The following is a 72,089-nucleotide window of genomic DNA, read 5'->3' on the forward strand; positions in this document are numbered from 1 at the left end:
CTTATTTTGGGGAATTTCCAACTGACCGTTAGTCAAAAATTTAGATTTAAAAAAAAAGGGAAATTTCTGGCAGGTTGGGACCGGGTCAGCCGACCGGAACCGGGACCGATCGGTCCGTGACCAATCAGGATTTTCCCCCTGCCGTCCCACGTCGCTTCCCCTACCCCCTAAACCCCATCCCCTTATAACCCTTCGGGACGGGACGGGTCCAGTACTGGAACCGGTCGGAGCCGAGACTGTTCCGATACTGAAACCGACAGGAGCCAGGAAAGGACCGGGCCGACCCATCCTACATGACACCTTTAATACAAGTATACCGGTACCATACAAGTGCTCGTGAACTCACGAGTACGGGACACCTAATTCTTCATTACACTCCTTTATTACATTAACCAACACATAACACTACATAAAGGGTCTAGTAAGTCTCAACTTTCCTTAGATTTGAAGTCCCATAACTCACGAACGGATTGCCCTTCATCAATGCGGCAATGCCTCTAGATGGTCCTAATCTCGATCCGACCGAAAAGTAAGCCTTTCGGAAGCTCTACCGCGTCTAAATTAGCCAGACGAGTTCAATCTCATGAAAATAATATTCTATGAGGTTAGACAAGTCCTACGATACCCATATTGCTATACTTTATTTCGGAATCCAAAAATGAACCCAAAAATTTCGCCCGAGCCTACAAGGGAAAACCTTAAGTTTTATTGTAAAATCGATTTAACCATAGCCCATAGGTTCTAGATAGAAAATCAACCAATTTCATCTATGAATTGACTCTTAAATCAATGATTTTTCATTTCCCAACTTTAGGGCTCAAAAATTCCAATTTCGACAACCCAAACACGAATATAACCAGTAGAAATAATTATGGAAAAATACCAAAATAAAGGTTAAATATTTACTCACTTTAGAAAATGAGTATTAGCCACTAAAATTGCCTCAAACCGAGCTCTAGAACTCAAAATATGTCCAAAAAACATGTTGGCATAAATCCATATGTGAAGTTTTGATAATTAACAAAGTAAAGACCTAAAATAAGTAAGAAAGCACAGTGAATAAAATAGGTCTAGACAGATATGGTAATAATTGACAAAGCAAGGACCTGAACAAATGAAAGTAAACCGGCCTAAAGGCATGGAGAAAGCTCTAGCAAGAAAGCACAGTGATAACATATAATGTTGATATAAGGTATGGGGAAGCTAGTGAAGTAGAAGTTCCAGACAACAATGATAGTCTAAAGAACTAGCAAGCACGATTGTTGGAACAGGTCAATAGACATGTTCCATTGCAATAAAACAGCAGAGACATGAACAAACAGGTGACATATATATATATGTGTGTGTGTGTGTGTGTGTGTGTGTGTGTCAGTACGAAGGCAGGTGGAATGTAGATCAGAGAGACAATGAATGGTCAACATAGAGGCCCTATACAAAGGCACATGCAGAGCAAAAAAGGAGATGATCACAGACTCAGTCCTAGAAACAGTTCAATGAAAGGGTAGAACAAGTATGCAAACTATTCTATACAAAGGAGTCTTCAAGTAAAAAGGAGGAATCAGGTACAATGGATGAATAACCAGCAAAGGTGAGATAATGAAGAAAAGGAGAGGTGAAGTGTCTCAAACTCATAAGACAATGTTCAGAAGGAAGAAATTGTTCAGCTAAAGGGTTTGCAGACAAGCATGTGAATAAGGTTAATAGAAGAACTAGGTCTGCAAACATGCTCCATCACAGAGCAAGAACAAAATCAGAAGTCAAAAAGTGAGTCAAGATTAAAGACATGATTTATTCCAGTAATGTATAAATGCATGAGAAGAAAAAAGACACAAATATACACATGATCAATTAACCAAATCTGTCAACATGTTCCACTATCCATACCAAAAGCAGACTCAAGAAAAAGTCATAAGTTTGAACATGAAAGGGATGATGAAATAGGTTTGAGAACATGTTTTATCTCATACAATGCAAAGATTCAGAGGCAGACGAACCAGATGGATGAAACAGGTTCGTGAACATGCTCCAGGTCAAGTCCTACAACAACTAGGATTTGCAGAATTATAGAAAGAACTTGGCAGTCAAGTATGAAAGATTCCTAGCCATAATTGTAGGGATTAGTAAGCCTTCTACACGTATTAGAAGTGGACTCACCTAGGCAAGAATCCAAGTACTACACAAAACCTATAGACGTGTCATTGACCGACTATGAAAGATTTTTGCGTTCACTGACCTGCGGAGCTTCAATGTTATAAATACCCAAGTCTTTCCAAGAAGAAGTTTACGTACCCACAAAGGGAGAATTCAGAATATTGAGCAATCAAGAGATTTATCAAGAATATTTAAGAATCCGGGGTTGCGTCCCTAGTGCAAGAAGAAAGATTGAAGGAACTGTTTTACTGTATAATGTTCTCCCGTTCAAAAGTCAAGATATCTTGTATTAGGTTTGTTCTATGGAGTTGTATCTTTAACCGCTTACATAGAAGCATACAAGTAGATACAAATATTGTAACTCCAAGTAGGAAGTTTACTACTTGGAGATAGCTTCAAAGACTGGCTAACAAGGTTGGGGTTTAAGGGTTAGATTACAGAGGTTGTAATTTGTAACTCGTAGTCGGCTCATTGTTGTAGTGGAGATGGGGAAATCCTACAAGTCTATAGGTTGTGGTTTTTATCACCTTTTAAGCTGGGTGGTTTTCACGTAAATATCGTGTCCCCTTTACTTACCTGCAGTTTTATCCTGCAAAAACGCTAGCATAGAACAAGTACAGTAACATGCATAACAGTTCGCATTATCGCGGGTGGAGTTAGCCCTCGAAAAAAGTTACTTCGAAATCATTGGTGCTCTTTCAGATTTTGTTTTAAAAGAGTCACCACCTAATTTTTAGGAAATTAGGAAAACCATTTTTGAAGGGTTTATTCATACACCGTGAAAAAACCTTCTTAATCCAAATTTATAGGTAAGGGTTTGGTGATCCCCTAGGGAAGGTGTTAGGCACCCTATAATTAAGAATTTGTACTATACGGTTGACCTTCAAATTTCAATGTGTGAGTATTTGCATGAACTGTTTATTTCCGGCAAAAAACAGTCATATTGCATATCATTAAAAATAATTGAATATATCCCCTTTATATATAGGGTTTTCAGATTCGGACTTATGATATCCGGGTATAATTAGCTCCTTTTATATATAAGGATAGTAGTTTTCTATAGAAAAAGATGGAACGTGTATTTTTTTTTTTTATTGATTTAAGTTCTATTCATGCTTTATTCACACATGGGCCGGGTTAATCCACATAATACGTTTTTAGAATACCCTTACCTAAATTTTACAAACTAGGCATAAATTGGACTGTTTTGACCCTTTTAAGAAAGAACTCTTTATATTTTGTGCAGTTGGGTTTTTTAAAAGAAAATGAATTATGTTTGTGGCCTAAAAATTCTTGTATATGCTCCCTTTACAAAATGTACTCGCCATATATGTTTTTATAAAATCCCAGATTTAGTTTCAAAAGATAACACTTTGATTTTAAAATCCAATTCGTTTTTAGGCCTTAGGAATCTTTATTGAATTTCTTTAAAAAACATTAGCTCAGAAAAACCTTTGATAATGGGTTCGTTTGCTTTAAAAAATTAAACGAGTCTTGACCCAAAGAAATATTTTTATTTATTTAAAGAAACAATCCGCATGGGCCTTAGCCTAAATATACCTCGTCTGGTCACTTACCCTATGGGCCCTAATCTCCTTTTATTAGCCTCAGATTTTTTATGCAGAAAAATCAAACGAAATTTCCTAGCCCAAATGCTGACTTTATACAAATCCTTATTTTTGAAGACCAAATTGAAATGTGTTTCAGCCCAAAATATTCTTGAAAACATCTGGTTTTAAGGAAAAGACTTAGGTGGGTTTGGCCCCAAAACATTGCGTTTTTATTAACTCATGACCAGAAAATAAACATGTTTTGACAATTTTGAAAGATAAAAGGAAATTTTCGTTTAATCTACCTAATTTTATACCACACGTATACCATCTTTATTTAAAACAGACCTCTTTGGCTCCCCGCTTATTAAAATAAAAAAGTAGTTTGGTTTTTTTTTTTCATTTTTTATTGCAAAAATCAGTACGCATTTTCAAATTTTTTCAGAAAAAAGAGTTTTTAGGCGCTAAAGTCAGTCTAAACGGCATATGCACCGTTTGCCTAAGATGCCTAATTCACAATATAATGGTTCCAATAATGTTTGTGGGTTTTACAAGTACCGAATACAAATAGGCAAAAACAGGAAAATATAACGGAGTAAAGTGAAACGGGGTGTACCAAATCCCAACCATTTTCACCCATGGTTGGGCCTTCATGTCTTTTTTACCCATGACTCGGCCTTCAATATATTAGTTTCCCTTTCTTCTTTTTGGACTTAAAGACACTTGAAAGAATTTTCTCCAATTAGGCTTTGGGTGGCTAGACTTCGGCCCAAGAGGTCATGCAATGGAGAGGGGGAAAAAAAAATACCCCGGTTAGTTTATATTTTACCGTTCCTATCATTCACATGATATACGCACATAATATACACAACACATTATTGTTTACAAGTCCCATTCTATGCATAACTATACACATATATAAGCAACATATCATATTTATTCACAAGCTCATGTGAGGGCCATATGTGTGTTCCATGTCCTCAAACTCAAATGCCAAATATGTATGTATATATATATATATATATATATATATATATATATATATATATATATATATATATATATATTAGGTGGTGGAAGGCCAAGTCATCACCCCCCTTTATTCCTGATGCCGCATAAGTTCCATGAGGTTTCATGAACCTCCAGCATAGCTGGTCACCAAGGAAAGGTTCAAACTAGACCCTCCTTTACCTAAACTGCCTCCTAAGCAACAACCATGGAAGACACGGATCCACATACACACACACATGGCTCAGAATAAATAGGATAGGCACAATATACGTGTATATGGAACAACTATCAGCCAACATGAATAGATGAGACAAGTAGAGAAGAGATTAAATGACTTGACATGAAAATGAAAGCAATCGGTATGGGTACAGTGTGGCCTAGACTAAACTTAAACAATATAATCACAACAGTGACATGTCACATGGAAGCAATGCAATTCTGACAATATCGAATCAAGTAGATATGGTAAAGTACAGAGACACACAATGATAAGAAAAAAAACATCCTCTAGGTATAGTACAACCACAACAGGTTTGGTATGCATGAAGTATATGTAGAACTATCTAAGTATACCCCTCAAATGAGCCTAGACATTTTATGAGCAATTCAAGTGAAGACTCTTGCCATTTTTTAGGACATTATGTTCCAAAGTCTAAGTGATTCCTCTAGAGAAGTCAAAGAATAAACAGACGGAAACAAATTGTAATCTTAACAGGTATGGTATAACAAAACCAAGTACATGAAAATCAGAGTCCCTTTTAAAATGGAACAGCCCTTTACTGGCCTGATGCTATATTACTTCTCACATAATCCAATTCAAGACACAAGCAATAATAAAAAAACAAAACTACGACCATTTGTAGAACCAACTATCAAGAGACTTTTAAGTCATCATGATCCCATATAGGATATACAAGTCTCAGGTACAACAGTTACATCTTCATACATAACTTAAGCAAGCGGGAAAGTCAAAGTCCCAGAAATGCACAGAAATTTCACATTTTTTCTAAGTTCAGAGTTGGAATTTTCCACACCTTTACTCTTGATTCTATTCCATTTGCAGAAAAGCCTAGATTAGTTTTAAAGGGATGCACCTAATTTAGTTATGGCCTTATCTTAATCTTCATTTTTTCAAAACTGGACAAGTAACACATACTATGACTAACTTTTAATACTGCACAGAAGGAAAACACATTCTTCCAACATAACCAGATTAGGCTCAGCTTTATCTTTTACTGGGACTTTAGATTAATGGACTCACAACACAATTCAAAAAAGAAGATGGAAAGGAAGCATGACTTATTGTCCAAAGTATCACAAAGAAAAAAGTCAAATATACCCCCCCCCCCCCAGCCTACATTGCTGTCTGACTTAGGATACAAGGGGAAAACAGATCACCTTTCAAAAATACAAGTTGAAACCATATCAGTGTACACAGAATCCACATAGGGTCTAAATCATGATCCTAACTTAACCAAATGTTAAAGAGTTTGTCATATATTATCATGCCATCTTCATAAAAAAAAACTCTTCTACTTTATTTGCCAAAACAATCAATATTCTCTTTTGAAAACAGATTTTCCCTTTTCCAGTTTTATTACAATTTCCAAATCATCATACATCATCTAAACTGATCCAGCCATTTTCTTAAGACAAATCAGGACAAATACAACAAAGCCAAGCAAATCAGTCCTAGTGAACAACTAACAAGTGTACAAAAAGTTTCATATTTTAGGACTCAATAACCTTAACAGAATGACAAGGAAACACCAAAGTGCAAAGGTAGGAGGTTATACCCCCTTAGGTTTGAGAGGGGTGTCATGACAACCTTTTATTTAGGAGAAAAGATTCTATGGGTCAAGCAATGCTTGACCCTTTCTCAATCCTCTCCTAAGATATCTTTAAAAGACCTTCCCCATCTAGCCAAGTGATTTTCAACCTCAACCCCTACACTTATGATCTTTTATTACCCTTTATCATATAGCAAAAGAGACTGGACAATTTACATATCAGAGACAAATGCTTTTTTCTTAAGTTCCCAACTACTGTTTTCTTCCTTTCTATTTCTTCGTACTCTTCTTTTACTTAGATTAGCATCATAAGGTTTTCTTTCTATCTGTTTCCTTCTTTAAGCCTAGGCAGCTTGAAAACCAGGAGTTATTATTATTACATCAACCACTTACGCACACCGGGGAGCATACAAAGAATCCATGTCTCAAGGCAAAAGCCTTAGTCCCCAAACTGTTCAGGACTTGGACAAACCAAAACCAAGTTATTTCCTTTCATTCTTCTTTTGACACTTAAACTCATAAAATTGGAACACTTATAATCACTTACCAAATTAAGACCCCTACATGGATAAAAAGCAACACATATGCAAGAGCATAGCATATCAGTCCATTTTACATAACAAATGTACTTCAACCTTTAAGTAAAATAACTAATAGGGCAAGACCAATAAGAAGAAATCACAAATAAGAGAACAGACCTCTCTCTTAGACACCATTTCATTCTATTTTTTATACTATTTTTAGTTTCAACATGATCATGACTAAGATACAGGTTGACAACCAACCTATTAACCAGTTGTCAACTAGATTAACTCTAAATAGTCTTCAAATGAGGATTTAATCCTATAGTTCCTACAGTTAATCACTTCTTTCCATTTTCACTTTTCCCTTTTTTATCAAACACTGCACATTTAGGGGGATAGACCATTCCCAGGTGAAGGACTTGTGACATAAGACAACAAAGCAAGTTTTGAACACCATGTGTATAGGCAACAAATTCAATCAAGAAAACCAGCCTTGAGCAAACCAAAAAGGAAAACAGAATTCAGACTCAAATACCTTAATCATATTGGTTCTAGGATTTGCTATAAGTCATGAACAATTAGCACACCTTTGCCACAAATCACAGGTGATTACACATAGTCTATCCTACATTAGATGATAAGAAAACCACAGATACTGCCATGAACAATCCACCAATCTATAAGCTTAAAACATGAACCTGATACTCTTTTGTTTTAGTATAAATTAACAAACAAACAGACCATTGATTTATCTTATCTTACTCTATTCTAGGTGAGCAAGATCATTTAAGAGGAAAAGAAAGAAGAAATAAGGTAATCTACTGTTATATGTTCAGAGGTTCAACAAACAGGTTTAAATTCTACCTGAGTGTTCATTTACTTATTTATTTATTTATTTATTTATTTTAAAAAAGGAAACACATCAGGAGTTATATCCAAACCATCTTGTAAGGTTCAAACAACCACAGTTAAGACCTTTGGCAAAAAAGACTTCACTTCACAATAGAGGCATTTCATGACTGATTAACAAAGTATGGACTTAACTGTAATCACAAGCAAATCACCCACATTCATCTATATCAACACATAGACTGTCTAACCTTTTTTATTTTAAAATAAGTTGAACTTTCTATATTTACTCTACTTAGAATCATAATCAATAAACTAACAAAGCATTCAAGAAAGAAAGGAAAGGCAAAGGGATTTTCAAAAGTACTACACACACACTTTTATAGTGAACATAGAACCTTAAGACCACATGAACAAACAATAACCAATAAGTGATTCAAGCATCCTACTTCCTAAATGAACTTCACAATAACATTTGCACTAATTCTTATTATATTTTTATCAAAGAAAGCACATGTTAAGCATAAAACCAAACAAGGCATACTTAGCAAATAAGCACCATCAGACATATAAACATAGCTAACTTACAAACATATTTAAACTAGGCAGAATACTAAATAACAAAATGAAATGAAATGAATTAAGGTTTACCTTTTATGTGCGCAACCAAGAAAAGAACGGAAAGTAAGGACAAAATGTTTTAACTAACAAACCCCAACTATTCAGTCTAGGTTTTTTTTTTTAAATTCTTTTACTTAGAAGTTTTTCGAAAAATCTGAGTTTTTCCACTTCTCTTACACTCAAATTTCTCTATATTTTTTGCTCTTTTTTTTTTCTCCCTTTTTTCCCAACTTGTTTTTGTACGAGGGTTGGGGTTCTATTCATATAACCCCAAAGTTCAACTGAAACCAAACAACAAATATGTGGTACAAAACCTTCTTTTTTACAATCAAACCCAATAGACAACAAATCGATGACCCAGATCCTAAGGCAAGCCAACACACGGTCAAATCTGACCCTTTTTTGGGTCGATCTGACCCAGCAAACGTAGACCAATAGTAATAATGCAAGAAAAAATAAACTTCAAAGTAAAGATAATGACGATTTTGACTAAAAATTTGAAAAGCAAAGTAAAGTAAGGATTTATTACCACATTTGAACAAAAGAAATTGTGGAACCAAGTGAATCTTTGACATTTCACCACAAAAAGCATACAAATGTTGTGCATGTCAGCATACGCTTGAAAAAGTGCCATTTTTGGCATGAGAGAGGCGAGGAAAAGCATGGCGTCCATCTAGGGTTTCACGAGAAAAGAAAGGGAGAGAGAGAGAGAGAAGAAAGGGGGAGGAGGGGAATGAAAAATGAAAATAAAGGCATGGGGGGGGGGGGGGGTATACCAATCATTTAATTAAAAGGGATTGGGCCGGGTCTTAGCCTGGCTTGGGCTGGACTCGGTCCAAATTTATAATTTAATTTAAATGGGGCCTTAACTTCATGTATACACCAAGTGTGTGTGTATATGTATATATATATATATATATATATATATATATATATATATATACATACAATGGGTATATCTAATACCTAAAACAAATAATTGGAAAGATCTTTTTTTTAATTACTGGAAAATTAGGCCGTAAAATAATTTTAAAAAGTCGGTCAAATTTGTTAATGGGCCTAAAATGGCCTTAATTAATTAGCCTAGCATAGTTATTTCAATTATGGCCTTTTTATTCAATTCTGGAAATTAAATTAAACATATTATTTCAAATCAAATGTTGACAGGCTGATTTTGCAAAACAACTCTAATTTCTTAAAATTATGAACTGACTAATTTAATTATGGCCAAGGTAAAAAAATATATTTATATAAAAGGATTAATTTGTAGTAATTATCTCTTAATCAATTAATTAGCTTAATTAAAACACTTAACGACAATTATTCCTATTTTGACAAATCATGCAAATTACATAAAAATCAGAAGTTAGAAAGGTTAAATAGTTGATACTTAAAGTATTAAAATTACTCAAACTTTCAAAGATAAAATAAAAAGGAAAGAAGTATTTGCAAAAAATAATTTTAAATAATTAAATAAGAACCCTTTCTCTCTCTCGCTTTTTCTTTTTAATTAAACTTTAACAAAATCTCATAAAATTTCATGAAAATACTCATAATCTCTAAATAAAATTTATGATGCATGAAAATCCCTTTTTTTTAATTTAAGGGGAAAAAATATTGATCTGGACAATTTATAAAAAATCATTTAAGGCTTTTAAAATGCTCAGCTCATCTATTTATTAACCGGGGACTCTGAGTGATTGAAATAAATTACGGGAGGTCAAAAATTAGGTATCAACAACTGCACCTTCGGTGTTCGGGGATAGCAGGGTCATCCCTGAGCGACAAAATTTGACTAACCCTAATTTTTTACTTATCCCGCTCGTTTTACCCTTTGTTTCCATGCAATTTGCACATATGTGGCCGGATCCTGGTCTCTGGGTTTCTTACATATCGCATGTCATATGAAAATTCAGGCCGCTTGTAGTTCGACTCAACTAAAGACCTTCAAGTGATCTGGAAGGCATTTTCCGAGGATCCTAATATTGTGATTGGGTTTCTCTGAAAGATGGTTAGAATCTGACCGACTCTCGGGGCTTGAGTTTGCCTACATATCCCTGGTTCCTGGGAATCAGGTCATATGTAGTTTTACTTGCTGAAGAAGAGTATATCCCTTATACGGGAGTACCTTCAGACTTCCTGGTGTGTATTCGACCAGTCGTAATTTTTGGGGGGGAAAATAAAAACAAGGCAAGCTGTGGCTGAGTTTGAGATTGGATGGCTTCCAAATCTTGGCCGGAGAGCTTGACTCTTATGAATGCCCTATCTTGACTGGATGTGTAAGAAAAGGTTCCACGTTTGCTCTGCAATTTGTCTGGATCTGATTCAGCAACCGGCTCATTTTGGGCGGTTGTGTGCTCCTCTCCTGAACTTGACAATATGCAGATATTCTTGTGGAAATTTAGATGAATGGCCCGTTCGGCTTGTTTGTATGAATGACCCTCTTGGCATGTTTGTATGAATGGCCCTCTTGGCTATTTATGTGAATGACCCTCTTAGCTTGTTTGTATGAATGGCCCTTTTGGCTGTTTGAATGAATGTCCCTCTTGGCTTATTTGTCTGAATGACCCTCTTGGTTGTTTGAATGAATGGTCCTCTTGGCTTGTTTGAATGAATGTCCCTCTTGGTTGTTTGAATGAATGGCCCTCTTGGCTTGTTTGAATGAATGGCCCTCTCGGCTGTTTGAATGAATGGCCCTCTTGGCTTGTTTGAATGACTGTCCCTCTCGGCTGTTTGAATGAATAACCCTCTTATCTTGTTTGTATGAATGGCTCTCTCGGCATGCAAATGACAATTATGGCCCTTATGGCTGGATAATCTTTATGTCATTCATTGCATTGGTTGTTGACCCTTATGGCCAGATATGCCCATTGTGCTTGTCATGACCCTTTTGGTCGCATGTATCTTTATGCTCATCCATTGTGACCCTCTTGGTCTGATGCATCTTTGTCGTTCATTTGCTCCATGACTCTCGCAGTCAGATGTCTCTTCAATACCCCTTTATTTTCTATGACCCTTCTGTGTCTTTCTCCACCATTTGGGCTTCGCCATTTACCTTTGCTGTGAGTAAGCTGGTTGGTGGTGTATCTGCTGTCCTGTAGGAGGAAAAACCTACATCCACAAAAAAATTGTGAGTTTCCTAAGAATCCGATTAGTGTCGTCATCTTCCCGTCTGGTGTCTCCTCCTGATACTCCTCTAGACCCCCTTGGGCTTGGTATTTCGAGAGATTTGTTTGGGACGCAATTATGCTATATATATATTTTTTGAAAATTCAAAAATAAAAATTTATAAAACGCATATTATTTATTTTTAAAGGTAAATGTTTGTTTCATTTTTATATGTCATGACGTGTGTTTTCTTCGAACGATATCTCCCGATTCTTCTAGGAGACATGGTTGCTAACTTTCGTATTGGCAGAATTTTTGAGATCTCAAAAATTCTACCCCGGTTTCGGGGCTTTCTGTGGGTGTCCCTTGTGTTGTCTTGCTAAGCGGGAATTTTTTAGGTCTCCTAAAAATTTCTACCCCAGTGTATGGCTTTGCTTCTTGCCTCTCTTCTGCTCCAGTGTAGGGTTGATACTGTCTAGTTCTTATACTGACCCTTGTAAGCTTGATCTTGTGGACCTTTCCCGTCCTATTGCCTCTGAGGTTTCTTAGGGGTTTCTTTATTTTTCTTTTATGATGACCGAGCTCGAGAGCACCTACATATCCTATCGCAGCAGAAATTTAGGTCGAACGTAGTTCGAAATAAAGTAATTGAGTTTTGGTTTTACTAATAAAGTGACCGGGACCAGTATGGACTGCCTACGCATCCCGTCATGGGGAATTCAGTTCATTGCGTAGTTCATTACAGAGATGATTTGTTTTTACCCTATTCTAGTACGATTACAAGCAAAAGGTACGATTACAAGCAAAAGGTACAATTACAAGGAAATAGCAATTGCGATTACAAGCAAATAGAATCCTAAATGTAGTATCTCTTGAGTGTGTCTGCATTAATGGCCTTAGGCCACTCTTGTCCTTCCATTTCGGTTAGGACTACGGCTCCTCCCGAGAGCACTTTCCTGACCATGTATGGTCCTTGCGAGTTTGGCGCGAATTTCCCTTTATATTCCTTTTGGTGAGGGAAGACTCGTTTGAGCACGAGTTGTCCGATATGGAAAATTCGAGTTCTGACCTGCTTGTTGAAGGCTCTAGACATCCTTTGTCTATATAGATATCCGAGGCACACCGCCACCATTCTTTTTTCCTCTATCATGGCTAATTGTTCATAACCATTTTTAACCCATTCTGCGTCTTCCAGCTCTGCCTCTTGGATGATCTTAAGTGAAGGGATCTCTACTTCTGTGGGACCGCTTCTGTACCGTAAACGCGGAGGTATAAGGTTGCCCAAATAGAAGTTCTGGTTGTTATTTTGTATCCTAACAGAGCATAAGGAAGCTGCTCGTGCCAATTCTTGTAGTTGCCAACCATTTTCCTCAAAATCCTTTTGATGTTCTTATTGGCAGCCTCTACTGCTGCATTCATCTGTGGCCGATAGGCGCCAGAGTTCCTATGAGTGATTTTGAATTGTTCACTGTCTTTCATCAAATGGTTGTTCAGATTGGTACCATTATCAGTAATGATGGATTCCTGCGCATTGAAACGACATATCAAATTGTTCTTGACGAAGTCAGCCATGACTTTCTTAGCCACTGATTTGTGGAAAGTTTCCTCTACCCATTTAGTGAAGTCGTCTATGGCGACTAAGATGAAGCGATGTTCGTTGCCCATGCCACGAAAGGCCTGGGGGAGCTCATTGCACGTAATTTTGTGGGTGGAACCTTGATCAAATCCCCGTGTATCTGACACTGATGGAACTTTTACAGGAATTTACAGGAGTCATGCTCTATGGTCATCCAGTAATATTCTATCCCCAGGATTTTCTTAGCAAGGAAAAATCCATTCATGTGGGGTCCGCATGCCCCCACGTCCACTTCTTTTAGCAATTTCGTGGCCTCTTCGGCATCTACGCATCTGAGCAACCCGAGATCAAGGGTCCTTTTTCTATAGTACTTCTTTGTTCTGGAAGAAGCTATTGGCCAATCTCCTGACAGTCTTCTTTTGATTTGCAGAGCTCTCTGGGGATACTCCCCTTTTACCAGGTAGGCCTTAATATCGGCGTACCATGGTTGGCCATATGGCCTAGCCTCTACATAGGCGTAGTAAGCCTGCTCTTCTCTCAGTGTGATCGCTAACAGATCAATGTGGGTGCTCTCAGGATGCTGGATCATATACGCTATTAGGGATAATGCGTTTGCGAAGTCATTCTGAGCCCTTGGAGTATGCTTGAAGTCAACACTCTTGAATCTTCCATACAATCTTTGTGTTAGATTCACGTATGGGAGTATCTTGTCATTTTTGTTGCCCAATTTCCTTTCACTTGATTGATGAGCAAATCGGAGTCCCCGATTACCAACAACTATTTTATGTTCATGTCTAGCGCCATCCTGAGGCCTAGGATACATGCTTCGTATTCCACCATGTTGTTGGTCCATCTAAAGTTGAGTTTTACGGCTATCGGGTAGTGTTGCCCGGTTTCTGATATCAGCACCGCCCCAATGCCTGATCCTTTATAGTTGACTGTTCCATCGAAGAACAGTCTCCAGCCCAAATATGGCTCCACCACCTCTACTTCCATGGCCATCACTTCCTCGTCTGGGAATAAAGTCCGTAATGGTTTCAATTCATCATCTACGGGACCTTCTGCTAGCAAATCTGCTTGGGCTTGTCCTTTGATTGCCTTTTGTGCCACGTACACGATGTCGAATTCGCTTAGCAACATTTTCCATTTAGCCAATTTTCCTATAGGCATCGTTGCCAGAAAATGTATCTTAGCGGATCCATTCGGGAGGTGAGGTGAGTGGTAAACATTGATAGATAGTGCCTCGGTTTTTGGGAAATCTAGGTCGATCTTCTCTACAAGCGTACACTGCGCTTCGCAGGAGGTGAACTTCTTACTCAAATAATATATGGCATGTTTCTTTTTGCCCTCTTCATCATGCTGGGCGAGCATGCACCTGAAAGCTTTCTCTGATACCGACTAATACAGTAATAGAGGACTCCCTGGCCTGGGTGGCACCAAGACTATAGGATTAGAGAAGTATCTCTTGATCCTGTCGAATGCCTCTTGGCACTCCTCTGTCTAATTTGTGGGAGCGTCTTTGTTGAGTAACTTGAGGATTGGCTCTATAATCACAGTTGTCTGGGTTATGAATCGTCCGATGTAGTTCAACCTTCCTAAGAAGCTCATGACTTCTTTCTTGGTTTTGGGAGCTGGTAGCTCCTGAATTGCTTTAATCTTGGTAGGATCTAGTTCAATGCCCCTATTACTGAGTATGAATCCCAGTAATTTACCTGCAGGTACTCCAAATGCGCATTTTGCGGGGTTCAACTTTAGATTGAATTTGCGAAGTTTTTCGAAGAACTTACACAAATGCACAGTATGCTCTGAGCTTTCCCTTGATTTTATGATGACATCGTCCACATAGACCTCAGTCTCTCGATGTATCATATAATGGAACAGTGTAGTCATAGCTCTCTTGTATGTGGCACCATCGTTTTTGAGACCGAACGACATTAATTTGTAATGATAGACTCCCCAAGGGGTGATGAAGGCTGTATTTTTAGCATCTTCTTCGCTCATGAGTATCTGGTGGTAGCCGGTGAAACAATACATGAATGACTACAGCTCATGCTTGGTGTAGTTGTCTATCAGGATGTGGATGTTTGGAAGTGGAAAGTTATCTTTTGGACTGGCCCGGGTGAGATCTCGTTAGTCCACGTAGATTTGAATCTTTTGGTCCTTTTTGGGTACTGGCACTATATTGGCCACCCAAGTGGGGTAGGACGTCACCTCCACTATTCCGGACTTGATTTGTTTCTCCACTTCGTCCTTTATCCTGATACTCAGGTCAGGTTCAAATGTCTGGGTTTTTTGCTTAACCAATGCTAAGCCCTCCTTAATAGGCAATATGTGAGCTACAATTCCAGCGCTCAAACCTGGCATATTTGCGTATGACCAGGCGAATACATCCACCTATTCCTTCAATAAAGCTACGAGCTCTTCATTCTGTGGAGCACCCAAGTGAGCTCTGATTCGTGCCTCCTTGACATCCCTTTCGTCACTAAGGTTGATTACCTAAGTTTCATCCATATTTGGCTTTTTCTTTTCTTCCAGCTCTTCCAATTCTTCCACCAGTCCCTCTGGTATCATTGTTAATTCCTCGTACTCTTGTTGACTATTCTCGACACGTCATGACATTTTCAGTTGTTTTATTATGACTAATACTGAAAAGGCGAGGCAGAGTAAAGTTAGGTTTATTATCACCTGTTATGCGTAATCAGTTAGAAAAACCTTCATTATATTTATTATCTGATAAAGATAGCAGTTTTATATAAACCAAGGCTTTTCATTGATTCAAGAGCAATTGGCTACAACTGTGGTCCTGGTTCAGAACAACGTCAGACCATTTCAATTTTTAAACATCACGAAGTAATTTAGAAAAACGGTGATCATTCGGGCCTCAGTCGACGTCACCGCTTTTTGTAAAAGGTTTTAAGGAAAATCCATCTTTCTACCGAGGGGCCAAGAGGGGGATGGATGTCCAATTGTTCAAGTGCTCTCCTGGCCTCAAACTGCGTACGCTGGGTGTTTCCTGGTTTTCTTCAATGACCGTGTAGCATCTCTCTTCTTGGAATAGTTATTTGAGACTCCCATCTCCTTTCTCTTTGTTCAGCGTCGACATCTTTCTGGGGAATGACTGGTATATACCTGGAATTGGACGAAACCTTGTTCTGGGCTCTCTCTTTATTGCCCTTGTGAGCTCGTCTTCGCTAGGAGTATACCCTAGACGAAAGTGGTAATTTTCTTTTGGTATTGGGACAGGCTATGTTATCCCCCCGAGGTATCTTCCTAGAATTTTTCCTGTTCGAAATAATTCTTCAGCATGGTGGTGGAAATTACTCTGTAAACTACCGGCATGGGCTTACCAACCTCTTCCTCCATATGAGTGGCCCCAACGTATTCCACTACATGAAAGTTTGGCAAGTGAGGGCTCTCTTCAATCATAGGAACAATGTTGAATATCCTTCTCGGCTGCCACCACAATTTCCCATCCTTGCCATTCAAATTTTATGGCCTGATGTAGATTTGATGGGATTGCACCAACAGAGTGTAGCCAGGGTCTTCCCAAGAGTATATTTTAGTTGGCAGTGATCGCCGTGACCTGGAATTCTGTTGTGCAAGTGGCAGGCCCAACCTGGATCTGCAGATTTATCTCTCCAAATGAGTTACTTAGAGATCCATCAAACCCGCTGACATTTGTTCCACTATGGCAAATCTTGCCTACGTCGCAGCCGAGCTGGGCCAATGTGGTGATGGAGCAAATATTGAGGCTTGATCCATTGTCCACCAGCACCCTCTCTATTACCACACCATGGCATTCCACGGTGATGTTAAGGGCATTGTTGTGAGCGATTCCTTCTGCCGGCAAATCCTCTTTTGAGAAGCAGATTTTGTGTTCTTCGATGATATGGGCTACCAGTCAAGCCAAATCTTTGCTACTTGTATCAACTGGTACGTTTGCATCGTCCAACACTCTCAAGAGAGCTTGCCTGTGTGATAGGGAGCTGGCTAGTAATGACAACACCGATATTTGTGCGGGTGTTTTCTTCAAATATTCAACAATGGATTAATTTTTTGGCTGCGTGCGCTACCAGAAATCCTCCGCTTCTCCTTTAGTTATCGCCCTATTTTGGGTGTTTTCCTTCCTTGCAACATTCTGAGCTAACTCCTCATGAGTGTAACATCTCTCTGAACGGGTCATTCCTTGGGCCATGGCTGCCTATGGAGTGATTCGCTTCGTGGGAGCAATTTATTTTGCCACTTCGGGCTATCATGGGTTCTGGGATCAAGGATTTGAATCTCAGTGTCGCTGTCGTGGCTCCCGACACTGAGACCGGAACCTTGAAATTGTAACGCTCCTGAAGTGTGAGGGAGGCTACTGTGTGCTCCAGGGATTCGACTGCTCTGGGGATTAATGCTTTGCAAGCTTCCCTGCCCTTATTCTTTTCAATCATGTGGACTTCGTTATTTCCATGGTTGGGCAACGGGTTTGTGGTCACATTGGGAGTTGCGGTCTCTAAGACGATTTCCCTCTTATCAATCAGATTTGTGCTTCAGGGTTATACAGTCTTCTGCGTTGTTCCCATTTCCTCCTACATGATAGGCAAAGGTCTAATCAGCCCGGTAAAATCTATTTCCCGGTTGTGCTAGTTTTGGCGGGACTTTCTAAATCAAACCTGCAGCCAATAACCATTCGAAGAGTCGAGCCCTAGGTTCGAGGAGCGTTGTGAATTCTCTTACTGGCCCCTTCTCAAAAACAGAACATGGGGTATTGTATGTCGGGGGCAACGGTTGATTCTGATAGTTCTGGGGTGGTTGATATGCTTGTGGTGGGTTATCTGGGCGGCAATTTTATTGGGTAGTGCTTGGTAAGTGGGAGCGTACACACCGACACTAAGCGGAGCCGTGTAAGCTAGTATAGTGGTGGTAAAGCTTGGTTGTGTGTAGTACACTGGTGGTAGATAATTTATGAGGCATGTAATTATGTGTGTAGTACACTGGTGGTAGATAATTTATGAGGCATGTAATTATGTGTGTAGTACACCGGTGTTAGATAATTTATGAGGCATGTAATTATGTGGGTGGATTGTGGTTCTTTTGGGCTTGGGTTTGGAATGTGGGATATGCTTGCCACATCCTCTTTCTTCTTGCGGAGGACTCCTGCAGCAGTTTGTCCAGATGCTATTTTAAAGATGCTAACTACCTTTCCGGATTTGAGACCATGTTCTATAGCCTCTCCCATTTTGACCAATTGAGTGAACGGTCTTCTATCCATGGACAACGTTCTGTCGTAGAAATCAGGCTCTTGGGACCTGATGAACGCAGAGACTAGCTCTCCTTCACACATTGGTGGCTGCACGCGGGCTGCTTCGGTCCTCCACCTGCTGGCAAACTCCCTGTAGTTTTCTGTTGATTTCTGCTTGACCTTTTCAAGATAATAGCGGTCTAGTACTGTTTTGACGTTAAAGCGAAATCTCTCCATGAATGATTCTTCCATGTCCTCTCAGGTATTCCATTGACGCATATCTTGAGTTGTGAACCATTCAGCGGCTTCTCCGGTCAAACTACGACTGAATAGTCATATCATTAGAGGTTCATTTTTCTTCACTCCGACCAATTGGTCGCAGTAGGATCGGAGTTGTGCCTTGGGATTCCCTGTTTCATTGAATATCTCAAATTTTGGGATTTTGAATCCTTCTAGCAAGTCCAGATCTGGATGCATGCACAAATCATCATATCTTAGGCCTATAGCCTTTCTTGTAGACCTGTTGGATTTCTCAGTAATTCCTCCATCGTTTTCTCCATATCTCTTTCCCGCTTATCCTGCTCGGCTCTCCAGGCCCTTTCCATTTCTTCATAATGGTCTAGCTCTTTGTGCCCTAGAGAGCATTCGCTGGGGATGTTGGGAGTGAAGAACAAGACCTAGTGGGTGGTATGGTTGAGCGGGGCGGTGGTGGTCTGCCCAGTTGGTGGGGCTGGAGCACATAGCTGGCACACCGGATTAATGAGAACAGGATGAGGAACCTGGTAAGAAGGAACTGAGTAGGTGGTCCCTCGAACTTGGGTGTATTTTGTTGGAGGAAAAGTGCAGTAGGAAGTTCCAATATGATTTGGGTTGGTGGAGCTTGGTGGAGGTGGGATCATTTTTTGTGGGTATATAGGGAAGTGATCGGGCATTGGTAAGCACAGGGAAGGGAATGGGGGAGGAGGCTTTCTTTCCTCTGTCTAGGCTTCCTTCCCATATTCGTGTTGCCTCATTCTAGGCTACCTTTTATTGTAGATCCATAACGGCAGTCGGTAGTGTCGCAATCACATCTTCTTGAGATGATACCTCTTGTCGATCTTGGGCATCTCCATCACGGAGAGCGAGCTCAGTTCCATTCTCGAGAGCACCAGTCATCTTTTCTTTGTCGTTGCCTATGAGGGATGCTAACGCGGCATTGGATCTTGTAAAGTATGCCAGCTTTCGGTACTATGCTAATCGGCCTCGTTCTATAAGACAAGAATAACTCAACGGTAGACAATGTTAGTTTATTTGACATAAAGTATAAAAGCAAGATATCAAAAAATGATATTTAAAGCGCACATAGCACATAAAGTCATATACTGAGCTTTAACATTTTTGATCCTCTGTCTTAAAGGCTCGGTTGTTTATGGGCTTTTGATGTTTGGGTGGATCTTGGTCCAATGGGCTTTACGGCTCACTTATTCTGGCAAACCCTCCCTTGTTACAGAAGTTAAACAAATGGGGGCCGAGTCTTACATAGACTACCTACGTATCCCACCAAGGGAAATCAGGCCCATATATATATATATATATATATATATATATATATCCTTTAAGCTAAACCTAACTAAAGACATCCCCAGACCAGTCCTGGCTGGGGCTTCTCGCGTATCCCTCCATAGGGGCGTCAGGTCGGCACGGTTCCTTACAATATTTATAGGGGAGCGGGCAACCTTTTATGTGCAAAAAATAGGGACACCTATTATCTGCCCAAAAATACAGTCCCGTGAGTCGCTGTCTTTACGAACTCGCTCTCTCTCATTCTCCTTCCTTCTTAGTACTGTGGTGGTAATATGATCGAGATCTTTCCTGTATTGATCTTGTGTTCAAGTTCTAGCTTGAATGCGTGGCACTCTTCTATGTCGTGCCCCATGGCTTCTGTATGATACAGGCAAAATTTTTCCCTGTTGGGCCCTAATGGCGCGGGCTCATGGGTAGGTTCCACGAGTCTAATCTTCCTCAGACTAGCCAGGGTTGAAAATATACGGATGATTCCTCGAAGATCATGAAATCATACCGCCAGGTCTACGTGCCAGCAGTGACTCCTTATCCAAGGATAATAGGTTCATGAACTAGTAGGGTGTGTGGCCCCTACAAAGTCTCAATGATCCTATCATCAATCAGACTACAAATTCTTCTTCTCAACCCCAGACACTCGTTCAGGATATGACCAGCCTAGTTGCGGTGGAACGGACACCTTTTGTATGCATACACCAACTCGGGCAGTGGCAACCTATCCCTAGTGGTGTAAGGCACTTATGTGGCAACCATCTTCTCATATACCTCCTTACAGGTGACGGGCCGTGGAGCCACTCTGAATGGGGAGGAGTGGTATTTGAAGGCTATTCCCCACCAAGTAGCTTCAGAAAGGCCTACCCTTCAAATATTTTCTGATACCATGGTGGAGGTTGCAGGTACTAACATGGGTGTGGGTTCATAGAAGTCAGATCCCCCATTAGTTGGGGCATAATAATCAGACTCCTCATTGGCATCATTTTCCTCTTCACCAAACTCAGGAAACATTCCAAATGGTTCTTCTTCTCCCTTATCCTCTATGTCAATAGGCTCCAATTCCTCCTCCTCCATATTATGGGGACACTCCTCATCTGGTTCCTCCCCTTCAACAGGTTCAGAGGCTTCCTGTTAGGGCTCTGATTCCTCTAGGGGGTCCGACTCTGATCCAGCTCCTTGGCTTTCATTCCTTCCTCGTGGGGTCCCTTCTCTAGGAGTCATGGGCCTCCTCTCTAGAGGTATATAGTTCAACACTAACTCCCTTAATCCTTCTGGGACATTCCCATAGTATTGTTCTCAGGGTATGCCCTTGGGCGTGTTCCCAACCATTTCCAGCAATCGGTCTACTTCCTCAATTTTCCTCTCTATCTCTTGGAGGTGCTTCTCCATTTGTAGTACTTTGTCTCTCAACATTTCCGTTGTCTTTCCCAGAGTCCGCGTCTCTTGTTCTTCTTGGTTTGTCTTGGCAAGTCAACCTTTTAATGGAGATAAATTTGGGTAAGTTTTAAGCTTTTGGTTTTTTCTTTTTTTAGGACATTGGATCAAGTGTATTCAAGCCTTAATATGTGATAACACACATAGCAAGTAGGCATGTAGCAGACATTCATATAATTTGACAGATATTTATACAATTCGCATTCCCTAAACCTTTTGAGTTAAGGCTTTCCTAAATGATTGAAGCATGCAAATGCCATTTGTGAGAATGAACAATTGCCCCGAAAAATCATCATTAGTTAATAATAAAAATATCTTCCCCGAAGGGATTGCAAAGATGATGAAGCTGACAAGGGGCTCAATATAAAGAAGTAAATCAACAAGGTTCTCCTCCAACGGCTGATGTCAAGGCCTGGCTTGTCTTGGCCTTCTTCACCCTCCGAAAGGTGGTCTGAATCCTAAGTCGTGCTTGGTACATTTCCATCCTGATTATCACCAAATATGTTCTTCCAAAATCTGGGCCAAGTGCTTATCTATGCTTTCCAGACATTTCTTCAGACACTCTTCTTCTTGAGCATCGTGAGGAGGTGCCGGCCTTAGGATAGATGCCCGGGCCAGGTGTCCATGTAGCCATTCATGATACCCCGGGTGACACCCTGCTTCGAACCTGTTTGGAGCTAAAGTATCTGGACCCTAACTCACGCGACCATTCCATTCTCTGAGGATCACCCTGGCGTTCTTGATCGTCTGCCCCTTGCGCTCAATAATGAATTGCTCAGGATTTCCCACCTGAGGTATCACTTGCCTCCTACCAAATTGCCTCAAAGCCCAAGATGGATAATAAGGGCGGATTTCTAGAACCCCGACTAATGGCACAAAGGAAAATTCTTGCCCCGAACCACCATATTTTCTTATACGAAGTTAGGAAACATCCACTAGATTCTACCTTCAGTCAATTCTACAAAGAAGCCGGCCCACGCCCCATTGGACATGTAACCAAGATTCAGGCAATAGTTTGTAAGACAGTCTACCCTGTTGTGATTGCTCAGATATTGAACTTCCTTAGCCATGTTAATGTGTTTGATAATCCACCATTGTAACAACATGATACATCCTTGGAAGTATCGGAAACCATTCCGGCATTTTTCCAAAGCCCGAAAAATCTCTGCCAGCATGACGGGTGCTAAATCAAAGTACCTCGTTTCTTGGTTCTTAGTTATACCTTAGAAAATAGCATGGGCTAAGTAGATCACTCGGGTGTCTACGGTCATTAAATCGCCCTGTGGAAATACCATAATTGTAAAATAAATGCCAGGAGTGGCGGAGTTATGATATGCATGCGACGACAGTTGATAATTGCGGGAAAGTAAACACATAAATAGTTAAAGCAAATATACCCACATTATATTAGAACCCTTATGGTCAGAACCTTTAAGTCCCCAGCAAAGTCTGTCACGCCCCGTATTTTTATACATTGGAACAACCCGGATGAACTATGATAATTTAAGGCCAAGATTATTCCGGGATTTGAAGTCGGGACATTTGATCATTTGATTTTATTTTGAGATATAAGTTATATATGAAATTGATGGCATTGAACACTTAGGAAAAATTGGGACCAAAATCTATAATATTGGAATTTAAAATGTTGTACAAGAATGCCATGGTGGCCATGTAAATGGGATTGGACCCACACATTGTGTGGCCAAATTTAATTGGTCCAACACATTAAGTGGGCCAAAGTTAATATAGACATTTTGTGGGACTAAATAGATGACTAAGTAGTCATCTTCTCTCATTTTTCAACACTTACAAAATATCAAATATTGAGAGCTCCACCTCCCCCCACTGTTTTCGGCCAAGGCAAGAGCAAATCAACCCCCATTTTTAGCTTCTCTAAAATTGATTCCTTGGTGTAGATCAACTATATTGAAGTCCCTAAGTAGCGTGGAAGAGTTGTTTCAGTCATCCAACCACTAGTTGTGCCCAATTTCAAACCCTAACTATTGAAGGAAGTGAATAACAAAGGTAAGATTTCATCTTGTTTATGTACTGTGAATCTTGTATGCCTATAGTAGTAGGTTAAAAAGGATGAATATCATGAAATATAGTGTGTTGGAAGTGAGTTGGGTGTGTGGTGCTTGAGCCGTGTAAATGGGTGTTTGTTGTGTTGTGTTGAAATTATGAATTAATGCCTAGTTAGTTTATTATGATCATTGTAGGGTGAAGAACGATTGAGAATCATCCATATATGTACGTTTGTAGTGTTGGACGAAACGGGTCACATTATATGACAATGGACGAATTAATATCGCTTAATGTTTTAGTCGTCGTCGTTGTGAATTCTATGTTGGAAATAAACGTTTATTAACTCAAATTGATATTGTGATTGTTGCGGACTGATTTGGGTGCTATTGTACATTTAATGTGAATTATTTATTGATGAGAATAGCTTTGTTAGAATGTGAATTTTTGGGTACAACTCATGGTTTGGAAATGAGGAGCATGATATAGGGGTGTCTCGGGTTGGGGGCTGAATTCGGCTGAATTAGAGAAACAATTTGGGTTGTTGGGAATGTTGTATGAATTTCTTAGAATGTCTTTAAATATTGTTAGTATGTGGGCGTATAAGCGTCGATTTTGGCTTGAAGGTAAGCCGTCGAAACAAATAATTGGAAAGTTGTGGGAAGATGTAAAAGAAAGCTATAAATGTTGTTTTGCCCTTCGAATTGGTTATCGATGTTACTAGGATGGTTATTGTGGTTGTTGTTGTTGATTTTGAGCGAGTTAAATTCCCGGGGTAGCCTATTTACAGGGTAAATGCTGCCCGGATTTCTGTAGAATTAAGGGCGAAATTGGAATTTAATGCCCAAAAAGTCTTTAGCTAATGTTTGGCATTTTTATGGCTTGTTTGTAGACCTTGGGCAGCCCGAATCATAGGTTGGACTTAGCTTGAGTTGGATCATATTGGAGAGCGTTTGAGGTATGTAAAGCAACCTTCCTTCTTTTGGCATGCCTTAGTTTCACATAGGCTAGATTAGAGCTTTAAGGGAATTCCAAATTCGAGATCCGAGCATGTTATGATCCATATATATATTCTTTGGCACTCTTATGTATGTTTTTATGAAATATGAACCATGATGTATTTGAAGTAATCGCTTTCCGAAATTCGCATAGAAAATGTTCACTTTAAGGAATTTTGTAATCTCTGAATGCCATATTTTTCGCATAGAGGCTCGGATCGCTCCAATAATTTTTATAGAAGTTTGCTTGATGTATAATGGGTATGTTTTTCATAGGCGGGCTCAGTTCGGGTCTATACTCGTCCGTGGGTCCCGCAACGCCCTTTTTGTAAATTCGACAACTTTGAATCAAAAAGTGATAATTATTATTCCGATTTCGAATATGACTATTTTACTTATCCTCCGGATTTATAATAATGATTTTATGCATATGATTCCTCACTACTCCGCTCGTGCCTACTATGATATCGTTCGCCGGTTCCCGGGCCGGTTCTGTTGTCGTGCGCTTTTTGATACATTCCGGTGTTATGCTGTGTTTATGGTTCACCGTGCTCCTCGCTCGAGGGCCGGGTTCCACTTATGTTTGGTGTTATGCTGTGTTTGGCGTTATGCTGTGTTGTGATGTGTGACGGGGATTCGGAGATTTAAAACTTTCTGGTGTTATGCTGTGTTGTGGCGCCATCGACAGGCGGGCGACCACATTTTCCAGTGCCCTATGCATAATTTATACTTTGAAAATAAACATTTTGATATGTATTATTTTCTATATATCTGATTCGATTATTATTCAGATTTAATTCTGTACCTTCTGCTTTGCATACTCAGTACATATTTCGTACTGACCCCCTTCTCCGGGGGCTGCGTTTCATGCCCGCAGGTACAGACGCACAGCCTGGTGATCCACCTATTTAGGACACCCTTTCTGCTATTCGGAGTGCTCCTCTCTTTCTTGAGCTTATACTTTTGGTATATATATTTATTAGTGCATTTGTATATATTCGTTCATGGGTACGGCGGGGCCCTGTCCCGTCATATAATTCTGTCGGTCTGTTTAGAGGTCTGTGGACATGATTGTGGGTTAGGGTCTTTCTGTATGGATGTATGTACATGTCGTTTGGGCGATCCCATACGCCTAGGCGGCCGGTCCGCATATGTTGTTTGGGTGATCCTATACGCCGAGGCTAAGGCTGTCAACCGGTTCCAACCGGAACCGGACCGGGAACCGGTTAGGAAACCGGCCAGTTCCGGTTCCAAAACCGGAACCGCCTAACCGGTTCCGGTTTAACCGGTTCCGGTTAACCGGTTTTAAGATCCAAACCGGAACCGGTCCGGTTTGGATTCGTTAAAATATTTTTTTTTTTTGTTTTTTGTATTATATATATATATATTATAGTATTTATTTGTATATTGTAGGTATATTTACATATGTTATACAATTTTATAATTAAAGTTTAAATATTTACTGACTAACAGCAAGTCAGCAATACAGAATAGTGCTTTTCGTACACATATATATGTATAACTTACATATACTTATATTTATGTACTATATACTCTATATACTTATATATGTGTATAACTTAATATATATATATATATATATATATATATACTATATGTACTTATATATATGTACTATATACTCTATATACTTATATATATGTATAACTTAATATATATACTATATATACTTATATATATGTACTATATACTATATATAGGATAGCTTAATATATATATAGGTATAACTTAATATATATACTATATATACATATCTACTATATATACAATATATACTTAATATATATACTATATATATTTATATAATATATATACTTATATACTATATATACTTATATATGTGTATAACTTAATATATATAGTATATATACTTACTTATATACTATATATACTTACTTATATACTATATATACTATATATACTTACTTATATACTATATATAAGTAAGTATATATAGTAAGTATATATAGTATACTTACTTACTTATATATGTGTATAACTTAATATATATAGTATATATACTATATATACTTGTATATATGTACTATATACTATATATACTTACTTATATACTATATACTATATATACTTACTTATATACTATATATACTATTTTTTCTATATATACTATATATACTTATATACTATATATACTATTTTTTCTATATATACTTATATATGTTTAAGTATACTATATAACTTAAGTATATTCTTAGTATATTTTAGGTATATTCCTAACTTAATAAAAGTAAAAATATAAACACAAGTAAATAGAAGAAAGCTCAATGAGCCATATATTTTATTCATTCTTGGATAACATTTATTTGCAAGTTGTATTTTTTTTTAACTTGCAAATAATACATGAGTTATACAAAAATAGTAGAATAATAAAATCACCAATTTTGAACCATTTCGTTAATTTCCCCCACATCATATTCGGTCATGGAAATATCTTCAAAGTCTTCCATTTGGTCCGGTCCACTAGCTATCAAATCTTCAATTTCTTCCTCTTCGCCTTGCTCCGCTTCTGAGTTTTGGTTGCGTCGCTCCGATCTAATCCAATCTCGAATGCACACTAGTACTTGCAAGCTAAAGCCGGATAATGAATGTCTATGGTCTCCAATTTGCTGTCTTCCTTGGCTAAATGCGCTCTCCGAAGCCACGGTTGATACTTGAACCGTAAGGATATCTCGAGCCATTCTTGAAAGTATCGGATAACTTGCCTTGTACTTCTTCCACCATGCTAAGACGTCCACCTCATCCAGTTGGCTGATATCCACATTTGGCTGCATCAAATAAAAGTTAAATTCATCAAAGTTTGCAGTAGAAGAAGATGTAGGCTGTGAATGTAAAACTTTTAAACCCGACAAGCCCTTTTTGCTACTATGAGAAGTAGTAGGGCGTGGAGCAACTGGTGTAGCACGTTCTTCCAAACTAGAATAATGAGTAAAAACTCTTCTAAACTCATCATCAATAGCGAGATCGGCTTCAGCTAAAGATGGTTGAACTCCCTCTTCAATTTCTAAAAATGTATAAATTTGACTAACCAAATTTTTAGTATAAGACACTTTTAAACAAAGATTTAAAAGGGAACCCAATATAAATAAAGTTGGGATGGGAAAAAAATACTTCTTAAATTTGATTATCATTTCAAAAATAGCCACTTGATAATCGGGTTTATATTTATACTCTTGTAAAACTCTAGCTATTTCCGCTAAGTAGGCTAAAATTTCGGTTACCGTGGGATAGAATTGTCTAGAAAAAGCAAGAGTTGCATTATAAAAATTTTCTAAGAGTTCAATACATTCTTTAACATCTTCCCAATGCCTATAAGTTAACCAATCCTCACTATCAATATTATATTTGTTGTGAACTTGTTGTATGGGAATCCTATACTCATATGCTTGTTGTAGCATAATGTAAGTGTAGTTCCACCTAGTCTCAATTTCTACTTGAATTTTCCTAGGTCTAAGGTTATTTTCCACACAAGCATTCTTAAAATCTCTAATTCTTCCCCTATTAGCATTACAAAAAAGAAACGCAACAGCATTTCTAACTTTTTGAACAGAATCATCAAAATGCATAAGACCATCTTTAACAATTAAATTTAAAATGTGACAACTACATCTTACATGAAAAATATTTCTTAGAGGAGGGTTTATTTCTCTTTTTAAAAGACCAATTGCCTTTGTATTATTAGAAGCATTATCTAAAGCAATACAAAGTGTTTTTCTATAAATGTTAAAAAATCTCATTATAGTAGACATTGAATCGGCTAAAAATTTTCCATCGTGACGACCTTTTCCTTCGTCGTATAAAAAAGCTATAATTCTTTTTTGCATAACCCAGTTGTCATCAACCCAATGACATGTAATAGCAAAGAAATCTAAATGGTTAATACTAAGACCCAAATCAGCGGTAAGACAAACATTACAATTTAAAGAATTAAATACATGACGCAAATAAAATCTATATTTTTTAAACAAATCTATAACATCGGCTCTACAAGTACTTCTAGGAATACCCTCAAATAACGGGTTATAACAACGTTGAATGTAAGTAACAAACCCTAAACCCGAGGAAAAGGAAAATGGTAAACAATCATAAGCTACCATTTTAGCTATTTCTACGCGTTCTTTTTTCTTGTCATACTTAAAATTTCTACCGGTTCGTGGGTCTATCGTCATTTGAATCCCCCCCACATTTGAACCCGTTTGCTCTCCCCAAACATCCATATGTTTGGTTCTCATATGAGCATTTAGTGTACCCGTTCCACCATCCTTACCAGTTCCTTGCTTAAAACTAAATACTTGTCCACATAGGGTACATGTAACTGATTGATTTTCCCTATCCTTAGTCATAAATTTCCAAACTTTAGCTGTTGGCCTACGAGTTCTAGGCGGTTTGTCTTGTGTATGTGATTGTGCAGGACCTGTATCTCCTATGGGATTTTCGGGGGGTTGTGTTTCATCATCATCATCATCATCATCTAAGTCTTCATTAAAAGTGTCGGTAAAATGTTGTTGCATTGCCTCATGACCTAAAAGTGGATTATTTCCACCAACATCAATACCTAAATTAGGTGTTTCTTCCACAAATGTTTCCTCATTAAGCGCACCCCTAACAGTACGACTACTACTACCGGCACCACGTCTTAATCTCTTTGACATTATTAAATAGAAATAATTTAAATCACAATCAAATAAATCACAAGAAAATAAATTACAACAAATTAAATTGATAGAATTAAATTGCGTAAATTAAATTTCAAAAAATAAATTGCTAGAATTAAATTGCGTAAATTAAATTTCGAAAAATAAATTGCTAGAACTAAATTGCAAAAATTAAAGACAGAGTTGGAACGAAGGTACCAAATTGCCGGATTAATTTCCAACAAAGCGAAGACGGCTAGAATTGCAAATCCACCAAAGCTACTTCGGATTGTTGCAAAATCACCAACTCCACCAACAATATTATAATTGCAAAATTAATAATTGAAAGTTGAAACTATAATAAGACTTTGTGGCTAATTATTGCAAAGTAACTATAATTGAGAGATTGAGATTTGAGAGAAAGATGAAGAAGAGTGAATTGAAATGAAAATGAAGAAGGGTTTATATAGGGGTGGGGGAGGGGTTAAAGTGTTAAAAAAAAAAATTTGGGGGCCAAAAATTAAGAAAATGACCGTTTGGCAACGGCCATTTTCGCAAATGGACCGTTGCCAACGGTCCGCGAGGCCCAACGGCTCTTTACTATTTTTTTTTTATTTTTTTTTATTTTAACCGGTTTAACCGGTCTGGTTCCGGTTAAACCGGTTTAACCGGTTCCGGTTAAAAACAATTTGGAACCGGACCGGTTAACTAATATCCGGTTAACCGGAACCGGTTAACCGGTTATACCGGTTCCGGTTTAACCGGTCCGGTTACCGGTTAAAACCGGTTACACGGAACCGGTTGACACGTTTAGCCGAGGCGGCCGGTCCGCATATGTTTATATATTGCTTGGTTAGCCCTGTGTGGCTTTTGTTGGTATTTTCTGCGTGCATGGTATATTGGATAGTCCGTAAAACAAAGGAAACTCTGCCGAAATTTTTTGGAAATTACCTAAATTTGAAATAAAGTCCTGTCGGCTTCCGCCATATACTAGAATAAGTTGATAGAATTTGAGATAATATTTGATAGATGGGTTCGGGTGCCCAGATCGGGCACTAGTCACGGCCTACGGGGTTGGGTCGTGACAGAAGTGGTATCAGAGCGGTTTGTCCTCGGAATGTCTACAGACCGTGTCTAGTAGAGTCTTGTTTATTGGTGTGTTGTGCACCACATCTATAAATAGGAAGCTACAGGACATTTAGGATGTTTCCTTTCTTTGAATCTTAGATCGTGCGATAGAGCTGTGCTATTAGGATGATTCTGTTCTGATCTGTTGTTGTTTTTCTTTCAGTGATGCCTCCGAAAAAGGCGACGGCCGCCCAGAAGAAAAAGGGCGTAGTAGGAGAGACCAGCCGGGCTCAGAAGGATACGCGGACCCTTGCTCAGATGATGCGTGATATTACGTCCCGGCCAGCCGACTCTGCTACGTCTTCATCGTCAGAGGAGTCTGGAGCAGCTTCACCATTAGCTCCAGGGGCTCCAGCTCCCGCGCCTCCAGCTCCTCAGCCAGGGGCGGAGGATAGGACACTGAGAGAGGCTGTGCAGTTATTGACCACTCTGGTAGCGGGACAGGCTCGCAGACGCGGGCGGAGAGATGATGATGATGACGATAGGCGTGACAGCCTGAGGGTTCGAGAGTTTCTATTATGTGTCCCTCCAGAGTTTTACGGGTCTAAGCCCGACGAGGACCCCCATGACTTTATTCGGGGGATGCGGCGCTCACTAGATTTGGTCAGGGCTTCAGAGACTGAGTCTGTTGAGTTGGCTTCGCATAGACTACAAGATGTTGCTGCTCACTGGTATGAGTCCTGGGAGCTATCCAGGGGTGAGGGTGCTACCCCAGCTACTTGGGACGAGTTCGTGACTGATTTCACTCACCACTTTTTGCCCCCAGAGTTACGGCGGGCGCGGGTTGACCAATTTTTGCATCTGCAGCAGAGGGGTCGGAGCGTCCGTGAGTATAATATGGAGTTTGATTCTTTGGCCCGGTATGCACCTGCAATAGTAGCAGATATGGCCGATCGGATGCACAGATACGTGATGGGGTTAGACCGCTATTTGATTGATGGTTGTATGGCGGTGGCATTGCAGGCAGACATGGATATTGCCCGACTACAGGCTTATGCCCTGGGTATGGAGGACCGACATAGAGCTGATTATTCTAGCAGAGATCGGGACAGGAGGCCGCCCAAGAGGGCCAGATTCGCAGGTTATTCTGGAGATTCTCGAGGCGGACAGCCTCAGCAGCAGCAGTCAGGCAGACATCCTCCTCCGTCAGGCCGGGGTACACAGCCAGCCGGTAGGATATTTGACAGTGCAGGACAGTCTGGGGCCGGTCAGAGCTCCAGAGCATCAGGGTCACAGATAGCTAGAGGTCCCAGCCAGTCCAGACCACCCAGGCCCCGTTGTTCCCATTGCGGGAAATCGCACCTGGGAGAGTGTTATCGACTTACTGGAGCCTGTTTTTCATGCGGTGGTCAGGGCCATCTTATGCGAGATTGTCCGTTGGCGAGCGGTTCTGGTAGTGTGGCTTAGCCGACGGGGTCAGCCGCTGGTTCATCATCTGCTCCATCAGTTGTACGCCCTGCGGGGCGAGGTATGCCTGCACCAGCGGGACGCGGTCGAGGTCGTGGCAGTGCTTCAGGTTCTAGCGGTCCTTCGAACCGCATTTATGCCTTAGCTAGTAGATAGGACTAGGAGGCTTCGCCTAATGTCGTCACAGGTATATTACTGGTTTTCTCTCGTGATGTGTATGCATTGATTGATCCTGGTTCTACATTATCATTTATATCTCCACTCGTTGCTGATACAATTGGGATAGAATCCGAACCGATAGAGCCTTTTGAGGTAGCTACACCAGTAGGGGACTCTGTTATAGCCAGTCAGATTTATAGAGATTGTTCCGTGATTATCTGTGGCCGCTGCACTAAGGCGGATTTGGTGGAGTTAGATATGATCGAGTTTGACGTGATTATGGGTATGGATTGGCTAGCTTCTTGCTATGCTAATGTTTATTGTCAAAAGAAGATAGTCCGATTCCAATTCCCAGGGGAGCCAGTTATAGAGTGGGCAGGTAATACAGTATCGCCGAGGGGTAAGTTTATTTCATACCTCAAGGCTGAGAAAATGATCAGAAAGGGGTATATTTATCATCTGGTCTGTGTTCATGATTTAGAGGCAGAGGCACCGACTCTTCAGTCAGTCCCAGTGGTTAATGAATTTGTAGATGTATTCCCAGATGAGCTTCCAGGTCTTCCTCCCGAACGGGAGATAGAGTTTGCTATTGATCTGTTGCCAGGCACTCAGCCTATCTCTATTCCTCCGTACAAAATGGCACCTGCAGAATTGAAAGAATTGAAAGAGCAGCTGAGAGATTTATTGGAGAAGGGTTTCATTCGGCCTAGTGCGTCACCCTGGGGAGCTCCGGTATTATTTGTGAGGAAGAAAGACGGCTCGCTGCGGATGTGCATTGATTATCGGCAGTTGAATAAGGTAACCATCAAGAATAAATATCCCCTCCCCAGGATTGATGATTTGTTTGATCAGCTGCAGGGTGCCAGGTACTTCTCGAAGATAGACCTGCGATCGGGTTACCATCAGGTACAGGTACGAGAGGCTGATATTCCCAAGACAGCATTCAGGACCCGATATGGGCACTATGAGTTCAGAGTTATGTCATTTGGGCTGACAAATGCCCCAGCAGTATTTATGGACCTGATGAATCGGGTATTCAGACCGTTCTTGGATATGTTTGTGATCGTATTTATCGATGATATTCTAGTTTATTCTCGGTCAGAGGCAGAGCATGCGGACCATTTGAGGACGGTACTTGGCACACTTCGGCACCAGGAATTATATGCTAAATTTTCTAAGTGTGAATTCTGGTTATCTTCAGTGGCATTTCTGGGACATATTATTGGGGCTGATGGCGTCCGGGTGGATACCCAGAAGATCGAGGCCGTAAAGAATTGGCCTAGACCTACGACGCCGACAGAGGTGCGTAGCTTTCTGGGATTGGCTGGTTATTATTGGAGATTCGTGGAGAAGTTTGCTTCCATTTCAGCGTCTTTGACAAGGCTGACTCAGAAGGGAGCTAAGTTTCAGTGGTCAGATGCTTGCGAGCGTAGCTTCCAGTTGCTGAAAGTGAAGTTGACTACGGCTCCAGTCCTGACTCTTCCGGAGGGTCCAGATGGGTATGTGATTTATTGTGATGCCTCTGGTATTGGTTTGGGATGTGTGTTGATGCAGCACGGCAGGGTGATAGCTTATGCTTCCCGGCAGCTCAGAAAACATGAAAAGAATTATCCTACTCACGATTTGGAGCTGGCCGCAGTCATTCATGCTTTGAAGATGTGGAGACATTATTTATATGGGGTTCACGTTGACATTTATACAGATCATAAGAGCCTTCAGTACATCTTTAGGCAAAAGGAGCTGAACTTGCGGCAGCGGAGGTGGTTAGAGTTGCTGAAAGATTATGATGTTGACATTCTCTACCATCCTGGGAAAGCTAATGTTGTGGCGGATGCACTCAGCCGCAAGTCTATGGGCAGCCTAGCAGACGTGCCATCAGAGAGTAAAGAAATGGTTCGCGATATTCATCAGTTGGCTAGTCTTGGAGTTCGCTTGGCTGATTCTGGAGATGTTGGGGTTTCTGTTCGAGGTATTGCTGAGTCCTCTATTACAGAAGATATTAAGCGGCATCAGTATGAGGATCCTATTCTGGCACAGTACAGAGACGCAGCGCTGGCACAGGAGAAGACTCCGTTTGAGATTTCACCTAATGGAGTGTTATTTCACAGAGGCAGATTGTGTGTACCTGATATTGCAGGGTTGCGGCGACAGGTTATGGGCGAGGCACATTACGCCTGATATTCTGTTCACCCAGGGTCGACGAAGATGTACCATGATATCAGATGCCTATATTGGTGGGACGGTATGAAAAGAGATATAGCAGAGTTCGTTGCTCAATGTCCAAATTGCCAGCAGGTTAAGATTGAGCACCAGAAGCCCGGTGGGCTATTGCAGGAGATGGAGATACCGACGTGGAAGTGGGAGATCATTAATATGGACTTTATTACAGGTTTACCTCGCACTCCACGGAGGTACGACTCCATTTGGGTTATCGTTGATCGGCTGACAAAATCAGCTCACTTTCTTCCAGTCCGGACTACATACTCAGCTAAAGATTATGCCAGGCTATATATTAAGGAGATTGTGAGACTGCATGGAGTCCCTGTGTCTGTTATTTCCGATAGAGGTGCCCAGTTTACAGCTAAGTTCTGGAGATCGTTTCAGGAGGGATTGGGGACCCAGGTGAGCCTGAGTACAGCCTTCCATCCCCAGTCCGACGGACAGGCCGAGCGCACTATTCAGACATTGAAAGATATGTTGCGTGCCTGTGTTATTGATTTCAGGGGTAGCTGGGACGACCATTTACCGCTTGTTGAGTTTGCGTATAATAACAGCTACCACTCCAGTATTCAGATGGCACCATATGAGGCTTTGTATGGCAGGAAGTGTAGATCACCGATCGGTTGGTTTGATGTTGGGGAGACTGAGTTGATTGGCCTAGATGTGGTCCAGCAGGCCGTGGATAAGGTGAAACTTATTCGAGAAAGATTGTTGGCAGCCCAGAGCCGACAGAAATCTTATGCCGATAAGCGACGTCAACCGTTAGAGTTTCAGATTGGCGATTGGGTGTTCCTGAAAGTGTCACCGATGAAAGGTGTTATGCGATTTGGCAAGAAAGGAAAGCTCAGTCCGAGATATATTGGGCCCTATCTGATTATTTGCAAAATAGGCAAGGTGGCCTACGAATTGGATTTGCCAGCTGACTTGGGAGCGGTACACCCGGTATTTCATGTTTCTATGCTTCGTAAGTGTATTGGTGACCGTTCCAGAATCTTTCCAGCAGTTGATATGCATGTCACAGAGGAGTTATCTTATGAAAAGCAGTCTATGGCCATATTAGATCGTCAGGTAAGAAAGTTGCGGAATAAGGATGTGGCTTCTGTTAAAGTGCTGTGGCGGAATAATAACCGCGAGGAAATAACCTGGGAGGCTGAGGAGCAGATGAAGAAAAAGTATCCTCACCTATTTCCAGTACCTTCAGGTAATCCAATTTCTATGTTTGACTATATTTATTTGTGAATCATTCGTATATGATGGCTATAAAAGAAACTCCCCCGAATTTGAGTAAGATCCGTAGCATTAATCCAACATTCGAGGACGAATGTTCTTAAGGGGGGAAGGATGTTACCCCCCGTATTTTTATACATTGGAACAACCCGGATGAACTATGATAATTTAAGGCCAAGATTATTCCGGGATTTGAAGTCGGGACTTTTGATCATTTGATTTTATTTTGAGATATAAGTTATATATGAAATTGATGGCATTGAACACTTAGGAAAAATTGGGACCAAAATCTATAATATTGGAATTTAAAATGTTGTACAAGAATGCCATGGTGGCCATGTAAATGGGATTGGACCCACACATTGTGTGGCCAAATTTAATTGGTCCAACACATTAAGTGGGCCAAAGTTAACATAGACATTTTGTGGGACTAAATAGATGACTAAGTAGTCATCTTCTCTCATTTTTCAACACTTACAAAATATCAAATATTGAGAGCTCCACCTCCCCCCACTGTTTTCGGCCAAGGCAAGAGCAAATCAACCCCCATTTTTAGCTTCTCTAAAATTGATTCCTTGGTGTAGATCAACTATATTGAAGTCCCTAAATAGCGTGGAAGAGTTGTTTGAGTCATCCAACCACTAGTTGTGCCCAATTTCAAATCCTAACTATTGAAGGACGTGAATAACAAAGGTAAGATTTCATCTTGTTTATGTACTGTGAATCTTGTATGCCTATAGTAGTAGGTTAAAAAGGATGAATATCATGAAATATAGTGTGTTGAAAGTGAGTTGGGTGTGTGGTGCTTGAGCCGTGTAAATGGGTGTTTGTTGTGTTGTGTTGAAATTATGAATTAATGCCTAGTTAGTTTATTATGATCATTGTAGGGTGAAGAACGATTGAGAATCATCCATATATGTACGTTTGTAGTGTTGGACGAAACGGGTCACATTATATGACAATGGACGAATTAATATCGCTTAATGTTTTAGTCGTCGTCGTTGTGAATTCTATGTTGGAAATAAACGTTTATTAACTCAAATTGATATTGTGATTGTTGCGGACTGATTTGGGTGCTATTGTACATTTAATGTGAATTATTTATTGATGAGAATAGCTTTGTTAGAATGTGAATTTTTGGGTACAACTCATGGTTTGGAAATGAGGAGCATGATATAGGGGTGTCTCGGGTTGGGGGCTGAATTCGGCTGAATTGGAGAAAATATTTGGGTTGTTGGGAATGTTGTATGAATTGCTTAGAATGTCTTTAAATATTGTTAGTATGTGGGCGTATAAGCGTCGATTTTGGCTTGAAGGTAAGCCGTCGAAACAAATAATTGGAAAGTTGTGGGAAGATGTAAAAGAAAGCTATAAATGTTGTTTTGCCCTTCGAATTGGTTATCGATGTTACTAGGATTGTTATTGTGGTTGTTGTTGTTGATTTTGAGCGAGTTAAATTCCCGGGGTAGCCTATTTACAGGGGAAATGCTGCCCGGATTTCTGTAGAATTAAGGGCGAAATTGAAATTTAATGCCCAAAAAGTCTTTAGCTAATGTTTGGCATTTTTATGGCTTGTTTGTAGACCTTGGGCAGCCCGAATCATAGGTTGGACTTAGCTTGAGTTGGATCATATTGGAGAGCGTTTGAGGTATGTAAAGCAACCTTCCTTCTTTTGGCATGCCTTAGTTTCACATAGGCTAGATTAGAGCTTTAAGGGAATTCCAAATTCGAGATCCGAGCATGTTATGATCCATATATATATTCTTTGGCACTCTTATGTATGTTTTTATGAAATATGAACCATGATGTATTTGAAGTAATCGCTTTCCGAAATTCGCATAGAAAATGTTCACTTTAAGGAATTTTGTAATCTCTGAATGCCATATTTTTCGCATAGAGGCTCGGATCGCTCCAATAATTTTTATAGGAGTTTGCTTGATGTATAATGGGTATGTTTTTCATAGGCGGGCTCAGTTCGGGTCTATACTCGTCCGTGGGTCCCGCGACGCCCTTTTTGTAAATTCGACAACTTTGAATCAAAAAGTGATAATTATTATTCCGATTTCGAATATGACTATTTTACTTATCCTCCGGATTTATAATAATGATTTTATGCATATGATTCCTCACTACTCCGCTCGTGCCTACTATGATATCGTTCGCTGGTTCCCGGGCCGGTTATGTTGTCGTGCGCTTTTTGATACATTCTGGTGTTATGCTGTGTTTATGGTTCACCGTGCTCCTCGCTCGAGGGCTGGGTTCCACTTATGCTTGGCGTTATGTTGTGTTTGGCGTTATGTTGTGTTGTGATGTGTGACGGGGATTCGGAGATTTGAAACTTTCTGGTGTTATGCTGTGTTGTGGCGCCATCGACAGGCGGGCGACCACATTTTCCAGTGCCCTATGCATAATTTATACTTTGGAAATAAACATTTTGATATGTATTATTTTCTATATATCTGATTCGATTATTATTCAGATTTAATTCTGTACCTTCTGCTTTGCATACTCAGTACATATTTCGTACTGACCCCCTTCTCCGGGGGCTGCGTTTCATGCCCGCAGGTACAGACGCACAGCCTGGTGATCCACTTGTTTAGGACACCCTTTCTGCTATTCGGAGTGCTCCTCTCTTTCCGGAGCTTATACTTTTGGTATATATATTCGTTCATGGGTACGGCGGGGCCCTGTCCCGTCATATAATTCTGTCGGTCTGTTTAGAGGTCTGTGGACATGATTGTGGGTTAGGGTCTTTCTGTATGGATGTATGTACATGTCGTTTGGGCGATCCCATACGCCTAGGCGGCCGGTCCGCATATGTTGTTTGGGCGATCCTATACGCCGAGGCGGCCGGTCCGCATATGTTTATATATTGCTTGGTTAGCCCTGTGTGGCTTTTGTTGGTATTTTCTGCGTGCAGGGTATATTGGATAGTCCGTAAAACAAAGGAAACTCTGCCGAAATTTTCTGGAAATTACCTAAATTTGAAATAAAGTCCTGTCGGCTTCCGCCATATACTAGAATGAGTTGATAGAATTTGAGATAATATTTGATAGATGGGTTCGGGTGCCCAGATCGGGCACTAGTCACGGCCTACGAGGTTGGGTCGTGACAAAGTCGCCATCTGTAATGGTTTGCATTTTCGCGGGCGGGGTTAGGGCTCGGAAAAAGCTACTTCGAAATTGTTGGTGCTCTTTTGGACTTTGTTTTAAAAGAGTCGCCACCTAATTTTTAGAAAATTAGGAAAAATCAGTTTTGAAGGGTTTATTCATACACCATGAAAAAACCTTCTTAATCCAAAGTTCTTGGTAAGGGTTCTGGTGATCCCCTAGGGGAGGTGTTAGGTACCCTAGTATTAAGGATCCATACTATACGGTTGACATTCGAATTTTAATGTGTGAGTATTTGCATAAACTGTTTATTGAGTGTTTATTTCCCGCAAAAAACTGTCATGTTGCATATCATTAAAAAGAATTGAATATATCCCCTTTATATATAGGATATTTAGGTTCGGACTTATGATATCCGGGTATAATTAGTTCCTTTCATATGTGAGGATAGTAGTTTTCTATAGAAAAATATGGAAAGTGTATTTACTTGTTTTATTGATTTAAGTTCTATTCATGTTTTACTCACACATGGACCGGGTTAATCCGCTTTATACGTTTTTAGAATACCCTTACCTAAATTTTACAAACTGTTAAATTGGACTGTTTTGACCCTTTTAAGAAAGAACCCTTTACATTTTGCACAGTTGAGTTTTTTTAAAAGAAAATGAATTATGTTTGTGGCCTAAATATTCTTGTATATGCTCCCTTTACAAAATGTACTCGTCATATATGTTTTTATAAAATCCCAGATTTAGTATCAAAAGATAAGACATTGATTTTAAAATCCAATTCGTTTTTGGGCCTTAGGACACTTTACTGAATTTCTTTAAAAAACAATAGCCTAGAAAAACCTTTGATCATGGGTTCGTTTGCTTTAAAAAATTAAACGAGACTTGACCCAAAGAAATGTTTTTATTTATTTAAAGAAACAATCGGTGTGGGCCTTGGACCAAATATACCTCGTCTGGCCACTTAGTGTATGGGCCCTAATCTCCTTTTATTAGCCTCAGATTTTTTATATAGAAAAACCAAACAAAATTTCCTAGCCCAAATGGTGACTTTATACAAATCCTTATTTTTGAAGACCAAATTGAAATGTGTTTCGGCCCAAAAGATTCTTTGAAAACATTCAGTTTTAAGGAAAAGACTCGGGTGGGTTTTGGCCCCAAAACATTGTGTTATTATTAACTCATGACCAGAAAAGAAACATGTTTTGACAGTCTTGAAAGATAAAAGGAAATTTTTGTTTAATCTATCTAATTTTATACCACACGTTATACCATCTTTATTTAAAACAGACCTCTTTGGCTCCGCGCTTATTAAAATAAAAAAGTAGTTCATTTTTTTCCATTTTTTATTGCCAAAATCAGTACGCATTTTAATTTTTTTCCAGAAAAAGAAGTTTTTTGGTGCTAAAGTCAGTATAAACGGCATATGCACCGTTTGCCTAAGATGCCTAATTCATAATATAATAGTTCCAATAATGTTTGTGGGTTTTACAAGTACCGAATACAATACAAATAGGCAAAAATAGGAAAATATAACGGCGTAAAGTGAAATGGGGTGTACCAAACCCAACCATTTTCACCCATGGTTAGGCCTTCATGTCAATTTTACCCATGACTCGACCTTCAATATATTAGCTTTCCTTTCTTCTTTTTGGACTCAAATACACTTGAAAGAATTTTTCCAATTGGGCTTTAGGTGGCTGGACTTCGGTCCAAGTGGCCATGCAATGGAGAGGGGAAAACAAAAAGACCCCGGTTAGTTTATATTTTACTGTTCCTATCATTCACATTAAAATACGCACATAATATACACAACACATTACTGTTTACAAGTCCCATTCTATGCATAAATATACACATATATAAGCAACATATCATGTTTATTCACAAGCTCATGTGAGGGGCATGTGTGTGTTCCATGTACTCAAACTCAAATCCCAAACTAGGTGGTGGAAGGCCAAGTCATCACCCCCCCCCCCTTTATTCATGATGCCGCACAAGTTCCATGAGGTTTCATGAACCTCCGGCATGGCTGGTCACTAAGGAAGGGTTCAAACTAGACCCTCTTTTACCTAAACTGCCTCTCAAGCAACAACCATGGAAGACACAGATCCACATACACACACAGATGGCTCAGAATAAATAGGATAGGCACAATATACATGTATATTGAACAACTATCAGCCAACAAGAATAGATGAGACAAGTAAAGAAGAGATTAAATGACTTGAACATCAAAATAAAAGCAATCGGTATGGGCACAATGTGGCCTAGACTAAACTTAAACCAAATAATCACAACAGTGACATGTCACATGAAAGCAATGCAATTTTGGACAATATTGAATCAAGTAGATGTGGTAAAGTACAGAGACACACAAGGATAAGGAAGAAAAAAACATCCTCTAGGTATAGTACAACCACAACAGGTTTGGTATGCATGAAGTATATGTAGAACTATCTAAGTATACCCCTCAAATGAGCCTAGACATTTTACGGGAAATTCAAGCGAAGACTCTTGCCATTTTTTAGGACATTATGTTCCAAAGTCTAAGTGATTCCTCTAGAGAAGTCAAAGAATAAACAGAAGGAAACAAATTATAATCTTAACAGGTATGGTATAACAAAACCAAGTACATGAAAATTAGCGTCCCTTTTAAAATGGAACAGCCCTTTACTGGCCCGATGCTATATTACTTCTCACATAATCCAATTCAAGACACAAGCAATAATGAAAAATCAAACTACGACCATTTGTAGAAACAACTGTCAAGAGACTTTTAAGTCATCATGATCCCATATAGGATATACAAGTCTCTGGTACAACAGTTACATCTTCATACATAACTTAAGCAAGCAGGAAAGTCAAAGTCCCAGAAATGCAAGGAAATTTCACATTTTTTGTAAGTTCAGAGTTAGAATTTTCCACACCTTTACTCTTGATTCTATTCCATTTGCAGAAAAGCCTAGATTAGGTTTAAAGGGATGCACCTAATTTAGTTATGGCCTTATCTTAATCTTCATTTTTTCAAAACTGGACAAGTAACACATATTATGACTAACTTTTAATACTGCACAGAAGGAAAACACATTCTTCAAACATAACCAGATTAGGTTTAGCTTTATCTTTTACTGGGACTTTAGATTAATGGACTCACAACACAGTTCAAAAAAGAAGATGGAAAGGAAGCATGACTTATTATCCAAAGTATCACAAAGAAAAGGGTCAAATATAACCCACCCCCCCCCCCCCCCCCCCAGCCTACATTGTTGTTTTGAATAAATGCAAACCTTTAACCTCCTTATTTTTTAAAAGGCACTATTAGGACTTAGGATACAAGGGGCGAACAGATCACCTTTCAAAAATACAAGTTGAAACCACATCAGTGCACATAGAATCCACATAGGGTGTAAATCATGATCCTAACTTAACCAAATGTTAAAGAGTTTATCATATATTATCATGTCATCTTCATAAAGAAAAAACACTTCTACTTTATTTGCCAAAACAATCAATATTCTCTTTTCGAAAACAGCTTTTTCCTTTTCCAGTTTCATTACAATTTCCAAATCTTCATACATCATCTAAACTAATCCAACCATTTGCTTAAGACAAATCAGGACAAATACAACCAAGTCAGGCTAATCAGTCCTAGTGAACAACTAACAAGTGTACAAGAAGTTTCATATTTTAGGACTCAATAACCGTAACAGAATAACAAGGAAACACCAAAGTGCAAAGGTAGGAGGTTATTCCCCCATAGGTTTGAGAGGGGTGCCATGACAACCTTTTATTTAGGAGAAAAGATACTATGGGTCAAGCAATCCTTGACCCTTTCTCAATCCTCTCCTAAGATGTCTTTAAAAGACCTTCCCCATCTAGCCAAGTGGTTTTAAACCTCAACCCCTACACTTATGATTATCCTTTATCATATACCAAAAGAGACTGGACAGTTTACAGATCAAAGACAAATGCTTTTCTCTTAAGTTCCCAACTATTGTTTTTTTTTTCCTTTCTATTTCTTCATACTCTTCTTTTACGTTGATTAGCATCATAAGGTTTTCTTCCTATCTGTTTCCATCTTTAAGCCTAGGCAGCTTGAAAATCGGGAGTTATTATTATTACATCAACCACTTACACACACAGGGGAGCAAAGAAAGAATTCATGTCTCAAGGCAAAAGCCTTAGTCCCCAAACTATCCAGGACTTGAACAAATCAAAACCAAGTTATTTCCTTTCATTCTTCTTTTAACACTTAAACTTATGAAATTGGAACACTTATAATCACTTATCAAATTAAGACCTATACATGGATGAAAAGCAACACAGATGCAAGAGCATAGCATATCAGTCCCTTTTTCATAACAAATTTACTTCAACCTTTAAGTAATGTAACTAATAGGGCAGGACCAACAAGAAGAAATCACAAATAAGAGAACAGGCCTCTCTCTTAGACATCATTTCATTCTATTTTTTACACTTTTTTCAATTTCAACATGATCATGACTAATCTACAGGTTGACAGCCAACTTATTAGCAGTTGTCCACTGGATTAACTCTAAATAGTCTTCTAATGAGGACTTAATCCTATAGTTCCTACAGTTAATCACTTCTTTCCATTTTCACTTTTCCCCTTTTTATCAAACACTGCACATTTAGGGGGGTAGACCATTCCTAGGTGAAGGACTTGTGACATAAGCCAACAAAGCAAGCATGTGTATAGGCAACAAATTCAATCAAGAAAACCAGCCTTGAGCAAAACCAAAAAGGGAAACAGAATTCAGGCTCAAATACCTTAATCATATTGGTTCTAGGATTTGCTATAAGTCATGAACAATTAGCACACCTTTGCCACAAATCACAGGTGATTACACATAGTCTAGCCTACATTAAGTGATAAGACAACCACATATACTGCCATGAACAATCCACCAATCTATAAGCCTAAAACATGAACCTGATACTCCATTGTTTTAGTATAAATTGACAAACAAACAAACAATTGATTTATCTTGTCTTACTCTATTCTAGGTAAGCAAGATCATTTAAGAGGAAAAGAAAGAAGAAATAAGGTAATTTACTGTTATATGTTCAGAGGTTCAGCAAACAGGTTTAACTTCTACCTAAGTGTTCATTTACTTATTTATTTTTTTATTTTTTTTAAAAGGAAACACATCAGGAGTTATATCCAAACCATCTTGTCAGGTTTAAACAACCACAGTTAAGACCTTTGACAAAAAAGACTTCACTTCACAATAGAGGCATTTCATGACTAATTAACAAAGTATGGACTTAATTGTAATCACAAGCACATATTACAAGCAAATCACCCACATTCATCTATATCACACATAGATTGTCTCACCTCTTTTCTTTTAAAATAAGTTGAACTTCCTATATTGACTCTACTTAGAATCATAATCAATAAACTAACAAAGCATTCAAGAAAGAAAGGAAAGGGAAAGGGATTTTCAAAAGCACTACACACGCACTTTTATAGTGAACATAGAACCTTAAGACCACATGAACAAACAATAACCAATAAGTGATTCAAGCAGCCTACTTCCCAAATGAACTTCACAATAACATTTGCACTAAATCTTATTGTATTTGTATCAAATAAAACACATGTTAAGCATAGAACCAAACAAGGCATACTTAGCAATAAGCACCATCAGACATATAAACATAGCTAACTCACAAACATATTTAAACTAGGCAGAATACTAAATAAAAAAATGAAATGAATTAAGGTTTACCCTTTATGTGCGCAGCCAAGAAAAGAACGGATTTGGGAGCCTCTGTGCTTCCACACCTCAGCAACCTAGCCACACACATACGGAAAAAAAAATTGAACTAAGTGCCAAATATTTTAACTAACAAACCCAAACTATTCAGTCTAGTTTTTTTTAAAAAAAATCTTTTACTAAGAAGTTTTTTGAAAAATCTGAGTTTTTCCATTTCTTTTACTCTCAAATTTCTCTATATTTTTTGCTCTTTTTTTTTTCTTTTTTCCTTTTTTTCCCAACATGTTCTCGTACGAGGATTGGGGTTCTATTTATAGAACCCCAAATTTCAACTGAAACCAAACAACAACGATGTGGTACAAAACCTCTTTTTTTATAATCAAACCCAATAGACAACAAATCGACGACCCAGATCCTAAGGCAAGCCAACACACTGTCAAATCTGACCCAGCAAACGTAGACCAATAGTAATAATGCAAGCAAAAATAAACTTTAAAGCAAAGATAATGACGATTTTGACTAAAATTTTGAAAAACAGAGTAAAGTAAGGATTTATTACAACATTTGGACAAAAGAAATCGTGGGACCAAGCGAATCTTTGACATTTCACCACAAAGAGCGTACAAACGCTATGCATGTCAGCATAAGCTTGTAAAAATGCCATTTTTGGCATGAGAGAGGCAGGGAAAAGCATGGCGGCTATCTAGGGTTTCACGAGAAAGAAAAGAAAGAGAGAGAAGCGGGGTGGGGGGATGAAAAATGAAAATAAAGGCGTTGGGGGGAGGGGGGATATACCGATCGTTTAATTAAAAGGGATTGGGCCGGGTCTCAGCCTGGCTTGGGCTGGACTCGGTCCAAATTCCGAATTTAATTTAAATGGGGCCTTAACTTCATGTAGACACCAAGTGTATATATGTGTGCGTGTGTGTGTGTGTGTGTACATTGGGTATATCTAATACCTAAAAATAATTGGAAAGTTTTTTTTTTTTAATTACGGGAAAATTAGGCCGTAAAATAATTTTAAAAAGTCGGTCAAATTTGTTAATGGGCCTAAAATGGCCTTAATTAATTCGCCTAGCATAATTGTTTCAATTATGGCTTTTTAATCAATTTTGGAAGTTAAATTAAACCTATTATTTCAAATCAAATGTTAACAGACTGATTTTGCAAAACAACTCTAATTTCTTAAAATTATGAACTAACTAATTTAATTATGGCCAAGGTAAAAAATATATTTATATAAAAGGATTAATTTTCAGTAATTATCACTTAATTAATTTATTAGCCTAATTAAAACATTTAAGGGAAATTATGCCTATTTTGACAAATCATGCAAATTTTATAAAAATCAGAAGTTAAAAAGGTTAAATAGTTGATTACTTAAATTATTCAAACTTTCAAAGATAAAATAAAAAGGAAAGAATTATTTGCAAAAAGTAATTTTAAATAATTAAATAAGAACCCTCTCTCTCTCTCTCTCTCTCTCTCTCTCTCTCTCTCTCTCTCTCTCTTTCTTTTTAATTAACTTTAACAAAATCTCATAAAATATCATGAAAATACTCACTAATATCTAAATAAAATTTATGATGCATGAAAATACCGTTTTTGTTAATTTAAGGGGAAGAAATATTGATCTGGACAATCTATAAAAAATCATTTAAGGCTTTTAAAATGCTCAGCTCATTTATTTATTAACCGGGGATTCTGAGTGATTGAAATAAATTACGGAAGGTCAAAAATTAGGTGTCAACAACGTGTTCCATCCTATAAGAGAAAATTGGATACGCATAGGATAGGAAGTAGGTCGTGCAACCTAACAATACTAAATAATCCCGATCTGGTTTTTAAAACATTGTCCAGACATTTCCTTCATCGCAATCGTGACTGCCACGTCGCGATCGCGTAGGTAATTTTTTTTTCTTTTTTTTGTCTTCGCGATCCCTACCCCTAAATTACACCAGAAAATTTCTTATTTGCTTCCAATCTTCAATTCAACACTCGAAGCTCATTCGGAGCCTCTCGGACACAAACCATATATGCATTTCAATCCTAAAACATGCTATGAACCTGCTCGAACACTCAAAATTCCTAAAAAAGGTCATGTTGACCCGGTGTTTACCAAGGTCAACTCCAATTCTTCAAAATACTAGATTTTCAACCAACGATCCAAATCACATCTGAATGCCTCGGAACCCGAACCAATGACCCAACTAAGTCAAAAATCACGTTCTAGATCGAACGGAATCGAACAGAACTTTGACAATGATGCATTAACCCCCGATGTTGACTTTGGTCAAACTTCTTCATTTCTTAAATATAGAACTTCCAAGTTTGCTAAAAATGATCTGAAACTCACCTGATTTCCTCGGGAACCACGTCACCCATCCCCACAAGTCAAAAATATCAAGAAGAAACTACAACAAGGTTATTTGGGAGAAAATAAGTCCAAAAACTCAAAACAACCAATCGGGTTGTAACATAAATGTACTTAGTAAATGACTAGCCAAGTTCAGGTCCAACTTGTTTGTTCCGAAATAACAAGCCAAGTTCAGGAAATGACTAGCCAAGTTCAGGTCCAACTTGTTTGTTCCTCATGTGGTTATTGAAATAATGAGTCTAGTTTGCTCATCTGTCTGTTGTGAGTCAACAGTGAGTTAAACTTTTTGTACCTTTGAAAATTAAGTTAAACATTGGTAAATGAGCATAGGGGATTTTACTTAAGAGATTAGTGATTTTCAGACTTTTCTATGTGAAATACTTTGAAGTTCTATCTTTTTCTGTTGAGATTCATCGCAAGTCATTGAGTGTTCTTGTTAAAGATTAAATCATGATCTTCTACAAGCACTTACGTTTACAAATTAAGTTTAATTATATGCTTAGGAGTTCAAGTTCTTTACTCTGATGTGTAATTAGTTGTTATTACACAATTCTAGTTAGCTTAATTCAGGTTATTAATTCATTTTCTTTCCTCGGATACATGTAAATGTGGAAATAACGTGGACTCTCATGCCCCTGCATATTCTGTGTTGGGATAAACCCCAACATAATAATTCAATTGGACCCAAATTTGTCCGAGTTCTAGCTAAGGACAACGAAATTGGGCCTGAAGCCCAGACTTTATTTATTCTGTTCATTCCTTTTGTATTTTTCGGGCGTGTAATAATTACTAGTAACACTTTTAGTTGTTTTTCTTCTAAACCCAAATGAACCCAACAAGAGTGTAAATTTGTGCTAGCGAATTAGTTTAGTTTAGTTTCCATAAGCATTTGCTTGCTTCTTCAGTGAATCGTGATATAAGACTGAATTAGTCTAGGCATTGCCGGCTGATGCAGGATTAGTTTAAGTCTTTGCTTAAAGAACAAAAAAAATTTAAGTGTATAAGTGAGATTTCAAATGACAAATACATATCCAGTTACGTGTCAAATGTAGTTCTTATACAGTTTCTATTACATTTATTTGCATTATTAGCATTCGTACCCGCACGATGCGCGGCAAGTATCAAATGAAGTTAATGCAAAAAATTTTAACTTATTTGTTTGATATAATTAATTTTGTCATATCGCATTGATATATTTAAACTCAATAAATTTGTGAAATTAAAAATATAACTATTAATATATATATATATATATATATATTAAATTTAATGTCATAAATGATGTATACTTAAATGAAAATTTTATATTGAAAATTTAAATAGAAAGATCATATCATGATTGCCATTACTTTAGATATTTTTAGAGAAAAGACATCATTTGACCCTTGAATTTGGCACGAAAACTTAGTTTAGCAATTAAACTTAAGTTATATTTATTTGTCCCCTTTAACAACTTTCAAGTTAATTAAATACCCCCCTTAGCGGCCTGGACCAGTTGAGATCTAGGTGTTGTTCACCACTCGCCTGGTGATTGGCCCACGTCATTAAATATTTTTTTAATTATTTTTATTTATTTAGTTTTTCGCTTTCTTCTTCATTCTTTCTCTATTTTATTATTTTATTAAAAATAGACCTCATGACCCCTAAACCCCCTTCTCCTTCTAACCCCCAACCCCCCCTCCCACCCCCACCCCCTCTCCTTCTTCCCCCAAATCGCTGCTGCTATCTTCCTTTTTCTTCAACAACTTCTTTCTTCTTCTTTTTTAAATTTTTCTCCTTGAATTTCAAACCTGAATTCTTCAACAACTCTATCAGCAATTTCAACAAGATTCATTTTTATTAGTTTTCTTCATAATTCATAAAACATTTAGAATCAAATTTATGTTTTGTTGCTGGGTCAATTCGTTGTTATGGTGATTCGCCGGTGGAAGGAGAACAGCGATGGTGGTGGTTAGTCGGTGGAAGCCGTTCTCCTACTCCTAAACCCCCACCTCCGCACGCTCCTATCCCTCTCCCTCTTCCCCAATCCCCATTGTTTCAACTTTCAAGTTCACCAAAAAAAAAATTAGTCTGTTCTTCTTTTTCTAATTTTTTTTTCCTTTCTTTTTCTAGGGTTCAAATGATTTGGATTGCCTGAAACTTTAATTTAACAGTGTTAAATTCTTCAACCCAGTAAATGTCACCGGAATTTCATCGGAAAACATCTTGTTCGACAAATCTAAGGATTTCAAGCTTTTTAGATTACCCAACTCATTTGTTAAAGACCCAAAAAGAGCAATTACTTGAAAAAGTAACGAATCTGATTTCTCAAGCTGTCCTATTTCCGATGGAATCCCACCGGAAAGTTCACAATTCGTTGCATATAACTAGACAAGTTCCGATAATCTAGGCCACTGGATATGTTGTTGTTGTGATGGGTTAAAAAAAACTGCTACATTTTGAAATATTCGAACTGGATTTTCATGATTTTGTCAGAAATTTTTTGGGTATTGAGAAAGATTGAATTTTTGAACTTGGTTATTGAAAAAGTTGGGTATTGAAAAAGATTGATTTTTTTATGACTGAGATGTGAAAATGACAATAAAAACGATAAAGGGGAAAAAATCAGCCATGAGTGCAGCTGCCATGGATGAAAACAAAAAAGGAAGTAAGTAGGGAAGACAGAAGAAAAAAGAGAAAACAGAGGAAGAAGAAGAAAGAGAAAAGAAAAAAATGAAAAATACAATATTAAAAAGTATAATTAAGTATAATAAATTGTCATCCAATTAGAAGAGGACATATGTACAGATGGAATTATTTTTAGTGTTTTTTCCCCTTCCACGCGCTTTTGAGAAAGTCATCACACTTTCTTGCCATGTCACCCGCTAAGGGGGTATTTAATTAACTTGAAAGTTGTTAAGGGGGGTAAATAAATACAACTTAAGTGTAGTTGCTAAACTAAGTTTTCGTGCCAAGTTCAGGGGTCAAATGATGTCTTTTCTCATATTTTTATATGGAAACCAAAAAAATATTCTTATCACATCCCAATGAAATATTTAAAAATGTTATTTTCTCTTTTTTTTCTAATTTGATTATATGATATTCGATACTACTTACCAGACTTATTCAAATTATACTGGATAAGCTTACAAAACGGATAATGCACTCATTGTCTAAAGCTTTTCCACTCGAACCGGCCAATTAAAAAGAGAGAAAATTCAACTATCCTACCACATCCTAAGATGAGAGAATGAGAAAATGAGTACCAAATCAATGCGCGGGAAAGTATATTTAATTTAAGATTTGGCTTCAGAAATATTCCACAAAAAATAAATACTTGTCCGCATAAAGTGTTTACACCGATTCCATAGTTCAATCCAAAAGAAATATTTAAAGCTTGATGTTGACACCTAATTTTCACCGCATAAAACATATATTTTAATTTCCATATTTTCCGAGTCCAAGACGGGGTGAGAATGCCCTTAGAAAATTAAAAATTCAAAGATCCCGAGAAAATGGCAAAAATTGACGTTTAATTATTGTTTTTCATAAAAATTAACAATTTACAAGAAATTACGAGTTATTTATTTTCACAAATGTGATTTGAAAAAACAATACGCATCCCGTTCCGGCTAGCTCGAAAAAATTGTTAATTTAAACAACGTATGAATTACGGTACTCTTGACCGCATTTTTCGCATTTTAAATATTGCTCGGAACTATGTCAATATTGGGTTCGTATCGAAGCTACTATTTTAAAACGACGTATTATGAACTTTATTTTTTTTAAAATACGAACTTACGTGTTAGTTTTATACAAATACGTAGTTTCATGAAATTGTGTGTGTTCTTATTTAATTTATGCACAAAGGGTCTTTTAAATTACGTTTTGAACTAAAGGGGTCATTTTAAGCTTGTTAAATAACTTTTCTTTTGTTGGGGCGGGGGGGGGGGGGGGGGGGGGGGGGGTATATAAAGGCTGGGGACTGAAGTTTTAAAATAAAAACTTCAGTCCCCCTCTTCTCTTCTTCGTCTTCACCGTGTATCAATGGTGACTTAACCCTAGGCTTTCTTGCGATCACAATCGCGACCCTTTTTCATCGCTATTTGCACGGGATTTGGGGGGGGGGGGGGGGTTGTTCCTCTAGTCATGTTCTATCAAGTGCTAAGTTTTATTTTGGTTTTTATATGATTTTCAACTCAGTTAAGGACAACTCTTAGGATGTTGTCGGGTCCTTTTGAGTGCATGATTGCCATGGGTAGAACCAAGAGTTCTTTGCCATCTTGTGCATCACACACTAAAATCAAAAGGACCCAAGGTAATTTCCAAGGCCCTTTGTGCAAAATCAGTATGATTTTTGGGGATTTTTATCCGTTTATGTACTATTTATTACCGTTTGAATTTGTTGTTGATTAAATTCTGTCTTATTATATGACTGTACGTACTATTCCTGTATTTTTGCCTAATTTTTAGGATAATATGGTGTATTTGTACGATCTCTGGCTGGATTATACATTTTTGTGAGATGTGTACATTTCTGACTAGATCACAGTACCATTTTGTACAGTCCGGTGAAATTCCTTGTTTGTTTCTGAATTTTTTTGAATTTTGGGGGAATTTTAGTTGGAGGATATGATCCTAGTCCATTTGAACCCCTAGCCTTTTACTTCAGCCTATGAATAGATTGTTATTCCTATTTTGAGGAGAAGGTCTTTTTTTCCGAAAAAGCTTACATTCAATATACCAAACATATTACCCTATGTAAGTCATACAACCCTATATATATATATATATATATATATATATATACATTACAAAAAAGAATAGAGACTATACTAAGAATGCTTTAAAAAAAAATAGGGACAAGGTTTCCCCTCTCTGGAAAAAGAAAGGTTTTTGAGGTTCCTATTCTAGTGTTGATATTGGACTCTATTCTCCTATTTGGCCTTTAGGTTGCCCCCTAAAAAGGTAATCATTCATCCTTTTGAAATTATTCTTCATTTACTTATTCATACAAGTTAATTGTTACTGTTTTATTACTTTTTATGCATCTTTATACCTTGTTTTGGTTGTAAAACTATAAATTAAGTAAAAAATGTAGCTTAAAGTGATTGTTAAGGTCTGTTCTTAAGCAAAAATGAGTAGGTAATGTAACTTTTGATTAATTAAGTCACTTATGATAGGACTATGATCTTGTTAAGCTTAAAACTGATCAAAAAGGGCCTAAAATGGTTTAAAAGGGTAAGATAAGGCTATAGCCAAGGGGTTTGAGGCTAAGTCTGTGTTCTGGATTTTGAGGTTCATTTTCTGTGAGTTATAAGATTGTGGTCTGAGTATTAGCCTATCTGATCTTTGCAACTTCATTTCTGATTACTTTCCTACTTTGCTAAGTCATTTTGTTACTCTTATATGCAGTTTGCGGTCATGTAAACCCCTTCTCTTTTCACCTCTGATTGTTTCTTTTTTTTACTGAAATCCTGAATCAGTTTAGTGCTCATTAAGTCCAAAAAAATCAAGTGTTTTGACCCTTTTTGCCTATTAATCCTTACCCCTCTGTTTTGGATCAGTGTCTTGCCTAAAAATGAGTTCACTTTAAAAAAAAAAATAGAAGAGAAAGTATTGAGTTTCTCCTTACACAGTTTAAATACAAACTCCTTTGCTTGAAAGTTTTCTCTGATAAGATGTGTCCTGAGGTTTGCTTTTTAGTTCAAATAAGGATCTTGAAGTTATTTGATTGTGTTGGTATGAGTCCTTGTGTTTGAAACCCTTCATAAGATTATAGGATGTGTGTTACACGCCGTACTTTCAGAGAAGCACTAATTAAATTTGAACGTAAGTATGTCGAGCTATGGCTAAGTAAAACAACTTGGGATTATGAGGAACAGAGCATTATTAAGTATATTGTATGAGTAAAGGATGAATTACGATCTCGTAAATCGTAACCGGGAAGGACAACCTTGGAACCAAAGTACATGACTATTATCAAGTATGATTAATGATAAATATCATGTATGGAGAGTTTCGGAAGATTCCGGGACCAAGCAAATCGAAGAAAATAAGTTTGTCAAAAATTTGGAAAAAGTCGGCAGAATTTGGGTCAAGAGGGGTATAGCTCCTAGTATATTAGGAGTTTTAAGGTGTTTCAAAAGCCTAAAATGAAATTCGTCGAGTCTAGTTTCCAACGCAATAAACCGTTCGTCAATGCGACATCGGATAGAGAATAATGGACGTTACAAGTTAGGCGGACGGAGCAGGAAAACGCTGCCACAATAACCGGGTGCTACAGTACATGGGTGCTACAGTAACCCGACCCAACACACACCTACAAATACCTCTCTAACCCATTAATTTTCATCAATTTTCACCATTCTCTCATTCTCCACACTTCTTGAGAGTTCTATAATTTTCCATCACTTTCCATCAACTTCCATAACATTCCATAACATTCCATAACTCACCATAATCCTTCCTAACCTTCCATAATCTTCCAAAACCTTTCATAAAGAGACATCAAAACCTCAAGGAAAATTTATGAAAGATAATTGTTTTTGTGTCTCTTCAAGGTGGTGATGAACTTGATCTTGGAAAGGGGTGAATAGAGTGAAGTTCTTCCACAATAAGGTATGTTCTTCCTATATGATTAAGATGATGTAAACGTTTAGCAATTCTTATAGAGGAACGAATCATAGGAGAAAAATCATAAAGAGTTGAATTGAAGTTGATGGCCATGAGGTGAGTTTGAAAGAGAAATTTGGATTAATTTGAGATTAAATCGAATATAATTCTTTGATTTTGGTATTATGGATGTTGTTATGGTTGGTTGAAAAATTGGAGAAACATCGTGTGGGATGTTTTATGGAATATATTGGTATTGATATTGTTGTTGAAGTTGTTGGTATTGTTTGGGAGTTGTTTGGTATTTGGAGGAGGTAAAGAATATAGGGGAGATGCTGCCCGAATTTCGGCAGATTCTAAAAAGATTTCATTTGAATGCTTGAGACAAGTGTATAATATTGAGCCTAATGATAATATGGATGGTTTATGTGTAGAGTTGTGAACTTGGAAGAATAAACGTTGAGCGACTAAGGCGACCGAAAGGTATGTTAAGGCTAGTCCCTTTCTTTAAAAGGCATGATTCTTAAGCTAGGATTCCGTCTATATTTCTATGCCTTCTTATTCCCAAAAGTAACAATTCAATATTTCCAAAGCTCGTATGATGTTAAATGAAAAATGTTCTATAATGATTGTGATGATGATGATGATTCTATTCTAGAAATTTTGAAGCTATGATTTGAGAGCATTATGAGATTATTGAGCCATTCCATGAATCCCTTGATCTTACTTATTGTTGATGGTCTCACCTCGTGTTACTTGTTCCTTCGAGGTGAAATATAGCGAAGATAATGATTCTATTTTCAATGCTATCTAAGTTCATGATTCTCGAGACTCACATGACATCGTTGACTTCAGCTTAAGATAGTTGATCTTCTAAGGAAGGATATAGTGATAATGATAATGCTAATGATGATGTTGATTTCATTTATGTATTTTTATATATATGTATGTATGTATGTATGTATGCAGTGCACTCCCACTGATCAGTTGGGTATAACACCGAGTCCCGAAAGGGCCGGGTACGGATGACACCGAGTCCCGAAAGGGCCGGGTACGGATAACACTAAGTCTCGAAAGGGCCGGGTACGGATGACACCGAGTCCCGAAAAGGCCGGGTACGGATGACACCGAGTCCTGAAAGGGCCGGGTACGGATGACACCGAGCCCCGAAAGGGCCGGATACGGATATGACAGATGTATGTATAGTAAGTGTATGTGAATGTATATGTATATATGTTGTGTATGGATGTGTACGAAATGTTTTTCCTGTAGACGGGTAGTTTACATGACAGAGATCTTAAGAAGAGTACGAGGTATAATTACTTACTTTATCTTATGTTATCTTCATTCTGATACCATACTACTATTCATGCCTTACATACTCAGTACAATGTTCGTACTGATGTCCTTTCTTGTGGACGCTGCGTTCATGTCCGCAGGTGTAGATAGACGAGGCGAGGATCTTTCATCGTAGGCTGCCTTCAGGTACCAGTTTTGATTGGTAAGCTCCACTTATTCCTGGAGCATTGTCGAGTCTGGGTTTATATATATATAACTTGTGTTAAGGGTATGTCGAGGGCCCAGTCCCAACTTATATACTTCAGTCATGTTCATAGAGGCTTGTAGACAGTTCATGTGTACAGCTTAGTTATGTTATGTCGGTTATTATGTTGACGCCATGGGTCCATTGTGTGTATATATATATACTTGTGTATGATATAATGTTCATATTTAGCCCTTAGCCTTATTTTACCATTCGAGATATGAAGGACGAGAGTTATAAGTTGGTTCGCTCGGTTCCTGTAAGGTGCCGGGTGCTAATCACGCCTTACCAAGAGTGGGGTGTGACAATGTGCCCTTCTCGTCTGTCATACTGAGTTTACTGATTATTAACCTTTCAATGTTATTGTGATGCTGTGCCTTGGCGAATATTGTCTAGCCATTTTTATTTTTGTTTAAAGTTTCAAAACCCTTAGGTTTCACTCTTTTTTTACCCTGGTTCTTGCTACATATCTGTATTGCCTCATGTGACTTGGACTGCTATAAATTTGGTCCTATGGATCTGCTTTAAATCACACATATTGCCTTTGAGCCACTTGGCTCAGCTATTTGCAGAACTGTTTGAAACTTGCCTATACTCTTTGCCTACATGTTGTTATGATTCACCTAGCTTCATAATCTAAAAGGAAACTTTGATAAATCCCCCTGGATACCCTTCTGTGTGGACTTAGACTACATAGACCTAACATTGTAACTGTACCTGTCTAAGTGCCTTGAATGTTATTTGTCTTTCATTGCCTGAGTCTAAACCTATCTGAAATTATGATTTCTTGCTGAAAATGGAACCTGAGGTCCTTCATGTGTTTAAGTTGTCTCACCTTCTTAACTACATATGCCATCTAAATTAAGATTTATTGTCTTAAATTGAACCCTTTCCTATCTAACTACTATTAAAAGTCTCAAAGTCCTGCTGGTTCCTCATAACTGGCAGTTTATATGCTATGTGCTTTGTGATCATCTCTGCCTTGTGTTATCACATTTCTGCACTTGTAGCCACTCATTCAAAGTGTTGCACAGCTTGTAGCTCTTCAACTTCCTTTGTTGAGCCTCACACTTATAGAACTTAACTGTTTGAATCTTGGGTGCTCTCCTGTGAATATTGACAATTCTCTCAATTTGCATTACTTGGACTTTTTTTTATGACCACTAACTGCTCAACTAGCTATTGAAATCTCTTCTTGTTAAACTGTTCACTCATATCAATACTTAGCCTTTACACTTAAAATTTTGGGACTTGCTTAAAAAACTATTTGAATCAGCTTATACTCCTTGCTAGTTCTTGCTCATAAATTGTAAAATTTGCGTTAGCTTGAACTTGTCTAAGCTTTTACTTATATTCCCTGTTTGCACTTGATTATAATTAGGTAATCCTTTGTCTGAACCTGAATCTGCACATGAACCTTTGGAATCCTGATTGAAACTGCAATTTAATCATTCTTTGAAAACCACCCTGAACTAAAAATCTTACTCTTAAGTGTAGTTTGTTTATCTGCTATGTGCTACGTGTCTATCCCACCCTTGTGCTCCCCCTCATACATGCTTAGAAGAATATCCTAAGCCACTGCTAAAATGGATTGAATACTTAAGATTGCTTCACCTTTCTAAGAGATTAATGTAATCATGTGTCTTGATATGTACCCTGAGGGACCCCTCTATCATTGGTACTTAAGTTTATATGGCCTGAGCACCTTGGAACAGCTTAATGCTTGGTTTGTTTAACTTGGAAATTCTGCAAATAATCCTCCCTCTGGTCACTGGGCTTTCCTAGACCTTGGAAGATGATTCTAACCTGCATAAATGTTCAATTCTTGTTTCTGTACCACACCTGGGACTTCCTTAGTTTTAGAGGATTGTTTGAACCACTTCTGACACTATGACTTAAAACTAGAAATTTGAGGAAGCTATCGTGCATTTGACATCTTTGAATACACTTGTCGCCTTCACCTTTATGTATAGTCCCTTAACATTGTCTCATTTTTGCTTATATATGACTGCTTGGCATTTCTTGTTGGTTGATGTTGTCTTTCTAGGGTCTTAGATGAACTTTTGGATAACTTAAAATCCCCATACTTGTCTGATTGAATTTAGATGTTCTGAGCTTGAGTTATGTGTATTTCATGAAAGATTAGTTTGAATATGAATGGGTATGCCCTTTCAGGAGGTTTTGCTCCTTATATTCAAGTATATCTATGGGAACTTAGGCATATACTTGTTCTTATACCTAGAAAACTTCGATAAGATAAGGGTATACCATGAGGTATACCTCGTATACCACTGTTGAAACATTATGCTTCAAAAAATGGGGGAAGGGGAGGAGTATACAGACTTGTATATCACGTATATTTAATTGAATCCTTAGAACTATTTGGGAAGAGTTTGTAATTCGGCCCTAAGGACTGGGCCTACTTATTTTACAGTTCCTTGGTCGGTTCTTTATAGCATTTGGGCCAGTCCTAGTTGTTTGTTCATGATCAGTCTAAATTGGTGGTTGGGCTTAGCCTAAACGTATATGTTTGTAATTTAATTTTTTGGCTTTGTCATAAGTAATTAGGAGTTAATTTGCAGTATTTTAGCTTTTAAATTATTGGATTTGTACTAATTATGTATACCTCTTTTGTCCAAACCCAAAATCCGTTGATAGGCTTCTACGAGGCCCATTAACTCCAATAGATCGAGTCAAATTTCAAAACGGACGGGCAATGCATATGGAGCATACGTTGGATCTAAAATTGCATTTTTTTTCTTTTTACTCCTTCTTCTTGGGCTTGGTCGGCCCAAGTCCCTCAAATTTTTATATTTTTTACTTTAAATCATAATTATATGAGCTTTAAATTTTAGATTTGGAACCCTTGTGTTTAAAACTGTATATTTGAGTCACTAAAACACTTTTATACATTAATTGACGTTGATGCTATAAAAATTTGGAACTGGACTGTTTTGGACTATTAAAGGATTAAATCTGCCTGATTCGAAAAACCTGTGGACTTAAAGTGACATTTCTGGAACTTCTGGGATTGGACCGATGTGGACTGATTTGAGACTTCCTGGATTGATTTAATAAAAAAGGGACTTGTGCAAAATTTGTATGAAATTTATAATAGACTAAAATTGGTATAAAATTGGACAATTTAATTAAGTATATTACGGTTTATATACGAATACTATAGTATGCCAAAAACTATTTTATAAAACTATTTTCAAAACACTCTCTTTTTTCAAAAACCTTGTTGGGTGGACTTACGTAGAGTCCTACTTAGGCTAAGAGCCTTCGGGTATTAGCCTAGGTGTTCAAGTCTGACACCCATGCTCAATTTTGAGCAAAATTATACTTCGACGATTTCTTGAAAAAATGTATTTTGCATGTAAATGACACTCTTTTACTGCGGAAATCTAGACTTAAGCAATTTTTTCTCAAAAAATAATTTATGATCATAAAACACACTATTAGAACCCGTAGGTAAATCGCGATTGAGCGGATCTTTAATACCGGAGTGCCTAACACCTTCCCCGGGAGATCACCAGAACCCTTACCCAGACTTTGGTAGATTAGGTTTCTTTTAAACAACTATTTTAAATGAACTATTTTCGAACTGGTTTTCCTAATTTTCTAAAAATTAGGTGGCGACTCTAAAATGTATCCTTTAGAGCACCATTAAGTGGTTGGCGGGTTTTTCTGACTTTCCCGGTACGATTCACAACCGTACTTCCCCAGGACACCTCTCTCGTTTTATGAGGTATGTGCGAGTCGGTTAAACTTAGAATTCTCAACGCCCACTACACTTGACATTCGATCTCTCTTTCACATGAAAGCATGATTATACTATTGCAAAGCAGCACTCAATTTGAGTTGTAGGCCTGATTACATAATAATATAGAAAAATAAATTCTCACGATTTCTCCAAACATACAAATAAGTATAATGTACTAAACATTGTCTAAGAGGTGTTCCACTACCTAGGAATAAAAAGAAACAATAACTCTTGCAAAGGATCTTATTGAAAGCCATATGTCCTCGCAAATAGTTTTGATCTCCATTGAGAAATCACGTTGTTAAAAAAGCTGGATGACTGCATATAAGTCCTGTCAACAAAACCTGCATCATATTGTAAAGGCCTATAAACAGACCGAACCTGGAGTACAAAATACGGATAAAATACATCCTCTAAAATCTATTCTATCAATATTTCCAGATTACTTTAGTCTATATAGTTGTTCACCAGGCATAAGAGATGTCTATTGACTCAAAGATTTCTCAAGAAGAGAGAAAACAAATTTCCCTAGCATCTCTTGAGACAACTTCATATAAGCATAATAGGAACAATGTTACCCTTAAACCTAAATCTCACTAGCCCTTTATTGGTTGGTGACTTCCATCAGAGACGTCATCTGTGCCTAATTATTTAATAGTTTCTTCAATTTGCACTTCTAAGCCTTATTGAAAGCAACCTTTGACAGTGACAATATCTGGTTCAATAACAACCTCACACCTTTCCAGTCATAATGGCAAACCTTATCTTGATTCTCTCTTCTAACTATGAACAAAATACTGAAGCAACTTGACCAATTCCCCGCTTTCGGATAACCCTTGGTCAAAAAGAACTTCCAATTTAATACCAACTTAGCCAAGCTAAAAGTATATAGAGCACCGTATCAAAAAGTATATAGAGCATCATATCAGGCTATCATCTTTGTGTTAATTGTTCATCTAAACCAAAATTTAAGGCAATTTAGCTATACATAAGCATGCAATAACCACCGCTAATAACCATCAACAGTAAAGAAAAAATCTGGAACTCTCCCAATGTTTGAGTTTTACAAATTCACCACCCACGGATATTTCAACTTTCATCCTTCTCACAGCAAAGTTTCACTAATTAAAGCCTCGCAGCAATCTGAATATTCAGTCACTGATTGGGAATGAAAAAGTAAATGCAACAACCAAGATATTAAACAATGCATTCTTGGCACAATACTTTTTGTCTTAGTACTTAACAGTTTTGGAGTCTTACTATTCAGTCACTGCTCGGGATTGAAAAAGTAAATGCAGCAATCCAGAAATTAAACCATTCATTCTTGGCACAGTACTTTTTGTTTTAGTACTCAACAGTTTTGGAGTCCTACTCTCTTCTTGGTGCTAAAAGTTTTGCTTAAATGTGATTGTAATTGTTGTAATGTTTTTTGTTCTTAGAAGACATGGGGGATCGAAAGTTGTAATATAGCTCTGACTTCCTCTGGACATTAACTCTGATCAATAAAATTATTAGATGCACCTTGTCATTAACGTGATGAAAAAGGATAGACGTATACCAAAAAGGTGCAAAAATAAGCTTCCATTCAACTGCAGTAGTATGAGTAGAAAATTCAGAATTCAAAAAATGAATAATAGCACGCACCTGCTTATAAAACAATCAAACAATATAGCTGTTGGTGAACACTATGTAATAGTAATCAACGAGAACAAACAGTTCTCCAAATTATTAACAGACATAGAAGTTCAGTTTAAATATATAAATCTTGAAATATACCTCTGACGAAGCACAGGTTCGGAGGTCGTGTGCACAGCATGCCCCTATAAATTGAACAACATTTCGAATTTTGAAAGACAAAATCTAAAAACAATTAACGAAAGAAACAGGAAATAGGAAGCTGGAATGATAAGACAATTTTAATAGTAGTAATAAATTTCGATTTAAGATTGCATGAAAAATTAGATAGATAACTGTGGGCACTTAAAAGAAAAAACACTAAATCAGTTGTTCTGTAGCCTTCCTATGCTCCCAAATGGAGCAAAAGAATACTGTTTGATTTAGATTATAAAATAAAATATGATATAGCTTATTCGGACTTACCATGGATGGGGTCGCTGAGCCAATTAAGTGGGATTCTTTCAGTGATATTCTGAAAATAGAATACATGTTGTCTCTTTAAGCCCCATCGGCCATCTCTATTCATGACAAACATGTTTCATTTGATTCGGTATTGAAGGAAGTTGAAGCAAACAGCTGATCTACAATATTTTAATCTCCATAGCTCAATAATCTCAAGATCCAAGCAAATCGGCAACATTAAAAAATGCATGTCCAGAACTGAGTATGGAAAAATATAAATCTGCAAGAAGAAGAGAAATCCGAAACAGGAGGAAACTATAACTAACAGTTATCCAGGTAAAAGAAATAACATACTTGCTCTAAGAATTGCAATCGCAAACTATTAGACGACAATGAACCAAGAAAAATCACACACATCTATACACCACTCGGTTAAAAACTCTCTCACACACACATATATATATATATATGACGAAGGAGGAAGAACAATATGTTTTAAAATGGCAAATGAAAATAAAAGGAAGAGTCCAAACTCACCTTCACCGCTCTCTGTGTAATTTTTAGCAAAAGATAAAAATTAAAGACCACCAATTTGAGGGACAAAAATAAAGACCAATGCCTTTGAAGGCAATATACAAAAATGACCCAGTTAAATACTGCCCATGTCTTCAAGCTACATTTTTTTTTTTTGTGCGGATTGCCCTTCAAAAGCACCGGTCTTTAAGTTTTGCCCTTCGCTAGAAGTCCCTTGGTTCCGGGTTTCGAACCCTTGCTCAATCAAAAATTAAAAAAAAAAAAAAATCGCTAGGCAAAGTTTTGCATGCTTCAGACAGAATTTTGAATGCAAACTCTACCTGCAGGCATACAAAACTTTATTTGCAGGTAGATTTTGAAACTCTGCCTGAGGTAGAGTTTTACATTCAAAACTCTGCCTGAGACCTAACTTTAGCCCGAATAGGCCTAACTTGCTACAAACTCTGCCTTGTAATTTTTTTTTTTACTGACCCGGAATTCGAATCCAAACCTCATGATATTCGGCGAAGGAAAAATATTAAAGACCATCAATTTCATGGCCAAAAATTAAAGACCACCCCAAAATATGGGCATTCCAGTGAATTGCCCTTCAAGCTATAAGTGAGAATGTAAGCCCAAGGATTCTATAATGACTTAAAAGAAATTTAATCTCTTTCTAGGTTGTTAAATAAGCTCATTACATTTAGAAATTGAATTAATTTATTTAATTCAAAGTCTAAATTAGTCCAAATATGGTTAAGAAAAAAATTCACTTTGTAAATATAGCCAAAATTATTGAAAGTAATTCACTAGCTGAATTATCTTTAATAGTTAAGCGCTAAAGCATAATTCGCTTTCAAAATAAATTTTCAAATCCTATTTACAAACAAGTTATATTTTGGGACAGGTATTTTAAATGATCCTGACACCAGTGATGGAGAATAATTATGTTGAACTAACATTTTCTTGTGATCTTAGAATTTTAAAGTATTTTGGAATTATTGTACTCATGTCAATGATAAATTCTATTGTTATAATTATCATAAATTTTGGTAGTAATTAATAACGCTATTTACTTTTAGCACAAAATAATTCACTGCACGTCAATGCAAGACTACAGATGCGGACGGAATAGAAATGAAGTAAACTATGATTATCAGGACCATAAAAGGTAAAAGGAATAAGTTAAATGACCCAAACAACAATTTACTAGGGGTCAAACAAAAATGGCCAAATACATTGTCACGATTCAATTTTCCTAATTCATGAAAGAACCTAATTATTTCATAATGCGAACCATAATACGATACTCCCAATGTATTTCCAAATAGTTCAGAGATAAATACCTGCCTATTACAACGTGAAAGCATCTCAAATAAATGCCCAAGACTGTTGTTACTGTTACTAATTAAGCAACTATATACATATAGACAATAGAGAATAAGAGAGAATCGAAACATGCATCTATATACATATAAAGTACTTAATGCATGTAATATTAAAATAACAACAAGAAAATAGTATTAATTTTATGACAAATTCATAAAAGACTTATTCTACTTATAATGTTAACTTAAATTAAAATATATAAATATCTAGGTTAAGAAACATCAATATTATGTATGATATAAAATTACATAGAAGGAGTATTGAAAATATCAAGGATAAAATAAATATTGCATAGGATAAGGGACCGGGGCGGGGGGGGGGGGGGGGGGGAGGGGGGTGGAGAATGTCTATTTTTTATAGTCGCTGGTCTTTAAAATGGTAAATAAAAATAAAAGGAAGAGTCCAAACTCACCTTCACCGCTCTCTGTAATTTTTAGCGAAAGATAAAAATTAAAGACCACCAATTTGAGGGACAAAAATTAATGATCAGTGCCTTTGAAGGCAATATACAAAAATGACCCAATTAAATACTACCCATGTCTTCAAGCTACATTTTTTTTTTGTGCGGATTGCCCTTCAAAAGCACTGGTCTTTAAGTTTTGCCCTTCGCTAGAAGTCCCTTGGTTTCGGGTTTCGAACCCTCGCTCAGTCACAAATTTAAAAAATAACGCTATTTACTTTTAGCACAAAATAATTCACTGAATGTCTATGCAAGACTACAGATGCGGACGGAATAGAAATGAAGTAAACTATGATTATTAGGACCATAAAAGGTAAAAGGAATAAGTTAAAAGACCCAAAACAACAATTTACTAGGGGTCAAACAAAAAGGACCAAATACATTGTCACGATTCAATTTTCCTAATTCATGAAAGAACCTAATTATTTCATAATGCGAACCATAATATGATACTCCCAAAGTATTTCCAAACAGTTCAGAGATAATACCCGCCTATTACAACATGAAAGCATCTCAAATAAATGCCCAAGACTGTTGTTACTGTTACTAATTAAGCAACTATATACATATAGACAACAGGGAATAAGAGAGAATCGAAACATGCATCTATATACATATAACGTACTTAATGCATGTAATATTAAAATAACAACAAGAATATAGTATTAATTTTATGACAAATTCATAAAAGGCTTATTCTACTTATAATGTTAACTTAAATTAAAATATATAAATATCTAGGTTAAGAAAAATAAATATTATGTATGATATAAAATTACATAGAAGGAGTATTGAAAATATCAAGGATAAAATAAATATTGCATAGGATAAGGGGCCGGGGGGGGGGGGGGGGTGGAGAATGTCTATTTTTTATAGTCGCTGGTCTTTAAAATGGTAAATAAAAATAAAAGGAAGAGTCCAAACTCACCTTCACCGCTCTCTGTAATTTTTAGCGAAAGATAAAAATTAAAGACCACCAATTTGAGGGACAAAAATTAAGGACCAGTGCCTTTGAAGGCAATATACAAAAATGACCCAGTTAAATACTGCCCATGTCTTCAAGCTACATTTTTTTTTTGTGCGGATTGCCCTTCAAAAGCACTGGTCTTTAAGTTTTGCCATTCGCTAGAAGTCCCTTGGTTCCGGGTTTCGAACCCTCGCTCAGTCAAAATTTAAAAAAATAACGCTATTTACTTTTAGCACAAAATAATTCACTGAATGTCTATGCAAGACTACAGACGGAATAGAAATGAAGTAAACTATGATTATTAGGACCATAAAAGGTAAAAGGAATAAGTTAAAAGACCCAAACAACAAATTACTAGGGGTCAAACAAAAATGACCAAATACATTGTTACGATTCAATTTTCCTAATTCATGAAAGAACCTAATTATTTCATAATGCGAACCATAATATGATACTCCCAATGTATTTCCAAACAGTTCAGAGATAAATACCCGCCTATTACAACACGAAAACATCTCAAATAAATGCCCAAGACTGTTGTTACTGTTACTAATTAAGCAACTTTATACATATAGACAATAGAGAATAAGAGAGAATCGAAACATGCATCTATATACATATAACGTACTTAATGCATGTAATATTAAAATAACAACAAGAAAATAGTATTAATTTTATGACAAATTCATAAAAGGCTTATTCTACTTATAATGTTAACTTAAATTAAAATATATAAATATCTAGGTTAAGAAAAATAAATATTATGTATGATATAAAATTACATAGAAGGAGTATTGAAAATATCAAGGATAAAATAAATATTGCATAGGATAAGGGGCCGGGGGGGGGGGGGGGGGGGGTCACGCCCCGAACCATGGCCTGGGCGAAACACGACACTCGGTGCCTTACTGCATGTGACCGAGCGAACCTCATGGCTTGCTTGTCAACATGGGCATCAAAACAATATACTCTATATGATGTAATTTAAATGAATCGTGAAAATGTAATTTGCGGAATAAAGTCTTGAAATTATCTCATAGCGTGAAAAATCATGTAAACATAATAGTCTGCAAACATGAAAGCATAACTGACTCTGTGAACTAACATCTATCTATGAAACCTCTAAAACATGTCTGGATACTAACTACCAGGACATGGCCCTGGACTACCATAAACTGAATACTAATGCAGACTCCATGTTGAACCCCGAGAGGAGTGGGGCTCACCAATAAGCTGATAACTGAAGTGACCTTACTGCGCAGGTGTATGCTCCTGAAAATCGGTATCTGCACCGTGAAGTGCAGGCCCCGGGCAAAAGGGACGTTAGTACATGGTGAATAGTACTAGTATGTAAAACCTGCTGAAATGAAGAACATGACACAACATAGGTATAGGACATGAACTGAAACTGAATGTAACTTGAACATGAGCATGAAACGTGAGTAAAGTCTGAAAACAGTAAATCAATGGAAATACATGTATGTAAAACTGCTTGCAACGTGGGGAACGCTATAGTATAACCGACAACATGATTCTTGTACTTGCGTCCTACCAGCAGAACACTCACACCTTGCCAGAGATATGAGATTTAAGTAATAATAAGCATGTAAGGATCCAAACTGCATAATGAAGGTGTTGCCTCCTTGCTGACAACCCTTATCCTACGGTGGCAACGTAGTTTCAGGCTATCTGAGCCTTCTCGGTTAACTAAGCAATTCCCAAAAACATGAACATGATATAGTTGGCTAAGAAGACCATGATTTACGTGAAATAACTTGTAATCATGATTTCACGAAATAACTTGTAACATGGTTTCATGAAATATCTTGTAATATGGTTTCATGAGATAACTTGTCATAGTCTTGCAAACATATTCTTGAATCATGCGTAATAACAATAGTTCATAATTATATATATATATATATATATAATTGACTTGAAAACATGCTTGTAACTTGCTACATAAAATCATAAAGTTTCATATAAACATAATGAGAACACATGAGGAAGAATTCATGATTCATGGATTAAGCTAGGGTTCCTAATAATCGTAATGGAAGATTAGGAATACAATAACGAGTATAGATACAAAATTCATGTACATAAATACATAAATACGGGCTACCAATATGTTGGGTTTAATGCCCTAGGAGTTGAACTTCATGGATATCAAGAGACGGAGCATGGGGAAGAACGTCGAGATTCCCACATGTGGATGGAAGTTCTACATACCTTAATTGCTCCAAAACTTGAATTAAAGACTTGAGCTTTGAAGAAGATTTCCAAAATCTTGAATTCTTGAATCTTGAGATGGGTTTTCTTGAAAACCCTAGTTTTGGAATGATGATTTCTTATTTAGATTACAAGGATGTGTATTAGAATTGACTTGGAATAATTAGAGTAGGCTTACCTTGGTGTTCTTGATGATGGAAGAGGGTAGGAGGTCATTCTAGGGCTTGAAGGAATGAAAAATAATGATGTGAACTGATACGGACGAATATATACTGTTCTGAAAAAATTGGATTTTCGGCCCAGTTAAATACTGGCCGTATTTTGAAATACGGTTCGTATTTTGAAATACAGACTGCACTGCGTCTCTTCAGTAAAATGGCCATAACTCTTTGGACAGATGTCTGTTTGACCCCCATAATATACGTTGGAAAGGTATTTCAAAGCTCTACAACTTTCATCAAGGATTTTTTCCCAAATTCCAAATATATTTTGAAATACGGACCGTATTTTGAAATACGGTCCGTATTTAACCATATGACATTCAAATGTCAAATTCCAGAATGCTCAGAAATCCTTGGTACCAGTTTACGACTTGAATTATGGCCCGTATACTGAAATACGATCACTGTTCATGGGCGTAAACCCCCATCTTACAACTGAACAGGGAAATTCCAATTCCCACATTCTTTATATGATTTTCTAAGTCTAGGATCGTGGTCAAAGCTTAGGTTAAAGGTACGGGGTGTTACGGGGGGGGGGGGGGGGGGGGTTGATTTTTAAAGTAAAGTTGAGGAGAGAAACTGATTTTCACACTTAACATTCAAGTAGACCTGAAAGTCACCCGATAGCCGCATATATGCTCATCACTCCATATATACGTTATCTCATACACAAAATGTGTTTATTTGAAAAAATTCCTCTATTTCAATACATATTATTAGGCCATTAATTAGGTAATAAGCCGATAACAATGTTGTTAACTTTTTGCACAAAATAATTCACTGAATGTCTATGCAAGACAGAAATGCGAACGAAATAGAAATGAAGTAAACTATGTTATTAGGACCAAAAAAGGTAAAATGAATAAGTTAAAGACCCGAGCAACAATTTCGTAGGGGTAAAAAAAAAAGGCCAAATACATTGTCACGATTCAATTTTTATAAGTCATGAAAGAACCTAACCATTTTCATATCACGCCAATCATAATATGATATTCCTAATGTATTTCCAAACATTTCAGAGATAAAGTCTAAAATAGAGATATGACATAAATATAAATACCCGACTATTACAACGCAGAAGCATCTGAAATAAATGCCCAAGACTGTTATCACTTGTTACGACTCCTAATTAAGCAACTAAGAATAAAAATAGGTACAACTTTGTCCAATATGAGCTTAACGCCTATAGATCATGCATTTCTAGCACATAAATTGACCTAAGTTATCAACAAGCTAGGGACAAATTATATGCACAGACAATCACAACACATATAAGGTAAGCAATGCACAATAGTTAGCCGCATATGTGCTCATCGCTCCATATATGCGTTACCCCCATAATATAAAATTTGTTTATTTGAAAAATTCTTCTATTTTAGGTCAATCTATTAACTTACCTCAATTAAAGTAAATTTTAATTCTCCCAGACGGCCTTTTCATAAAAGTATACACACATTATAATTTAAATATATATTTATACGATCGCTTTGGTTCAGTTATTTTTTAATAAAATTAAAATCAAACCAAATTCTTCAGTTTTTTAAATTAAAAATCAAAATCAATAAAAAAAATGGCAATTACTTTTTTTTTTTGATCTGGTTCAATTTTGGATTTGGTTCAATTTTTGAATTTTCGATAAACACTCTAGATATATGGATATAAAGTCAATCAATTTGGCCAGTATTATTGAGTAAACAAATATGTCACTATAAGCGGAATAAAGTCATCTTAATTGCAAGGTGATTTTGCGTCAGGGATCCAAACAACTTGAAGTACGTCCACATTACATGGATAGAGGACTAATTGAGTATTAAATTGAAGTAGGCCATTAATAAATACGTATTATTTATGGGTATGGTTTCTTCTTACGTATAGAAGCTTCATTTAAATATTAAATGGCATGTGAAGGCGAAGACAAGAACGGTGGTGATTGGAAAGATGAAGGACGTAAGCAACCAGTGCTGGAAAAAAACACGTAAATTGATGAGCTAAAGATGTGGACACTTTCTCTTTTCTACTATTTCTCACCTCATCTTTATGTCGTCACCTCCGTCCCCTTCCTTCCTCTTTCTTTTTTGTTTTTTTAATTAATTAATGGTTGCCTCATGCTGCTACAGAATTCAACTAATTTATTTGGACTTACTTGCTTTTGGATAATAATGAGTTGTGAAAATATACATGCAAGTTGAAGTTGTATTCCAGTCGGATAAGAATTTCACTAAAAAAAGGGTTAAACTTATGAGAGCGGAAAAAGTTCTATTTCACTTAAAATATTCTCCAAATAAATTTGGAAATCTTTTGCAATAAGTTTTAGTTTTAAATTAAAGTAGTTGAAGATTATTTCAAATGTTTATCAAATTGACTCAGAGGAAGCAATTTTGTGTCCGCCTGGATTAGCTAATTAAAATAGCCGATAAGTATCAAGTGCTAAAAAGTATTTTTAGATGCTAAAATTAATAATAAATAGTTAATGCGTTTGATAAAAAGAAGTGGATAAACACTTTTTCGATTAAAATGACAAAATTGTCTTCAAAGTTATTTCAAGAATATATAAATTTAGAATTTTTTTTATATCAAAAGAACGAATTATGGAAATAAAATAAAAAATAATTGAAAAATTATGTTTGAAGATTACAAAATATATTAGGAATAAAATTATAAATATTTGGTTAAAGTAAAAGTGTTTATATTATCATAATTTTGAGATAATAAACTCAACTTATAATTTATACTAACTGATTTTAATGATCAAGTGCTTATAAGCTAAGTTTGCTTAGCCAAACACCTTCTTTACCCACTAAAGATTACAGAAATAACAAAAATCACTTAATATTTTTCCAGTCGTATTCAAACTGAGCTTCCTTCCTCTTTCTTTTGACTTTCGTCACTCTGCCTGACATTGCAAAAAAACTTTGCTATTTCCACTTACATTAATAATAATCCCAAAAATGGCAAACTCTCTCTTTTGTTTCACTATACCTCCATGTCAAATTCAATTTCTTGGAATATTAATTTCGGCGTCTTTAACGGCTCTTTCTTCCCAATGATCCCTCAATTTTCTGTTTCTCTTATACTAATCATATATACCTCAAATATAACCCAAAACATATGTAAACCTTCCAATAATGGACAGTAGAACTGTTTTCTCAGACTCAAATGACATTAGTGGAAGCAGTAGCATGACCGAATCATTCTCACCGGATACTTCACCGGCTGACTTCACTTCCTTAAAACGTCTATCAGAAACCCTAGAATCCATCTTCGACACGTCATCACCGGACTTTGACTTTTTCGGGGACGCTAAACTCGTAGTTCCCGGCGGCAAGGAAATCCCGGTACACCGGTGCATATTATCAGCGAGGAGTTCATTTTTTAAGGATGTGTTTGGTGGGAAAGAGAGGAAAAAGGAGGTGGTATTGAAGGAGTTCATGAAAGAGTGTGTTGAGGTGAGTTATGATGGTGTTGTGAGCGTGTTGGCTTATTTGTATAGTGGGAAAGTAAGGGAGTTACCTAAAGATGTGTGTGTTTGTGTGGACAATGAGTGTTTTCATGTAGCTTGTAGACCAGCTGTGGGTTTCTTGGTTGAGCTTTTATATGCTTCTTTTACCTTTCAGATCTCTGAATTGGTCGACAAGTTTCAGGTATAAACTGTCAAAACCCCTCCAATATGCTTATTGTTCTTCTTGTTTGTCTTACTTTCTTTCTAGTATGTTAAAAAAAAAAAATCTCTTTTGGCAACTCTTTAATCTCAACTTTACACATACATGTTAAAGATCACAAGATTAAAGGATATTTTGGTACATTTTACATATCCTTAATTTAAGACCACCAAATTTACAAGTCTTCTTTAATTTCTTAAACACCATGACTAATTGAAACGGGGAGCAGTAAAATTGGGATTTTGTAAGTTAGACAGTTGTATTACTAATGTCTTGATTGAATGTAGGGCGGAGTTACGATTTGAACTTTATGGGTTCTAAATTTACCCATAAATTTTAGGATAGCGACATCAGATCTTAGTACTTGGTTCTGAATTTAGTTGCTGTAGATATTTATCGAATTTCTTAATACAAATATGGGGTTTCAACTAAAGCTACTGGGCTCATCCGAACCAGCATGTCCAGAGGCGGATGTAGCATACTGACACCGGGTTCATCTAAGCCCAATACTTCCGACGCAAGGCATAAATTTATATGTAAAATTTCACGAAAATTGTAACAAATAGTAGACATGAACTCTTACCTTTAAAGATTTAATGAATTCAATGCTAAGAATATTAAATGTTGAATCCATAAAGCTTAAATCCTGGATCTGCCTCTGAGTATGTCGGCTTCTAGCTCCGCCCTGATTGAATTTAATTTGTTAGTCTAATTGTGGGGGTGATTGGGAAATATTTGAAAGGCCTAACTTTCATGGAATTCGAATCATCATCACTTTGACTTTTCTTTTATCTTCCAAGATCATCCTTTCCTTGATCTGCCATATAAAATTGATTTATATGTGTTTGCTTTTGCATCCTAGGATAGTAAGTTTTTTGAGAGAAATGGTGAGAATCTATTAAGTTCCTTACGGAATCTCGGGTATCTCTGTGAGTTTTACCTTGGATTGAAATGACACTTTTACATACATTTCTGCAAATTGATCAAACTAGCTCTTGGTGGCAGTTGCACCCTTAATACATTTTAGCGAGATAACAGTTCCTTAGATTCTGTTAGCAGTTCCTCAGTTCTACAACCAGGGTATAGGAGCTTCTATGTCCAAATGAAGTCTCAGATAAAATACTTCGAGAGATTGTAGGTTGTTTTTGACAACTTCCCTTCATATAATTTTAGGTCCACTCCATTCTGGTTTAACTCCTTCAATTATCACAGTGTCACACTTATGGTCTTGAACATTTGGATGTCTACGTATAACACGATCAAACCATTTCAAGTGGTATGTCTACATCTTTTCCTTTATGTGTGGTACTCGTGATCTCTGACTGAAGTTATCATTATACTTTTGTCCAATCTTGTATGCTTACACATTTATCTTACATTGGCATTTCTATGACATTATTGTTCTCACAACGTTCTATCTATAACTTATTTTCCACTTTTTTGGTACTTCCTACCGCATCGCACTCAACAGTCCTTCATTTAATTGTTCTATTTAATTTATGTGTTATGTTTTCAAAATGTCAAGTCATTTTCCTAGAAAATTGAGTCTAGATATCTTAAATGATCGTTAGGCACTAAACCCTCAGGGGTTGGCCTGGTGGCAATTCACTTGAGCCTTGGGGTGCTCCCTTTCAAGGTCTCAAGTTCGAAACCCGCTGGGTGCAAACAATTTCTGAGGGCCATCGGACTAGGGAAACCCTGAATTACCCGTGGTGCACTTGCGGGAAACTCCTTGCCGAGGGCCTGTGCACCCCCAGGATTAGTCGGGGCTCAAAGAGACTCGGACACCCGGCGCTAATCAAAAAATGATCGTTAGGCACCAGACTCACATATAATCTTATTTGAGCATTATTCCTCTTAAATGGCACTAGATTTGCATTGCATATAGTCTTTCTTCTACTTATTTTGAAACACTTACTATCGATACTTTGAAGGGGAGCCTTGGCGTAACTGGTAAATTTGCTGCCATGTGACCAGGAGGTCCTGGGTTCAAGCCATGGAAACAACCTCTTGCTAAAATGCAAGGCAAGGCTGCGTACAATAGTTCTTTGTGGTCTGGCCCTTCCCCGGACCCTGCGCATAGCGGGAGCTTAGTGCACCGGGCTGCCCCTTTTTACTATCGATACTTATTCTAGAATCGTTACTATCTAAATTTTCTCTAAGATTCCTACTTTTGATGTACTTCCTAACTT

At 37.5% G+C, this 72,089-nt stretch overlaps 2 protein-coding genes and 3 long non-coding RNA genes across 7 annotated transcripts in view; 1 reads left to right on the forward strand and 4 right to left on the reverse strand.

Moving 5' to 3' along the window:
• Nucleotides 1-4,213: 4,213 nt before the first annotated feature.
• LOC132616488 (uncharacterized) lies at nucleotides 4,214-9,221 on the reverse strand. The gene is made up of 2 exons (XR_009573198.1): nucleotides 9,026-9,221; nucleotides 4,214-4,458 (listed from the first exon to the last, which is right to left on the reverse strand). It is a non-coding gene; the product is annotated as an uncharacterized LOC132616488 (long non-coding RNA).
• Nucleotides 9,222-13,358: 4,137 nt separating this feature from the next.
• On the reverse strand, nucleotides 13,359-14,033 carry LOC132619744 (uncharacterized). Its single transcript, XM_060334557.1, has one exon. The coding sequence runs from the start codon at nucleotides 14,031-14,033 to the stop codon at nucleotides 13,359-13,361; it is 675 nt and encodes a 224-aa protein (XP_060190540.1).
• Nucleotides 14,034-39,802: 25,769 nt separating this feature from the next.
• LOC132618163 (uncharacterized) lies at nucleotides 39,803-44,857 on the reverse strand. 2 transcript variants are annotated; one of them, XR_009574008.1, is made up of 3 exons: nucleotides 44,660-44,857; nucleotides 44,110-44,174; nucleotides 39,803-40,050 (listed from the first exon to the last, which is right to left on the reverse strand). It is a non-coding gene; the product is annotated as an uncharacterized LOC132618163 (long non-coding RNA). The 2 variants fall into 2 exon arrangements; XR_009574007.1 differs by having other exon boundaries at nucleotides 44,657-44,857.
• Nucleotides 44,858-58,425: 13,568 nt separating this feature from the next.
• On the reverse strand, nucleotides 58,426-60,917 carry LOC132617275 (uncharacterized). Its single transcript, XR_009573703.1, has 3 exons — nucleotides 60,478-60,917; nucleotides 60,154-60,197; nucleotides 58,426-58,721 (listed from the first exon to the last, which is right to left on the reverse strand). It is a non-coding gene; the product is annotated as an uncharacterized LOC132617275 (long non-coding RNA).
• Nucleotides 60,918-69,081: 8,164 nt separating this feature from the next.
• Nucleotides 69,082-72,089, forward strand: part of LOC132620290 (BTB/POZ domain and ankyrin repeat-containing protein NPR1) — an 11,811-nt gene continuing 8,803 nt past the window's right edge. The window contains exon 1 of one of the 2 annotated variants that reach the window (XM_060334962.1): nucleotides 69,082-69,879. In XM_060334962.1, coding sequence (XP_060190945.1) covers nucleotides 69,364-69,879 — 516 coding nt within the window. In that variant the 5' untranslated portion in view covers nucleotides 69,082-69,363. Of the gene's footprint in view, nucleotides 69,880-71,440 lie in introns of those variants that run through there. The other variant, XM_060334963.1, reaches the window with a different exon arrangement.

Source organism: Lycium barbarum, chromosome 11 (assembly GCF_019175385.1).
Source record: "Lycium barbarum isolate Lr01 chromosome 11, ASM1917538v2, whole genome shotgun sequence".
NCBI lineage: Eukaryota > Viridiplantae > Streptophyta > Magnoliopsida > Solanales > Solanaceae > Lycium > Lycium barbarum.

Coding starts and splice junctions, on each gene's coding strand:
- LOC132619744 (XM_060334557.1), bottom strand. CDS start 14,033: ATGGACCAACAACATGGTGGAATACGAAGCATGTATCCTAGGCCTCAG.